Raw genomic sequence first — 72089 nt, 5'->3', positions numbered from 1 at the left:
AAGAGAGGTAATAATCAAATTACTTTTTATTGATAATAGAAAATTACTAGAATTTTTTATCAAAGTAATATTATTTGACAAATCAAATAAAGTAATGTCAACATAATATATAAATTATCAAAGTAATATTCTAATATATGAAACAAATGCCTCTAAAAGTATATATTAAATATCAATTATCCATTGATATAAAATCTTGGGGAAAAGGCCAATTTTCCACTAAAGTTTTAGTTCAATCTCAAAATCATACTCATGACAGATGAAAAACTCAAATATCCACCCATAAGTTAACTGTCTTTCAAATTTTTAGTTAGAGATAGAGATAAAATCATCATTTTACCTATAAACCCTAAAACCTAAAAAATTTATATTATTTTCCCCTTTTTGTTTAGAAAACTCACATTTAGCCCAATGATTAAACTTTGAAAATTCACTTTTCCCTTATTTCCAAGTTTCATCTTTAGTGGCTTAGAGAATCGGTCAATGATGGGGAAGAAGTGAAAGTCTTTTTCGACAAAGGATGACCTTTCATCATCTAGATCTAGACAACAAAACATCATCCAGATTGGGAGAAAGAGACAAAGGATGATGCTTCATTGTCACATTTGGATGACATGACGAAGGACAACAAAGAGTTGTCCTTCATCGAGTCTTCCAAACAACGAATGATGACCTTTTGTTGTTACATTTGGATGGTTATCCTTCGTCATTCTTCATGATTGGATCTGAAAAATGGGTGAAAAGTGTTGGCCATTGGTCAAAATGATGGTGGCTAGAGAAAGAAACAAACATTAGAGGTGAAATCTAAATTTTTTAAACTTTGAGAATGAGTTGAAGTGTTAGTTTTTAAAACACGGGAGAAAATGATATAAATTTCAAGGTTTTAAGATTTATAGATAAAATAACGATTTTACCTTTGTCTCTAACTGAAAATTTAGATGACAGTTAGTCTATGAGTGGGTGTTTGAGTTTTTCATTTATCATGTATATGATTTTGAAATTAGACTAAAGTTTAGGTGGGAAATAATCCTTTTCTCCTAAAATCTTGCATAAAAGAGTTTATGTGTACCATGGGGCTCATATCTTCCTCAATTGTATATTCATCTTGGAATGATCTAATACTTATGAAAATAATCTTTAATTATATGATAATTAAAATTTTAAGGATATAATATACAGATAACATCGATGTTGAAAATTTTGGGGTATAATTTTGTTTTTTTCATTTGGATTGTTGTTAACTTGTTTACATACTACAATATGCAATATCAAAACTTTTCATTAAAATTTTCATTATGAGTAAAATTGTGTGCGCTAATAGCAACGCTATATGTTTACTAATGATAATATATTATATTATTTTAAATTTAAAATCATTATTATTGAGCAATGTTATACGCATATAATTTTGAATAAACAATTGAGTATTTAGATAATATATTATTAAATAATTGAGTATAATTTTATTGTTAATTTAAAAAATAATTAATTATATAATAATACATCATTTATATATTTAATTATTTACTTAAAAACTATACGAAAGTGCTCTTTTTTTATTAAGAAATATATCTAAAAATTTCTCTAAAAGAGAAGGATATAACGAGAAATAGATCAATTAATTTATTGAATGAAGAGCCGAACAACAAGATAAACAATTCCATTTAACATTCCTCTTTATTATCAAATCAATCCCATAATTCATTCTCCTTCATTATTAAATTATTGGCAATTGTCTAAGAATTTATGTAGTTAGGTGAGTGTTCCATTAACACAAATCCATTGACCCACAAAGAGCTTGTTGCATTGAAGATTAGGGTTTATTGAATCAAAGACGTCGCTTGTCAAGTTGAAGGCTTGTTCAATTGCAAAGCATGTCTCTCCACTTTCTACTCCATACACTTTGTCACACTTGGGGGTGGATGTGGACTTTAGAAAGAATCCACCTGCATTTAGACATTTCCAATTGATGAATCCTTCATATATGTATTTATATGAAAATCGCAAATATATTTAATTGGATTTTGATGGTAAACTATTATTTTAGCGAATATGTATGATTCTAACAAAATTTATGGCAAGATGTTTTGAATATATAGAATTATTCTACATTTACATTCTCTTGTGTAGTTTTTTTTTTTTTTTTTAAATTTAACTGTTTTGTCATGTTCAATTACTTTGTTAAAAAACAAGACTAATAATTTTTTTCAACCAAAAAAAAAATTGATTGAAAATTTTCTACTAGTCTAGATTTTAAAAGAAATTAAGAGCTTTAGACCCAAAAAATTATATTTATATCATCCTTTCTTGGGATCATATGTTAAAAGATTTGAGTTCCTTTACAAAAAGATCCACGTAAAGACAATTTCTTTTTTAAATCTCACAAGAAATTTGGCTAAATTTTTAAGTGAATTCCTTACATTAGAAATCTGGGTCAAAATTTTAAAAGATATACAGAAAATGACTATAAAGAAATTTATTATTTATAAAAATGGTTTCTTTGATTGTTGGAATATTACATCATACACATATGAAATCCTTAAACAATTATATAATTGCAAATTATAAGGAAAAATTTGATTTTTCTTATATATTTCAAACCAAACTGTTTACCTATAAGACTTCGACTTTCAGCCATGGATACGATGAGAAGAAGAGAAAGAAACAAAACCAAGTTAAACCAGATGGAAGAAGCCATTTTAGGGCTTAGCGATTCTCAACTTCTTTGAAAGAGGAAAATAATACTTATAATTTCTTCTTGCATGTTGATTTGCCCTATCCCTCCTATTTATGGGAGACACAGCTTGAGAATGGAACAAAAAATTTAACAAGAAATTTATTAAATAATTACTATTGATTGCCAGCATTGTTTTATACATAGTAATTATAAACTACGTATAATATTTATTGATTAGCTGCCGTTTTGCCGTCTGTTGTTCTTCTTGTAATTAAGAAATCTGCAGTTGAGTCTAACACAAAATTTATTTAATGATCCCACTTGTAATTTGTTTATGCTTTTGCACTAATTAGCTTGACCAAAGCTTTATCTCCTATACTCTCAAAGTTTATATAAAGTTGTATCTGTTGGGATTTTTGTGCTAAAATTTATAGATGAAGCAGTGGAAATTTACAATTATTACTAGATCACAAGAAAACCCTAACCCTAGAATATGGGGTATGAAATGTATGTGAAAAATTAACACGAGAAGGATCAAATACACACCAACGTTTGTCAGCTCCTTCTCTCTTTTCGATCTCTCTATTGGAATCCTTCCACAATCCATCTAAGTACAAGAAGGCCTATACTCATCCACACACAATGCTTAGGTGCCACAAACATATGTGGATTGATATGGGTGAGAGAAAATTATTTTTCAGAGAGAAAAATAGCACTATGTATATAATGAAATATGAACAGTTGCAGCAAGAGAAAAATATTGTTTTTATTTATATTTCACACAGAAAGTGCATTCCAAATTATGGAACAGTTGTTTGTCAATGCAAAGCCTAATCGACGTTTGTCCAATATGCAGAACATGTGTTCCATAATATTGGAACAGGTGTTCCTCAATGCAAATCAAGGACAATCATTCCCTTATGTGGAACAATACTCATTCTCTTTCACAAATCAATCCTAGTTTCACTACACAACTTTTAGACCACAACAATTAACTTCTGTTGTATTATATAACTTACAGGTTTTTCATTATGTTGGCAGTGTATAGAAGTGTGACTAATCTACAAATTAGTCAGAGCTTTAGTGACAAACCAACAGCACCATTTAGCAAAATATCATGTCCACCCAAATGATATAGAGTATGTGGAAGATGTAAATTTGTCACCTGTTTAATTATTGTGCAATTGAATTATTTCATCACTTGATACCTCATCTAGGCTTAGACATAGAAATAGTGTCTTTCTCATATTATCGCTTGACTTTATTATTTGATTTTTGAAGCAATGATTGGACACAATTGGATTTGAGTAATAATTCAATCCTATTGTAACCACAAATTTTAGTAGTGTTAATCATCTATCAGATAACATTTTTGTACTTGAGAATGATGAATGTTATGTTAATCCACTATAGTTAACCCTAATGCAATTCTCGACATAGTCAAGAAGTATCGTATTGATAGCCCTACATAAAAGGTTACGTTAGATTAGTATCAAGCTAAGTTGACTAGTGCACAAGACACTCCAATTATCTTAACTCTAATGATCACATTACATGAACCACTGTACATTAGATGATTTGTTTTATAGATACTAGAATTATCCACTTATGTGAAATCTTCTAGTGGGTCAATTTAATATGTAAACAATATGCACTCAAGTGTTGCACTAGGTTGTCACCAAACAACCTTGACACGTGAGATATATTATTATCCATTGGTAGGGTTAGGGATGACAATTTGAACCCAATTTTAGGAGCCCCAACCCTCCCCGACCCTAACGGGGAGGGGATTCCCCGATAAAAATGGGGAAAGGGATAAAAAAAATCTCCGTAATCGGGGATGAGTCGGGGACGGGGATGCATATGCCCCCGCCCCGCCCCTCCCCGCCCCACCCCGGCCCGTCCCCTCCCCACCCCCTAAATATAATATATTAATATAATAATTTATAAACTATTAAGTTCTAAAAATTTTTACATTATGATTTATTAAAACTAAAACCTTAATTTTACTAATTTTTGAATTATCAATTATCAGCTTTTACTAATTTCTAAACTATTAATCTAATATATTAAAAAAATCCCAGAATCTCATTATCATAAAATACAAATACACTAAATTAATTTTATTTCAACTTCAAAACTTAGTCAATCAATCCACCAGGTTTTACAAAAAAAAAAAAAATTATAAACTTGATAAAATTAATTGAAGTAAATGAAAAGTGTTAAATTTAATGTTATTACAAAATTACCCTAAATCACATACATGAAGAGCTACTAATGAAGAGATTGATTATTGCATATTATTAGATTTTGTGAAAACTTTGTATTTGATCTAAAATAACAATGAATATTTTGTAACTCTTGTAGCAAATGATATTTTAGGAAAATATGATTTATTTTATTTATTGAAATACATAAAGGAATTAAAATTTATATTTATGGGTATGGAGAGGAGATTTTTCCCTGCGGGGACAGGGCGGGGATGGGGAGGGGATTTTTCCCTGCGGGGATGGGGAGGGGGGGATTTTTCTTCGCTGGAAGGGGACGGGGATTCTTTGTTATCCCCGTAACGGGGACGGGGCGGGTACAGGGATTGATATCCCCTCCCTGCCCCTCCCCGTTGCCATCCCTAGGTAGGGTCATTTAACATGATGATATTTGTTTTTATTATTAAGGATTGAACTCTCTAAAAATCTACAATTGATAGAATGATGTTATGCTATTGACGATTTCAAAAGCCACAATGACATTATGATTTTTAACTATTGCATTTACTCAAATGTTACCCACTCACTACAAAGAGCAATTTTATGTATACTTATTTTTTGTACATAAATATATACACACATGAATATATTATCATACAATTAGATATTACTTTATCATTAATTCAAAATCAGTCAATCACATAATAATATATTCATGTGTGTACACATAGTTTTATTACACTATAAATATAAATTGTAAATGATCGACATAAAAAAAATAGAGATTGATCAACCACATAAATTCTAGTAGCATATTATCTTTTTATTCTCTTTTATCAACTAAGTAGCAACATTGTGGATGTAGACCTTTGAAATTTTTTGGCCGAACCACGTAAAACTTGTTTGTCTCTTCTTTATACACTTAGTTTTTTTATATTTTTCCGTCTGAATATCTCTAATTCAGTGTGTTGCATTTTACACACTAACATCTCAATCCTTAATCTTTTGTATCTTATTATGCTAATCAGTAACACAGACGTGTTAATCAATTAACAAATAATATTGTTAATCTAAATGATGTGAATCACAACACACATCATTACCTTCATGAAGGCGGCAACGTAACAATGATTTTTGGCTTTACTCTTGTACTCATCTTTGGATGAGTGAGTATAAATAGAAGGATAGATTATGCATGGATCCCATATCTCACAAAAGTTGAATTATTTAAGTAAAAATAAGAAGAGATGGGAAACAACAAAAGAGCTATGGTTATTAACTTGTTTTTACTGATTTCTCTTTTTCTAGTCATCTCACTGGCTGAGAGCAGAAAGGCTAATGGTAAGTTCCTATCTTTACTTCCAAATTCAATTTTAGAAACAAAAACACTATAAGCATTCATTGTTTTACGTAATTTTGGATGAGCAGGAGCTCGTTTCTGGAAAGCTAGGACGCTGAAATGTAGCCCAGAATGCGAATCAGTGTATGCTGTTGAAAAAGGAGACACTTGCTTTGCCATCACACAGTCGTTCAACATGACCACAGAGTTCTTCAATTCGATCAACCCTAATATCAACTGTGATGATCTCTTTATTGGCCAATGGCTGTGTGTTGCTGGGTCGCCTTGCTAAATTAATCAATTGCGTTCATCATGAAGGCTTCCTCAACTTACTTTCAATTAATAAGCATCAATGGATGCATCGCCAATGAATGAAATAAGTGTACTTTCATTTCTAAATGTTAGCTATGTTGGATTTTCCTTATAAATTAATATAAAAAATTTCTCTTTAAGATTTATGTTGCCTGCTTTGGGTAATGTAGTTAACTCTTGCTTGTCAAACATCTCTTTGATAATGTTCTTTCTCATTGGAATCAATTCTGCTAGCGTTATATTACTAATTACGTTAAAAATATTAGACGTTATAACAGATTTTGTCTGCCTTTCGTATAAAAGGCAAGGAAAAATATCTTCTTCCACTCTCTTGAGTGTTCTTGCCTAGTAAAACCGATTTCCTCTTTCTTTCTTTATATTCAATTCAAATTTCTTTGTTAATTTTTCATTGAAAACCTATTCGATCCTTCCACCTTTCTTGTTATCAGAATTAAAGATGACTTACAACAATCTCATGGTTAAAGAAAGGAATTCTTCTATAACTCAAACCAATTTGTTTATTAATTTGTCAAATCTCGTTCCTTTAATGATGAATCAACCCCTTTCTTTGCCTATTTAAAAATTAAAAATAATTAAAATATATATATATATAAAATAAAACAAACATACCCATCAAAAGACCCATAAATGTATAACTCAGGGCCATAAACCATGTCCTGACCTTATTCTTCCAATACGCTGGCAAGGCCCGCCCTTTTATGAGACAGCCTCTGAGCCCAGATGAGCATTGCCAGCCCCACAAAGCCACGACGTGTCCGAGTCGGAACCATAATTTCACATGAATTGTCAGATTAACTTGAGAGGACACACCATCCGTCGTTCTCACTTTCTCTTCCTCTTGGAAAAGGCTTCACTAGAGTGGATTCGAATCGAATCAATTCGAACTCAAATTCAAGCTCAGCTCAATCGAATCTAAAATAAGTCGGCCGTAGCCGAATTTGGTCAAACTCGAGCTCTACTCGTCAGATTTTTAAATTAAAATTTTTGGTACAAAATAACATCATTTTGACAAACATATATTAAAACGATGTCGTTTTGAGCACGAAAAATAAATCGAGCTAAATTTGAGTATGAAATAAGCCGATCTTAACTGGATTCGAACTCAAATTTAAGTCAGTTATATATGAACTGAACCGAACTTGAGGTTCGAACTCGAATCCAGCCCTAGGCTTCACAAGTGCCAATCAGTTCACTCTTTAGGTTTAAAATATTGACATTTTAATCCTCGCAAATTCCCTACTTGCCAAGAAGAATGCAACAGACAAAATGCTTCACAGCTCATAAATCGCTACTTTTCTTTATAAAATTCTCATCTATTTTCGGGAATCTTACGCAAGACTATTGGCCTACTTGGTCTCTCTCCAATCCCCTGTTTCTTTCTTCTTTCCAACACCCGAAGCCAAGGCGGCCAACGTCTTTCAACTCTTTGACGACTTGTTTAAGATTATGGGGTCCTGGGAATTGCGTGATTTTGGCCTACAACTTGTGGGTGGAGTTGATTCAGAGCTTCAAAAGCTGAAAATAAAGTTGAAGGTGGTTGGATTTCTGCTCAGTCTAGCTAAAGAAATTCAATTGATAAAGGACGATGAGACTTCGTTCTATATCTTCAGGTTCAATGTTCAAAAAGTCTCCAAGATCGAAGAGCTGAAAGTGATTTCTAGAGGGAAATCAAGGAGCAAAGTTCAAATGCATCAACTAAGCAAGGTGTTTATGTCACATTTTATTTGACACCCCTGGTTGGTATGGGTGGAGTTGGCAAGAAGAGGGATCACAAGGCTGTAGAAGTTTTCTAGTTTGAGAAAAAGGTTTGGGTTTGTGTCTCTGACAGTTTTGATATTCTCACCATTTTGAAGGTACTTCTTTAGCCACAAAAACATCCTTGAAATTCACTTGTGCCTAATTTAAAAGACGTGTAAGATAAAATGGAAAATGTAGAGAAGGGAAAAAGCTAGGTTTTTGCTTGTTTTGGATGATGTTTGGAACGTGGGCAAATAAAAACCAAAGGCATGCGAATTTTGATAGCATAAACATTAATGCATAAAAAAAATATTTAGGTTGCCAGAGAGTTTTGTTGAAAAGTGCACTTAAACATCCTCCGGCAGTTATGACCCTCCGGGTCTTTCAGACGGGGGAAATGATATAAAAATACAATATATAGGTTGACCAAGGTGATATTCTCCTAGCATTAAGGTTAAGCTATCACTATCTTCCTTCACATATGAAAGAAGCCTCACATATAGTGCAATTTTCCCCAAAAAGATGTTTTGTTTATTGTGCAATATTTCCTAAAGTTACGATTTCGAGGGGGATAAACTTGTCATCTTGTGGATGGAGGAAAGTATAATTCAACTATGAGATTAAGCAACTATATTTGGTCAGGGAGTGTTTTCATCGTTTATGATCAAGATCACTTTGTCAACAATCAAGTAGCTATTGTTCTAAATGTGTAACGCATGACCTTGTCCATAATCTAACTCAATCAGTTCTTATTGAAATCAATAAGTTTAAGGAAGCCGATACCAAGCTAGCAAAAATTGTTGAAAGTATTTATCTAGAATTATTCTTGCAAGTATTTATCAATCTTTATGTATGGTTGGACTACCATTCAGCTGTAGTTCATTGTAATATGTTGTTGGAGCTCAAAAAATTAAGAGCACTATCTTTAGAAATGTACTATGTCACACATTTACCAATCATTCAATAGGAGGTTTGATGCATCTAACGTCTTTCTACTTTTCTTATAAGATGATCAAAATTCTGTGGACCATCTTTCTTTGTTGGAAAGACTTTTTACTAAGAAGGGTAAGAACTGGGTTGCACAATTCACAAGTTTCCCACTGACTTCTAGCTGCTAAATTATCTGACTCTTTCAAATATTTCCAAGGTTGGAAATGGATTAAAGAAAGGATCTCAAAGAGTAAAAGTTTGTAAGATTGCCAAATGTGATGAGATCATGGACTAATGGCAAAGGTCAGCTTATTTTATGAGTCATTGCAGGGGATGCATAGCCTCACTTCTCATAAAAAGTAATTAATTAAAGATTGTGGAAGTCTTGTTTCTTTTCCAAATATCAGTTTTCTTCCCATTTGGATTCTCTTTAGATTTGTTATTGTAAGATTCTACAAACCTTATCAAAAGGACTGAGTATCTCTTATTGCTAAAAGAACTGTGAAGAGAGGGTAGAGGAAAATACTGTTGAAAGATCACTCAAATCCCTATCGTTCAAATAGATAGCAGATTCATCTACAATTCAGACAAGGAAAAAGCATTGAGCTTTATTTTAGACCAACCAGTCAGACGATCATTTCATTGCTTCCAAGGTTTGTCATTCTTCTAATTACACCTCTACCATTTTTAAAGTTTTTCATTAACAGAGTATTATTTTATCCTTTGCCTCAATTTTTAAGTGTACTAAATCTTTCTCATTTATGTAGCTAGATGATCTTCAAGAAGACACTTGAGTTAGTAGTACGTCCATGTAATTTGGAAAATTTCAGAAGATTCATTTAACTTAAGTCATTTTGAATTGAACACCTTGTATTTAAAACTTGAGTCTTATTTTGAAAGGATCTTCAAGAAGATTAGAAAATATTATGCTTAGTTTTTTTTTTTTTTTGTGAGTTTTTTTGTGTTAGATGCAGACTTTATATTAATTTTTCTCATTTTTTCTATGATTTAGATGAGTTGAGCTTCAGGGATGAAACATTTTGAGCAGAATCTGAGCAATTTTAGACCTCAAAATGAAAAAATTGATCAGAAAATTATCTCATTCAATTCCAGGTTCGTCAATTTCTAGCATCCAAAATTTTCATTTATTACTATGCTTTCTGTCATCTCAGTAAGTTATGTCAAAATGAAATTTGATCTGAAAATTCAGATGAGCTTTAATCTCCATTTTAAAATTTGACCTTTCTTCAACTCTCATGGGTAAAAGTTAACTGGAAGAAGGTCCTCCATTCAAAGTTTGATATTTGCAATTACCAGTATGTATGTGCTAAAGTTTTTTCAAAATATATGGTTACCAGATTCAAGTTTGTTTTCAAATGACCGATCATTGAGGTGAAGTGGAAATAGACTGTGATTGCTAAGCCATTACAGTTTCCTTCTTCTGCTTCATGTAAGCATATTTAAAATCATTTGCATATCTAGACTTATACATATTGAATCAATTAATGTCATGCTCAAATCACAATAGACAGATTGGTTAGTTCTTGTTGCATACGTGATAATTAAGGTGAACATATTTTCTTCTGCATATATTTGTTCATTATTTTTTTGAACCTTTTTGTTTTGAGAAAGATACTGTGAATTTGGCAGATCTGATTGATTTGGAATTTGACCAAATGTGAATGCATGGCAGAATTGCTCCAACTTTTCAGTGTTTTTTTTTTTTTGATATAGATGACGTATGTTAAAAATTTGTCATTCTATTCATTTCTTCAGGGAAGAAATTGATGAACAGAACGTTTCAGTGGCTTTCAAGTTTGAGCTGTGCTTTTGATCCTTCTAATGATTGCATCTGTTATTCAGGGTTTACTTCTCTGTGGAGTTTAGCGGCTCACCATTGCCATAATGCACATGAAAGTTTTGAAAATCAAAGAGATTGGAATCTCATCAACTCGCTAACACTTTTGTGTCAGCAACCTACTCTCCTAGGGTAATGATTGCATCTGTTAATCAGGGTTTACTTCTCTGTGGAGTTTAGCGGCTCACCATTGCCATAATGCACATGAAGTGTTTCGGAAGTTTTGAAAATCAAAGAGTTTGGAATCTCATCAACTCGCTAACACTTTTGTGTCAGCAACCTACTCTCCTGGGGAATTTTGTTGGCAGCTAATTCCAGAAGCTTCATTGCTGTCTCCTGAATTACACAAATGATAGCCAAAAAAGCACTTTTACACTTCATAAGGTAAAATTTTGACATACTCTGCATTAAATTTGTATCAACCATTTGATATATTTTTTAGCTGGATCATTCTCATACTTCTCTCGTTTTTCTGGTTGTTTGGCAGGTATCTTAACCGTAGTGTCACGAACTTATTGCAATGACAGGAGCAATGCAAAGCTTGAAAATTTGCAGTACTTGCAGGGCAGCAATGTCAGCCCAGATGGTTTGTTCAGCTCTTCTTCCTCTGTTATATATATATATATATATAGATGCTAGTGAATGGGGGTGTTACAGAATTTTATAGATAAAGAGTATTGTAAATTTTGAGCTCTTGTTAGTTCATAAGTGTCAAAATTTTCTGAAATTTGTGTTCATAAAGCAAGATAAAGTGGTAGATGTTGACATGATTTTGTTGAACTACATTAATATGGTAATCTTGTGCGTGTAACTATCTTATTTTATCTGAATTTTTCATGTCTCATACATCCTGTCCAACAAGACTGCTGATGGCAAATTCATCGAGTTTGTCATTGGAACTTTATTATCACGAAAAAAAAAAAAAACAGGAATTTGAGCAGAATCTCAAAATGTATAAACTGAATTGGATAATTAAAGTTTGTCGGTACAAAATCGCATAAAACACAAGAGTGCCTTAAGGTGTTAAAGAATATTATGTAAGCCCGGGCTTACACAGACTCATACTAGGTGTGTATGCCCGTACATGTAGTATAAGGGTATTTTTATCATGAAGTGTGAATTTATTCTAAGTACGGTTTAATGTACAGTTATACATAATAAAGGTACGCACCCATACACTCCATGAAAGGATACTATTTAAGTCGGTCATCATATATGATCATGCATGCATAAGGTCAGTGAAGAAAGTTGAGTCATTAGGAACCAAGTACGGCTTCAATTTTCCTAAATTTAATCTTATGAATAGTATTGGCATGAGAAACGTATTGTGATGATGGTTTTATGTGGATTTTCAGTAATAATCATATAATATGGCAATGTGTTAGGAACCCAGCTTTTATTCAACAAAAACACAAAAAACATAGTAAACTGAAATTATTTCATTAATTAAAACATTACAAAGATAAACCGAACAATTCGAGGAGTTCGGGACCTTCCATTTTTCGGCCGTTCGAGACGTCGGAGATCTCTAATTTTTCGACTGTTTGAGGCACCGGAGACCTCCCTAAATCAGCCAAAAATGGTTGCCCTCAAACCAAAACCCTAATATTTTTCTTCTCTTCCTTTTTTAAAACTCAAAACATACATTTATAATAAAAATAGACCATTAAATTGATGACAAGTGTCTCAATCCTAACATTTCCCTCCTCTTCAAAATCATCTTGTCCTCAAGATGAGTTTTTTTTTTTTTCAGCTATTTCTGCCTGTCCAAAGCTGTTTCCCGCCCACTGTTTTTACTTTTTAAAATTTTTTTTCATTTACAATTGTCTCTTTTTTTTTTTAATTTTTTTCTCTCTCCTGTTGCTTCTTCACTTTTCTTTTCTTCTTTCCAATGGCCCCACTTCTCTTCTTTTTCTCTTTCCAATAAACCCACCTATTGCCTTCCCTTTTATTTTCCCAAGCAAACCACAGCTCTCTTTTTCCCAATAAACCAACCGTTATTGCCTTCACCTTTTTTTTTAAAATTAAATTTAATTTTTTTTCTCTCTCTCTGTCCTTTGTCTTTTCTTCCTTCTGTCGCCTGACTTCTCTGTTAATTCCATATCAGTCTGTCCTGCGAAATCAACAGGAAATTTGCAGTTGCTTTAGCAGCTCCGGTGAAGGCAAAAAAAGCTTCAGTTTGTAAGCAGGAAAGAGAGTAGCAGATTTTGGGCATTCATGTGGAGTAGATTCTCGAACAAGAGCAAAGGATTCTTTCGTCAGAACACCGGATTCCCTGTGATGATTTTTCTTCAAGTCAGCCTCCTCCATGAACATTTTCTGGCGACTCTTCACTTTTCTGACCATCATCTATCTTTCCCATTCGATCGAATGCTCTGATACCATTTGTTAGGAACCTAGCTCTTATTCAACAAAAACATAAAAAACATAGTAAACTAAAACTATTTCATTAATTAAAATATTACAAAGATAAACCAAACAATTCGAGGAGTTCGAGATCTCCCATTTTCTGACCGTTCGAGGTGCCGGAGACCTCCTTAAATCAGCCAAGAATGACTGCCCTCAAACCAAAACCCTAATATTTTTCTTCTCTTCCTCTTTTAAAACTCAAAACATACATTTATAATAAAAATAGACCATTGGATTGATGACAAGTGTCTCAATCCTAACACAACGTTGATAGAATATGAACACCTGAGTATTGAGTATATGATGAATAGACTGAATAATTGCATAAATATGTTTTAAGGTTTCTTTGTTTGACTTGAGTAAAAATTATAACACGTACAATAGGAATTTTGGAACGAAAAGGATGACCTATGGTAGAGATATACTTCAAATGTGTTAGGACATAAAGATTGTTGCTGGAAAATGCTAGAATTTAAGTTAGAAATGATGGTGCACTCATAACAATAAAAATTCAATTTAGAGATAAAATATTTATGATCGATTTTAATTTTGTCCCAAAATATTAATTTTAGGAATGAAATAATGATTATTTTAAGAGATGAAATCTCAATTTCATTCTAAATAAGTTAAAATTTATTTTCAATGTCATCACAAAATGATAATTTTAAGAAAGATTTTATTTTTGTCTCAGAATAATAATTTAAGAGATGAAATCTTGATTGCTAGACGAATATGTTAGGAGACGAAATTTAATTCATTTATGGATGAAAAAATTTGTACCTAGATGTGTATTTTTTGAAACAAAATTCAATTCATTTATGAATAAAAACTTTTTAGATCATGTTAGTGCATTTGAAAGGTATTCTAAGGTGCATATGAGGGAATAAAGGTTAGCTTAGACATGTTGGTGTATTAAAAGTTTAATATCGCGTATGAAGCGTAATAAGGACATGTGACGGTAAGTGAAATCACATAAAAGGTTTAAGGGTGAATATTAGAACTTGTGAAAGGTAAGCAACAACTCTTGACATACATTAAGGACCTATGATAGCACGTGAAGGCTTGTGGTGGGATATAAAGTCATATGAGACACTTGTAAATCTCCATTTGAAAGTGAATTGAGTTTTAGATTAAATATTGTTGCATAAAATACCTTTTTCTTATTAGGATTGATACGTTTAAGTATAATATCAACTATGTCATATGTGATTAAGTTATCACACTAGATTAAGATTATTGTTCACTGGGTTAGATGTAACAATTTTAAAGAATATTGTCAAAGCCAATTAGGTATCATGTCTCATGAAATCTTGATTAAGGTACAATATTAGTATCATTGGAATAATTTTGAGTCTTCATGATGTTAATCGCTAAAGTGATATATCATTGAAGTTACAAAATATTCCATTCAGTAATGATTAGACATGATAGTGGATCGTGTCAGATCGAGTCAGTGTAACACCGCTATTCAAATACATATCTTTATCCATAATATGCACTAAAAAAAAAAGTGTTAACTTAAAACTTCCCCAATCACATGCGTCAATAATTATAAATGCACGACATTAAATATATTCTCGCGTATACCCAAAAGGTGAAATAATTAAACACATCAATATCACATAATGAAAACCCAGTCTGTATGAAAATTAAACACAAAAAATCCAGAGCATAAACAATCCTGACATAAATACTTAATGATAAAAGTCCAAAAAAATACAATGATTGTAATGCCCCTATAACATCTGTGGATATATTTAAGGTTATTTTGGTTTTTTTAGTAATTTTTTCCTATGCAAGGTTATGCTTAAGAAGCTTTTATGTGATTTGTGGATGCACAACCATGTATGAGAGGTTACACACCATGTATGATGTGGCAGAGATGACAAAATAGTCTTTTTGCATGGAGTATGTTTTGGTTAATTTTGGCCAAGATATACGCCCGTGTAAGTGGGATACACTATCGTGTCTAGTCAGCAAATTTTGAATTTTGGGATAAGGATATGTTCCACAAGAATCTCGTGATGTGGTTTTAATGTTTGATCCTTGGACTTGAAGTTACCAGATTGTCTCGTGTAAAGATCGGTATGATTTGACACTATCCAACATATCATTATAATAGGGGTATCATAAAGGTAATGAACAACCATATCGTGAGATACATGGAAGGTATAATTGATCAATAAAGGATTTGTTACTCTTGAGCATAAGAGAAGATATTTTATATAATAATGTTGAGAGACATTTATGATTGCTTAAATCCATGGTCTCATGAGATGATGTTGTAGCCTCATCTGTGAAATCATTAATATGTATTAGCTCGTATTGAGAAACTACTGAGATAGACATACTTCTATATCTTAACTTTGAGAAATATTGGTTTATGAAATGATTAAATTATACATAACTATGATATTGTAAGAGCTTATAGAGATGTTTACTAACACTCTATCATCCAAATGGTCATGATGTTTTGCTAGAAGTCAATTTTGGTATATGTCTAAATTTGAATTCAAATAATACCAGTTTGATAAAGCGTTTATAGGTTACATGCATTAATGGGTTGATACGAACTAAGAGGCAAGGATCGTTTAACGACAATCTTGAGATCATTAAAAGAGAGAAACGTATGAATATGTTTTAACTAGAATCATTTGGTATGTATGGTGCCACTCGGTATCGTGCAAATGCACTACATGATTTTGACGGAATCTACTCAGAAGTCCAACCAAGTAAAGGCAAATGATGGATATGAGTCAACTGGTTGAGTTAACTCATGAGTAAGGTGTTTTAGTTAAACAATGGTTTTTCAAAGTTGTTATTTGATAAAAAGTTTAGGTTGAATTAGAATCTTAATTTAATTTGGATTCTTATGCATTAAAATTTTCAATAAATTAAGAGTTTTAATTTAATAAGAACTCTTGAACACTTTATCACCTCAGCAGTTAGAGTTCTAATTAACTTAGGATTTTTACACACCTTATAAATAAAGATGTTTAGTTTGAGCCTTTTTTTTTTTTTTTTTACAACAACAAGAGAAAAAACATACATCATAAACATACATCTCTACGTCTAGAATCTTGTTGATACAAGCTTCCATTGCTATAATCTAATTTCCAAGATCTAGTCGATAAAAGCTTTAACAACCTTCTTTCTAGATCACCTCCCATTAATACTTCGTGTGGATACCAAAGCGCCGCCTCAAGAGAGTTGGATAACAATCTTTACATAGCCACATGAAGTCTTGAAAGAGCCAACAATGTAGATATAATTTCTAAACACTCTATGTGTATTTAACGTTTATGAGTCTATACATTAAAACGGGTATCCTGGATAGGTTTTAAGATCTTTGATAATTTTAAAATTTTTAATTCTGTTGAGTTGGTATTTTGTTAATTTTTAGAATAATAACAAAGCAATGGATTTTCTCATGTACATTACTATACATCACTTTTTAGCAAACTATAATGTATCCAGTCAATCCGAATAATTTTGGCATTCTTGTTCCAAACAAGATAATTCATTATGGGTGCTAATGGTCATACATGAATGTGATGAGATTATATATCATCTTTTTTCCAATTAAAAGAGTGACTTTTCTTTTAAATCTAAGTCTTTATTATATATATATAGTCTCAGTATGCACTATTAGATCATCAGATGATCACATCATATACTTAATGTGATATTTCATAGTCAAGAAGCTTGCATAAATTAGAAACATATGTTTTGAAACACCGATATGTGTTTTTAGGAACCAGAATAAGGTATTACATGTATTTACACTTCATAAGACCTATATAACACATTCCACGCATAGATTTAAGCATCACACAACTGCCACGCATTGGAAAATGGGTTTCACATGCTCAAATGCAACAGAAACAATGTCTCATGTGTTGTCACATGCCAGAATACAACCCTTTGTATCGAGAAAACGTCACATGTGCCAAAAGAATACATGCATGCATGTTCACGCGTCTCTATGCACTCTCATGTGCCAAAGGACCACTGTTGATTATTGATTGATCACTACTTACCAGTCAACTAACCCAAGTGGGTGTTGATCAATTCAAGTTTAAACCGATTAACCCGTTGACTAAACAAGTCAGGTAATCGGGTTTTTCCAACTGGACTGCAACTCAATCACATTGCGAAGAACCTTAAACTATTATCGTCTTATTCATCATTTTAATCAACTAACAATGATGAGATCATAGGGCTTCTAAAGCTATTATGTTGACAATCCTTCTTGCATTAACTTCTAGCGACAACGTCATCGAAATCCAACAAAATAGCGTTGCATGGATCTCGACTTTTTGGCTCTAAATTCATCGATTTAGGTTTGTTTTCAATGCATTTTTCAATTCAAGGCATGTAAAATAAGTCCAACAATCATTCTAACATGTTTTCTAACCTTCAATTTCAAGCAATTTGGTTAAATTTAATTCATGCCCATAAATGAATTTTAATAAAATTCAACATTGAAAACATATATATATATATATATATATATATATATATATATATATATATATATATATATATATATATTCCAGAATTTGATTTCATTGAGCAGATAACATATCCACAATTTAATTCATAGAATACATCGTACACAACATAGACTCTGATACTAATGTTGGAAAATTTAATCATGCGATAAAAACATGTTCTATGAAATTATATAAACATAAATGCATAACCAGATTTCCAATTCTGTTTGCATTATTGATTTAAATACACTCCAAGAGTTTGACATAAGTCAATTTCCATGACTCTATTTGTCTGAGTACTGTAATCCTTCGGAGATATAGTCTCTTTGTTTTTTGTGCATTTTTGGTTCTGGGAGAAGAGAAAAGAAGAAAGCTTTTCTGCTTTCTATAAAAACGTTAACCATCGGGGGAGGTAGTTTTTCGACATCCTTATAATAGTCCAACTATCTCCTAACTCCTCTCTAACTGCCTTTTGACAGTTTCTTTTGTCTCTGAATCGGGTTGACCTATCATAAATGGACCTAGACCCAATAAATATAGAATTAAAATATCTTACAGTCAAGAATCTCATAAAAAAAATATATAAAAATAAAGTTAATATAAATGTAAGCCCTTAACTAAAGGAATAAGACTTGTAGCGCATAAGCCACGATGAATAAAATCTTTTAATATTTAAGGTTAGTAGGAGTTTTATGTTATAATTTGTTGATGTATATGTACATATTTTTTATTATGATCATATTGGTTATTAATTTGTATATGCACATATGTGCTTATATGTTATGGTTAATGTATAATATGAGTCTCAATATAAGTTTTCTCTTGAATCTGATAGTTGTATGTGTGTGTGTGTGTGTGTATATATATATAAATTTTGTGAGTCTCAAGTAAAGTTGAAATATATAGGTTTCACTGAAAGCAAAAAGATTTTTTTTTGTTTCTTTTAAAACATAAGGTTAAAGAGAAATCATGAAGAAGTTTTGTTGAAAGCAAAAAAATTTGTCTTTTTTTTTTTTTAAACATAAGGTTTAAGAGAAATCATAAGGAGGATTGACAGAGACATAACACTACTTATGATCACTTTGTTGAATGTTATTTCTATGACACTTACAGATCTGATTCATATTGATTTGATTATTAGTAATTGTGATAAAAAATAATCTTATGTCGATAGAAAACATAAGTAATATCTTGGTTCATTATTGGTGATCATATTAACTAGACTTATTATTAAAGTGTAATTTATCTTTAAACTATTTTGTTTTTTAAAATAGTGGCCACTTAAAGTTAAAATATTGATTAGCCGAAAGCTAAAAATTGTTTTACTTTTTTTCTTAAAATAAAATAAAAAATTAATGTTTTCCAAGTGCGAATATATTAGAAATTTTCTGATGTAAGCTAAAATTAATTATATTTTTAGTTTAATAAAATTGGATACTTAAATAATCCAACGTCAAATTACAAATATGCTTCAATGATCAATAATGATAAGCTCAATGCAATTAAAAGTTACGATTTGGGTGGGGTGGACAAAGTTAGTATAGGTTTTAAAGTTTATTACACCTTGATGGAGGGTTAATTAACTTACTATATTTATTGGTTAGGTCACACCCTAAAACCTGATACAGTATAACTATAATATATTTTATCATATTAAAAGTTGTCATTAAGAGAGTATTCTAGAGTGAAAGACTAAGTTACATAAATAAATAATCTCAACACCCTTATAGATTCAAATTGTTTGACAATCTAAGTATTCCTATAATCTTAAAATTTAATTTAGTATTGTGGATAGATTAGGTGGATTACGATATTGATTTATTTTATTTAGTTTATGTAAAATAAATTTTATAATTTTTACATATTTGTTAACTCTGAACATAGTTTACATAGTGTTCCCCAGTCACTTTGCTACCATGTGATTTTCCCATTGTACCTCAACCCAAGGTATGGTTCTAAGGTGAAGCGCTTGCTTTTTCCCATCAATAATCTTTATCGGTCTTTCTTGCTAACTTAGATTCTCTTTTAATTGAATCGATTGTTGATCAAACACATTTGCAAAGCATGGAAACATGAAAACCATTATGAATCTTAGATAATTTAGGTGGTAAAGTCAATTAATATACAACAACACCCACTCTTTCAAAAGTCTCGTATGGGTTTATATATTTTGGGTTTAAATTTTCTCATTTCCCCAAATCTTAATATACCCTTCCAAGGTGAAACTCGCAGAAACCCCTTCTTACATACTTAGAACTCTAATTCTCTCCTACACTTATCAGCATAGTTGTTCTATCTATCTTAAGCTACCTTTTATCTTTCTTGAATAAGATAAATCTTTTCATTAGGGTCTCACACAATCCTAGGGCCTAACAATATCTTTGGAACACATATAGTTTCTATCAACACCAAAATTTAGAAAAGAAGAACTTTCGTGTGCTTGGCTATTTTGCAAGAACAAGAATATTTATCTTTTCAAAAAATTTAAAAAAATATATATACTCCTCACCATCTTCTTGATATTAAGTTTTAAAATTAACTAGTTAACACTTTTCATTTTCATTTCTTTTTATCCAAATTTGGATAGTCTAATATATCTAGTTCTAAAGTAATAAGTAAATTTTTTTATAAAAAGCTAACTCAAGGATACTGCCACACATGCAACCCCAGTTGTTTCTAAATAATGAAATATTCATTCAATTATTCATTTTTTTTTAACTTAAGAATCGGTATTTCAAAATCATGATAGTAATATTTAAGACACATCTAATATTGTATGTACAAGTCAATCCTCCAAGAAAAATAGTGAGTAACGATATAAGCTCCAGGAGTTTCATATATATATCTACATCCACCTACTTTATTCAACCCAAGAAAGCATAGACACACAATAAAATGGACTAAAATATACATCATCAAATGAATCATGAAATTAATTTAAATGTTCCATAACACCTTTTCCTTGGGCAGATTTTGGTAAAATGAAGAAAATTGTTTTGTGGCTTTCTGATTCACGCCAAAACTAGTGCACAACCCAACAAAGCACCCCACTTAGGCAAAACTAAGTCGAAGAAGCTTGAATTGACCACATGTAAAAGCTTTTCATATTTTCAGTGCATCAACATTTTAAATGAACAACAAGAGTTATCAACTTTTGAGAGCAAGACTATGAAACCTAACTTGAGATCAATGGAAAAACCTCTAACTACCAAAAAATATAAGGTCAATCCATGTAAATTTTTCTTAAATTAAATTTAAAAAATTCTAGTAAATCAATCTTGTCAACCTAGGTAGTTATGTCATTCTAGCAATTCCAGCCAAATCAAACCCTTTTCTACGTTTCATTTCCTAGAATTGACAAAACTAGTGGCAGAATTATTGTTAACCAACAATACGTTAATCCTAGAGAACCTAGGGAATAAAAACCCCAAAATAGACAAGAGGCAAGTCTTGTTGATAGTAAGGTTATTGTTAACCAAAACACATCCAATCATATATGATTAGCTCAAGAACCACCAAAATGTACAAACCTTAAGATTGTTTGCTCTTAATAGATAGTTCATACATTGCTACATGTGCCCAAACTAGATTAGAATTAAATATTTAGGACAATTAATTCCATTCAATTAATTATAATAAGCAGAGTTCTTAACAAAAATAAGGTTTTGCATGCTTCAATCACTATTTTAATAAATTTTTTTTTTTTAACTAAAGAACCAAAAACTGAAATTTATAGCTCTAAGACAAATACACTGTAACTTGATAACTAATTTGAGTTTCATATGCTAAATTCATGTTCAAGTTTGAAAATGATTTTTACAGTTGTAATTCATCAAACAACCCAATATTTCTCAAGACACAATACAAAGTGTGTAGAATAAAGAACTCCAAGGATATAAAAGCATGTTTTCAAGTAGAACTTACAAGTTACACATGTTATGTAACATACAAACAATAACGAAAAGCCATACATAAAGAGATCCCATTCTGACATCAACAATTTAGGCTTTGGCACTTGATTATCTACAAGTCATCTAACAGTTAACAAAATTATGACATAAAGGTTTATTCACTTCACCCACTAGAACCTTGCAATTGTTTTATATATATATATCACAATGTCTAATTACTAGTTTCCAATCAAGCATCACATTCATTGACCTTATGAACATGTGTTCATGTAAAACAAGACTAAAATAAAAAAAATATAGATATATATATTTCCCATTTCAAACAATAGCTCTTGGGTTCATCCCTTGTTACCACACATAAACAAGCTTGTCCTAACCAGTACTTTCCAATAAACCCTCAACAAGCATGCTCATATCAACCTTAACAACTCAGTGTGATGATCATGTCTCCCCCCCAAAGAATCCTCCACCATAAGTTCCCACAACACATACTCATCTTATACCTTTATGTTTTATAAAATAACCGTAGAATCTACAACTAAGCTCTGATACCAAGTTGACAGGACCCATCTTGACCTGCTAAACTTGTAATATTCGAACACTTTTATAAGACTTAGGAGGCCAAGATGTATCTTGTAAAGCTGCTCAAATATTCTAACAAACACACACACACACACATATAAATACATCTTAATTTCCATTCAAACATGAGAATAAGTTTTTGTTAGGCCTTTAGCCATTAAATTTTTGCATAAGTTCACAAGATCTAAATACACAACAAATACAACACCTATAGAAGATGTTCTATTGTGGCATAACCTTGAGCAGAATCACGACTTGGCACGACTCTAGAGATGTCTTAAAGGGAAGATTTCTATAAGGGTAAGATAAAAGTTTAGTGAATGGATAGTTATAAAACAATTTTAAAATAACTAAATGCATATATATAAAGGAACATATAACAGTTTCATAATATATTAGCCAACCAAGATGTCAAATTTCTAAGAAGTATTTGAACCATCACCATTAAAATAAAATCATTTATTGTTGATAATTAAGTTCTATTAAGAAACACTATCCTTGAATTACTGCTGGAGTTCTTACCAAAAATTTACAATAACATTTTCCCAAATAAAATTTTCAAGCTACAATTACAACTAAACCAAATTGTAACCACTTCTAGATTTTTCTTTTCTTCTTTTTCCTTTGGCAACATATTCATGACAATAAGATTTGTCAATGGTTTTATGCATATTAAAATTTCATGAAAACGTCACACTAATGATAGAAATGCTTAGGGAAAGTTATATTTAAGTAGAAAAATTGATTAGTAACAACTCATATTTATTTCTTTCCTAATATGAACCCTTCCCCAAAACAATAACTTGAGCTATATATCATCACTTATATTCTCAAGAAGAAATCTATCATACCTGGTGAGTATCCCCTACACAGGTAAAGCAAGGAAAATTGTCATACCCGACATCTTGTTATCTTGCTTGGACAAAGCACAAAAATCTGTCATGTCTAACATAAATACACAGACAGAACAACTGAAATTTGTCATACCTAACATAAAACACTTTACAGGCAGAGCAATTGAAATCTGTTATATCTAGCATAAAATACTGTATAGACAGAGCAACTGGAATCTATCATACCCGACATAAAGCACTGCATAGGCAGAGCAATTGAAATCTGTCATACCTAGCATAAAACACTACACGGGCAAATCACTTATCACATGATATGCATATGCTGAGAATATTTGAGGGATACCATCTTTTAATGTCATATTCATTACACAATAACTCACTAATAGATTTAAAATAATCATTATCAAATAGTCACGCTCTCATTGCATTGAATAAACTGCATTAACTCTACATCCAACTATGACACCAATTTGATAACATTCAACAATATAACCATTCTATCACTGAGGTAGGCCAACCACCTAGTCACATTCATTATTGAATTAATATTCTTCAACTCTACAGCTACGTATAATATTAATAATAATTTATTCAACAATTTCAATCATCCATAAAATTGAGTAATATAACCTTCAGCTGTACATCTTCACAAAATATCAATCCAAATAATATTAGCAAATTTCAGTCTCTCATAGAACAAAACTAAATATTCAACTCCACAACCACAAGCAATATCAATAAACAATTTATTCAACAATTTCAATCCTTCATAGAACTGAATCATAAAACCTTTAACTATAAAATCTCATAATATATATATATATATATATATATATATATATATATATATATATATATATATATATATATATCAAATAACATTTAGCAATTTCAATCACATAAAACTAGACTAAACATCTTTTAGCTCTAAAACTATACACAACACCAAATCAATCAACTCTTAACGATTTTCTTCACCTATCAAACTAAACTAAATATCTTCCAACTTTATAGCTACACAAAATATCAATACATTAAATATCCAAATTTCAGTTAAGTCATAATTAAATTAACCAACTTTGGCTCCCCAGCCACACATACAACATTAATTAAATTAACCTTCAGAATTTATAGTAATACACAACATTGGATTGAGTGGCTTTTTACTCTATGTTACCCACAATCAAAATCAACAACATGCATAATATTCTATTCTTTATAAGAGATTCCATGAAATCAATAATATCTTTTGTCAGAGATTTAAAATAAAAATATAAAATTTGCATAAAATAAAATTTCAATTCAAAGTTTGTTTCCCACTCACAGATTTGAGTATACCCAAAGCCAGTGTTGAAATTCTCTACGAACCCCTACTCCTTACCTTTTTGCATTAATTTGAATCTACATGTTAGAATTTTGGAAATCCCCAATTTGAACAGTAATTTAAAAGCTAAAACTAAAATGAGGGGAAATTGGTTACCCATTTCCTTTTCTATTCTCTTTTCTTTTTTTTTTTATTCCCTTATTCTCATCTTTCCCTTTTCTTTCTTCTCTTTTTCACCTTTGCTTTCCCTTTTCCTTCTTCTCTTTCTCGCCTTTGCTTATATTTTTCTTTCTTTCTTTCCTTTTGAAAAAGTAAGTTTGAAGGCCTCTTCCTTTATTTAATGTTTCAATGGAATTTTTTCCTTAAACCCCCAAGCATTTGTTTAATCTTATTTTACCTCAAATGTTTTCACTATTATAAAAATATAACTTATTTTATATCATTTCTCATTTAAAGCACCCTGCCAAAAATATTGGGCATTTCACTATGTGTGTTTAATGTTTATGAATCTATACATTAAAACGGGTATCCTAAATGAGTTTTAAGATCTTTTATAATTTTAAAATTTTTAATTCTATTGTGTTGGTATTTTGTTAATTTTTGGAATAATAACAAAGCAATGGATTTTTTCATGTACATTACTACGCATCACTATTTAGCAAACTATAATGTATCCAGGTAGTCCTAATAATTTTGGCATTCTTATTCTAAACAAGATCATTCATTATGGGGGCTAATGGTCGTACATGAATATGATGAGACTATATATTATCTCTTTTCCAATTAAGAAAGTATGACTTTTCTTTTAAATCCAAATCTTTATTTTATATATAGTCTCAATATGCACCATTAGATCATCAGATGATCACATCATAAACTATGTTGTCTCATGGGTTTCACATGCTCAAATGCACCAGAAACAATGTCTTATGTGTTGTCACATGCTAGAACATGACCCTTTGCATCGAGAAAATGTCACACGTGCCAAAACAATACATGCACGTGTGTTCACGTGTCTCTACGCACTCTCATGTGCCAAAGGACCATTGTTGACTGTTGATTGATCACTACTGACTAGTTAACTAGCCTAGGTGGGTGTTGATCAGTTCAAGTTTAAACCGGTTAACCCGTTGACCAATGGGTTTAAGTAACACGTTGACTAAACAAGTCAGATAATTGGGTTTTTCTAATCCGACTGCAACTCAATCACATTGCGAAGAACCCTAAAGTACTATCATCTAATTCATCATTTTCAGTCAACTAACAATGATGAGATCATAGGGCTTCTAAAGCTATTATGTCGACGATCCTTCTTGCATCAACTTCCAATAGCAATATCATCGAAATCCAACAAAATAGCATTGTATTGATCTCAACTTTTTGGTAGTAAATTCATTGATTTAGGGTTGTTTACAATGCATTTTTCAATTCAAGACATGCAAAATAAGTCCAACAATCATTCTAACATGTTTTTAACCTTTAATTTCAAGCAATTTGGTCGAATTTAATTCATGCCCATAAATGAATTTTAATAAAATTCAACATCGAAAACACATATATATGTGTGTGTGTGTGTGTGTGTGTGTGTGTGTGTGTATATTCTAGAATTTGATTTCACAGACCAGATGATATATCCATAATTTAATTCATAGAATACATCGTACACAACATAAGCTCTGATACTAATGTTGGAAAATTTAATCATGACATAAAAACATGTTCTATGAAATTATATAAACATAAATGCATACCCAGATTTCCAATTTTGTTTGCATTATTGATTAAAATACAATCTGAGAGTCTAACATGAGTCAATTTCGATGACTCTATTTGTCTGAGTACTGCAATCCTTAGGAGATCTAGTCTCTTTGTTTTCTATGCATTTTTGGTTCTAGGAGAAGAGAAGAGAAGAAAGCTTTTTTGCTTTCTATAAAAATGTTAACCTTTTGAGGAGGTAGTTTTTCAACATCCTTGTATTAGTCCAACTGCCTCCCAACTGCTCTGCAACTGCCTTTTGATAGTTTCTTTTGTCTCTGGATCATGTTGACCCATCATGAATGGACCTAAACCCAATACATATAGAATTAAAATATCTTATAGTGAAGAATCTCAAAAAAAAAAAAAAGATATAAAAATAAAGTTGATATAAATGTAACCTCTTAACTAAAGGAATAAGACTTATAGCCCATAAGCCACAATGAATAAGGTTTTTTAATATTTAAAGTTAATGAGAGTTTTATGTTATAATTTGTTGATATATATGTATATATTTTTTATCATGATCATATTGGTTATTAATTTGTATATGCACATATGTGCTTATATATTATGGTTAATGTACAACATGTGTCTCAATATAAGTTTTCTCTTGAATCTGATAGTTGTGTGTGTATATAATATATATTTCATGAGTCTCAAGTAAAGTTGAAATATATAGGTTTCGTTGAAAGCAAAGAGATTTTTTTTTTTATTTCTTTTAAAGCATAAGGTTAAAGAAAAATCATGGAGAGGCTTTGTTGGAAGTAAAAAGATTTCTCTTTTTTTCTTAAACATAAGGTTTAGGAGAAACCATAAGGAGGATTGACAGAGATATAACACTACTTATGATCACTTTGTTAGATGTTATTTCTATGACACCCACAAATATGATCTATGTTGATTTGATTATTAGTAATTGTGATGAAAGACAATCTTATGTCGATAGAAAACATTAGTAATATTTTGATTCATTATTGGTGATCATATTAACTAGACTTATTATTAAAATGTAATTTATCTTTAAACTGTTTTGCTTTTTAAAATAGTGGTCACTTAAAGTTAAAAATATTGATTATCCGAAAGCTGAAAATTGTTTTACTTTTTTTCTTAAAATGAAATTAAAAAAATTAATGTTTTCCAAGTGCAAATATATTAGAAATTTTCTAAAGCGAGCTAAAATTAATTATATTTTTGGTTTAATAAAATTGGATACTTGAATAATCCAATGTCAGATTACAAATGTGCTTCAATGATCAATAATGATAATCTAATACAATTAAAGGTTACGATCTGGGTGGGGTGGATAAAGTTAGTATGGGTTTTAAGGTTTATTACACCTTGATAGAAGATTAACTAACCTATTTATCTATTGGTTAGGCCTCATTCTAAAACCTGATGCAGTATAACTATAATATATTTTATCCCATTAAAAATTGTCATTAAGAGAGCATTTTAAAGTGAAAGACTAAGTTACGTCAATAGATAATCTCAACACCCTTATAAATTCAAATTGTTTGGTGATCTAAGTATTCCTATAATCTTAAAATTTAATTTAGTATTGTATAATATGTGGATAGATTAGGTGGATTACGATATTGATTTATTTTATTTAGTTTATGCAAAATAAATTTTATAAGTTTTACATATTTCTTAACTCTGAACATAGTTTTAAAAATTTTATATTTATATAACAGCCTAAAATTATTTTTAGATCAAAACCAAGCTGTTTAGTTTACCTATAAGACTTCGACTTTCAGCCACGGTTATGATGAGAAGAAGAGAAAGAAACAACAGCAAGTTAAACAAACAAGATGGAAAAAGAAGTTGGCATTTTAGGGTATAGCGATTCTCAACTTGTTTGAAAGAAAAATAAATTTCTTCTTGCATGTTGATTTGCTCCATCCCTTCCTTCTATTTATAGGCGACACAGCTTGAGAATGGAACAAAAATTAAACAAGAAAGTTATTAAACAATTGCTAGCATTGTTTAGCTGCCGTTTTGCCGTCTGTTATTCTTCTTGTAATTAAGAAATATGCAGTTTATTCTAACACAAATTTTATTTAATAATCCCACCTGTAATTTGTTTATGCTTTTGCACTAATTAACTTCCGATACAGTCAAAGTTTATATAAAGTTGTATCTGTTGGGATTTTAGTGCAAAAATTTATAGACGAAGCAGTGCAAATTTATAAATTTATGAATATGTGAAAGATATAAACCTGTCAACAATATGATTATTTTGTGTTATCAAATCCTTCTATCACCTAATACCTCATTAAGATTGAGGCAAAAAATTGGTGTCTATTTCATATCATCCCTTAACTTTGTCATTTGATTTTTTAAAGGCAATGAAATCCCATTATGGCCATATATTTCAGTAATTGTAGTTATTGATAAAATATTATTACGAGATATTTTCACACATACTTGAGAGTAATGAATTCTGTGTTTATTCACAATAGCTAGCCCCAATATAGTTCTTCACGTACTAATAGCCTTGCATATGCCGAAATTAACAAATAATATTGTTAATCTAAATGATGTGAATCACAACACACATCATTGTCTTCATGAAGGCGGCAACGTAACAATGATTTTTGGCTTTACTCTTGTACTCATCTTTGGATGAGTGTGTATAAATAGAAGGATAGATTATGCATGGATCCCATATCTAACAAAAGTTGAATTATTTAAGTAAAAATAAGAAGAGATGGGAAACAACAAAAGGGCTATGTTTATTAACTTGTTTTTACTGATTTCTCTTTTTCTAGTCATCTCACTGGCTGAGAGCGGAAAGGCTAATGGTAAGTTCCTATCTTTACTTCCAAATTCAGTTTTAGAAACAAAAACACTATAAGCATTCATTGTTTTACGTAATTTTGGATGAGCAGGAGCTCGTTTCTGGAAAGCTAGGACGCTGAAATGCAGCCCAGAATGCGAATCAGTGTATGCTGTTGAAAAGGGAGACACTTGCTTTGCCATCACACAGTCGTTCAACATGACCACAGAGTTCTTCAATTCGATCAACCCTAATCTCAACTGTGATGGTCTCTTTATTAGCCAATGGCTGTGTGTTGCTGGGTCGCCTTGCTAAATTAATCAGTTGCGTTCATCATGAAGGCTTCCTCAACTTACTTTCAATTAATAAGCATCAATGGATGCATTGCCAATGAATGAAATAAGTGTACTTTCATTTCTAAATGTTAGCTATGTTGGATTTTCCTTATAAATTAATATAAAAAATTTCTCTTTAAGATTTTTGTTGCCAATGTTGTCTGCCTTTGGTAGTGTTATATATATGGCAAACTCTTGCTTGTCAAAAATCTCTTTGATAAAGTTCTTATTTGAATCAGTTATTCGGCTTATATTACTGTTTCAGCTAAAAATATTGCATTGTTGTAACAGATTTACTCTATCGTTTCATATGAAAGGCAGAATAATATCTTGTCCACTCTCTGAATGTTCTGGTAGAGTAAAACCTCGAACTCCTCTTTCTTTCTGATGAATCCAAATTTTTGTGTTAATTTTTCAGTGAAAATCTGTTTAATCCTTCGACCTCTCGTTGTATCAAAGCTAAAGATGACCAACAATGATTTCATAAGTAAAGAATAGAGCCTAAACTAGTTCGTTTATCAATCTCTCATACCAAATTTCTCCAAAGACAAATCAACTACTCTTTTTATCGAGTTAAAATTAAAAAATAATTAAAAAATTGAAGAATTACATAATATAACAAATTGACCCATAAAACATGCGAACCAATCCGCAATAGACCCGTAGGTGCACTGCCTAGGGGCCTTAAGCCATGTCCAGGCCTTACTCTTCCAACATGCTGGTAAAGCCTGCCCTTTCATGGTGCAGGTTGTGAGCCCATGTGAGTCATGTCAAATACAGCCCCGCACAGCCACGGAGCGTCCGAGTCCGACCCACCATGTCATGTGAATTGTCAGATTAACTTTTCACTTGAGTCTTGACCAAGATACTACCTCCATTCAGGACACGCCATCCATCACTCTCACTTTCTCTTCCTCTTGGAAAAAGCTTCGCAACTGCCAATCATTTCACTCTCTTGACTTTAAATATTAACAGTATAATCATCCTAAATTTCCTACTTACTTACCAAGAAGAACCCATCAGACAATATGCTTCACAGCGCATAATGCGCTACTTTTCTTTATCAAATTCTCTTCTATTCTCGGGAATCTTACACCAACCATTGCCTCACTTTTTCTTTCTTCAAACCCTTATTTCTATCTTCTTTCCAACACCCGAAACCAAGGCCGCCAACGTCGTTCAACTCTTTGACGGCTTGTTTAAGGTTCTGGGGTCCTGGGAATTGCAGGATTTTGACCTACAATTTGTGGGAGGAGTTGATTCAGAGCTTCAAAAGCTGAGATCAAAGTTGAAGATGGTTGGATTTCTGCTCAGTCTAGCTGAAGAAATTCAACTGAAGAAGGACGATGAGACTTCGTTCTGTATCTTCAGGTTCAATGTTCAAAAGGTCTCCAAGACCGAAGAGCTGAAAGTGATTTCCAGAGGGAAATCAAGTTGTGCATCAAGGAGCAAAGTTCATATGATTCAACTAAGCAAGGTGTTTATGTCATATTTTATTTGACATCCCTAATTGGTATGGGTGGAGTTGGCAAGATGAAAATTATTCGGGCATGATGTGGGATTGCAAGGTTTTCAAAGTCTTCTATTTTGAAAAAAATGCTTAGGTCTATGTCTTTGACAACTTTGAGAGTCTCACTATTTTGAAGGTACTTTTTTAGCCATTAAAGGATCTTTGATATTTACCTTAGCCTAATTTAAAAGACATGAAAAATAAATTGGAAAAAATAATATAGGGGAAAAACCGAGTTTTTACTTGTCTTAGATGATGTTTGGAACGTGAATAAATGGAAATAGAAGGCATGCGAATTTTGATAGTATAAACATTGATGTATAAAAACAATATTTAGGTCACAGAAGAACTTTATTGAAAAGTGCACAAAAATTGCCTCTGGCAGTTATGACCCTCCAGGTCTTTCAGATGCCCGAGATTATATAAAAATACAATATATAGGCTGACAAAAATGATATTTTCCCAGTATTAAGGTTAAGTTATCATCATCTTCCTTCACGTATGAAAGACATCTCACATATTGTGCAATTTTCCTCAAAGAGATGTTTTGGTTATTGTGCAATATTTCCTAAAGATTACAATTTCGAGAAGGATGAACTTCTCATCTTGTGGATGGAGGAGAAGGTATAATTCAACAATCAGATTAAGCAACTATATTTGGTCCGGGAGTGTTTTCATCATTTATGTTCAAGATCACTTTGTCAACAATCAAGTAGCTATTGTTCTAAATATGTATCGTATGATCTTGTCAATGATCTAACTCAATTAGTTCTTATTGAAATCAATAAGTCTAAGGAAGCCGATACCAAACTAGCAAAAATAGTTGAAAGAATTTGTCTAGAAATATTCTTTCAAGTATTTATGAATCTTTATGTATGGTTGGACTACCATTCAACCGTAGTTCATTCTAATATGTAAAGATCTACAAGCCTTATCAAAAGGATTGAGTACCTCTTATTGTTAAAAGAACTGTAAGAGAGGGCAGAGGAAAATACTGTTGAAAATCACTCAAATCCCTATCATTCAAATAGATAGTAGATTCATCTACAATTCAGAGAAGGAAAGAGAATTGAGCTTTATTTTAGAACAATCAGTCAGACGATCATTTCATTGCTTCCAAGGTTTGTCATTCTTCTAATTACACCTCAACCATTTTTCAAGTGTTTCATTAACAGAGTATTATTTTATCCTCTTGACTCAATTTTTAAGTGTACTAAATCTTTCTCATTTTATCTTGCTAGATGATCTTCAAGAAGACCCTCAAGGTAGTAGTACGTCCATGTAATTTGGAAAATTTCAGAAGATTCATTTAACTTAGGTCATTTTGAATTGAATACCTTGTATTTAAAACTTGAGTCTTATTTTGAAAGGGTGTTCAAGAAGATTAGAAGATATTATGCTTAGCCTTTTTTTTTTTTGTGAGATTTTTTGTGTTAAATGCAGACTTTATATTAATTTTTCTCATTTTTTTTCTATGGTTTAGATGAGTTGAGCTTCAGGGACAAAACATTTTGAGCAGAATCTGAGCAATTTTAGATCTCAAAATGAAGAAATTGATCTGAAAATTATCTCATTCAATTCCAGGTTCGTCAATATCTAGCATAAAAAATTTTCATTTATTACTATACTTTTTTGTCATCTCAGTAAATTATGTCAAAATGAAATTCAGATGAGCTTTAATCTCCATTTTAAAAGTTCACCTTTCTGCAACTCTCATGGGTAAAAGTTACCTGGAAGGTCCTCCATTCAAAGTTTGATATTTGCAATTGCCGGTACCTGTATGTGCTAAAGTTCCTTCATGATATATGGTTGCCAGATTCAAGTTTGTTTTCAAATGATGGATTTTTGAGGTGAAATGGAAGTAGACTGTGATTGCTAAGTCATTACAGTTTCCTTCTTCTGCTTCATGTAAGCATATTTAAAATCATTTTCATATCTAGACTTATACATATCGAATCAATTAATGTTATGCTCAAATCACAATAGACAGATTGGTTGGTTCTTGTTGCATACGTGATAAGGTGAACATATTTGCTTCTGCATATATTTTGTTCATTATTTTTTTAAACCTTTTGGTTTTGAGAAAGATACTGTGAAATCTGATTGATTTGGAATTTGACGGAATGTGAATGCAAAAAATTTTGGTTGATTTAGAATCTCACTGAATCCAGTACATTAAAATGTTACATAGATTTATATATTATGAGAGGCAGCGTGTGGAGCTGCTGAATTTTAGCAACCAAAACATAGCAGCATTGCTCCAACTTTTCAGTGTTTTTTTTTTTTTTTTTCAATATGTTGTTAAACTGTCATTTTGATATAGATGATGTATGTTAAAAATTTTTTGTTCTATTCATATCTTCAGGGAAGAAATTGATGAACAGAACGTTTCAGTGGCTTTAAAGTTTGAGCTGTACTTTTGATCCTTCTAGTGATTGCATATGTTAATAAGGGTGCAGGCTCACCAATGCCATAATGCACAGGAAGTGTTTCGGAAGCTTTGAAAAGCAAAGATTTTGGAATGTCGTCAACTCGCTGACACTTTTGCATTAGAAACCTACTCTCCCACTAGTGAATTTTGTTGGCAGCTAATTCCAGAAGCTTCATTGCTATCTCCTGAATTACACAAAGGATAGCAAAAAAAGCACTCATACACTTGATAAGGTAAAATTTTGACATACTCTGCATTAAATTTGTATCAACCATTAGATATATTTTTCAGCTGGATCATTCTCATATTTCTCTTGTTTTTCTGGTTGATTTGCAGGTATCTTAACCACAGCACCATGAACTTACTGCAATGACAAGAGCAATGCAAAGCTTGAAAATTTGCTGTACTTGCAGGGCAGCAATGTTAGTCATGGGTCAGACAGTTTTATATACATGTATAGGGTAGTGAATGGGGGTGTTACAGAATTTTGTAAGTGTTAAAATTTCTGAGCTCTTGTTAGTTAGTTAATAAGTTTCAAATATTTTCTGAAATTTGTGTTCATAAAGCAAGAGATGTTGACATGATTTTGTTGAACTAGATAATTTCAATTCAACCAGATCATGTGTGTGTAACTATCTATCTCATTTTTCTGAATTTTTCATATCTCATAGATCCTATCCAACAAGTTTGTCATTGGAGCAGAATCTTAAACTGGATCAAGTGAATTATTGGATAATTAAAGCTTGTCCATAGAAAACATGAGTGCTTCTTACTATTGATGAAAGCAAAATTACAATATCTTTTTGATTAAATGTTGATAATTTGTGAGTTGATGAAAATTTACATTATGCATTTATTTATAACAATTTTATTTATTTTTTGTAATGAATTTTGTTATTTTAGAGATCTTATAAAGAAAAGAGATATATCAAAACTAAGGTGACATTTACTTTGTGGGAATGTGCATGAATAGATATTACATTTAAATATAATATCTAAATATATTTTTAATTTAAATATAATTCTTGAAATTTATTTATATTTTCAATGACCAGACGACAACTGTTTTCCCATAATAGATAAGAAGGAAGGAAGGAAGGAAGGAAATACACTACCATGTGGAGCTGTCCTAACTGGTGGAATGTCCAACACAATTTATTGGGCTCTCCTTGCAATCCCTATCAATTCATTGATTCATGAAATTACGTGGCCCACTTTCTTTACAAACCCATTAAAAATATATATTTAAATTCATTAATAAGAAGAATTAGGGGTGCAAAAACACTCAAGTCAAGCTCCTCTCAATCGAGTTCGGCTAAGTTTTGAATTTGAGTTTAATTCAAGATATTACTATTAAATCATACAACATATGAATTACCATATATTATATTTAAAGTTAGAAAAAAGTTATTATTATTATTATTATAAGATTTTAATCTTTTAAATGATTATTGATATTATAAGATCTCAAATCGAATGAGCTTTTTTCGTTTGACTCAAATATAAGATTCAGGTTGTTCAAGCTTAAACCTTTGCTTACAAACTGATGATTTGACACATTTACCGTCTTTAGAAAGTATTGAAAATTTTATTAATGACAACTCTTGGGAGTAATTAAAGGTTACTTAGAAGAAAGTCAATACAAGTAATTCATTAGAAAAAAGTTTGACATTTTTTTTTTTATATAAGTAAATGTATTGAATTGACATTTTTTGTTGTATAAGGTCTAGATATACATAGAAAAACAAAAGTTGGGAGGGAAAGTTTGGTATATTTACCAACAAATTTCAACCTTTCTACATCTTCAAATCTAATCATCTTATCCATGCTAGAAAAAAAGAAATTAAAAGGAGCAAAAGCAACCTTGTGGTGTGGTGTGGTGTGGGCTCTCAAGTTTCATCAAATTAGTCAGTTTCTTTTAATTTTCCCCTAAGTATCTTCAAATAATAATAATAATAATAATTTGACCCTTTTAAATATTATTTTAAAAAAGTATTTATTCAAAATTATTAATATTATTTAATTAAGATTAAATAATAATAATAATAATAATAAGAATAAGGCAATGCTTTGTTATGAATCATGTGACAATAAAAACTTTGCTTGCTTGCTTAGTTGGTTCTAGTTGTCATTGCAATAAGACGACAAAGCTAAATATCTAGTCTAGACTTATTTATTTGTAATTAATTAATTTTAAAACTTTTGTCTGTTATAAAGGCATTATCATCATCATCATCCGTTCAGATTATGACATGTGTCATTGTTGTTAAACGTGTCAGGCCCACACTTTGCAGTGCTCAACCTTGGAAGGTAGGCAGTATGATCGACATCGAGTCCAGTCCAGTATTATTATTTATTTATCTCCATCATCGTCATCATGGAAAATGTCAAAAATTATTTATATTTATTTTTTTAAATCATAAATTAGTTTCTTATCTTCTAATAATTTTTTTTATTTCTCTAAAATTTGATATTAATAATGTTAAGTAACTTTATCAATAAGTAACGAATATTTTGATAATCTTATGTTATTTATTATTTATAGCTTATTATTATTGAAAAGGTGGAATATTTGTTTGATATTATAAAAATAAAATCTATATTATTATAAAAAATTATTATTATTATTATTATTATTATTATAAGAATAATGTAAGATTTACATATGATTTTGGTCCTACCATATCTAAGGTAGTTAAAGGAGTTCATCTAATTTTTCTTTCTTAAAAAGAAAGAATGATGGGAAATATGCTAGAAAGTTCCTTGTCCTAATCAAATTAATTAATTAATTAATTTATTAATTTAATTAATTAATCATTATTATTGCATGGCTTAACAACATGATTACTGCACTATAATCATTTTTTAATTAATAGTTACCGACAAAAGCCCTAAAAAGTTCTCTTAATAATTTATAAATTAAAAGGATTAATTATAAATAACAAAAGTGACATAGAATTTAAAAAAAGTTTTCTTTTTTTTATAAAACAAATTTGATTAAAAAATTTTTAACAAACATTTTCTCATCAAATATATAGTCAAACATACAAATGATTTAATATAGGGTTAGATTCAAATCGAATTTGTTAGAGCTCGAACTTAAATTCGGTTCGAAAGAGTTTGAAACGAGTCAGCCTTAAACAAACTCAAACGAGCTCAAGCTTGCTCATCAAGCTTTCGAATTAAAAATTTTGATACAAAATAATATCGTTTTAATCAACATATATTAAAACGATGTCGTTTTAATAATGAGTTAGTTAAAAAACTCAAACTCAAAGAGAGCTGAATCATTTGCAAATTGAGCCGAGCTCAAGCTCAATTTGGTTCGAATCTAACTCATATTACTCAAAGGAATAACAAAATTATAGGGATTACACAAATTTTATTTAATAGAAAAAAAATTGTGATAATTAAAATTTTGAATTGTGTCTTAGTTTTCAATAATTTTTTTTTTTTTTCCTGTGTGTGTGTTTTTTTTTTTTTTCACTCAATCTTATACTTTAATCTTAATAGTGTGAACCCAACTTTACTTAATGGACACTCTTGCTCATGTTTTTCTAATTTTTTCATTATCATAATGAATTTTTTATAAGATTTGGTGTTATTGATAATCATTTTCATCTTGCTTAATTTATTTAATTTGGTTGTTGACGATCATTTATTTTTTATTTATTTTTTTATGTTTCTGGTAATCATTCTTATCTTCATTAATGCATTATCAGGTTTTTTTTTTTTTCTGTTTAAATAAAATGTTTATTATTCTTAATTCTTTTCTCTATTAAAATATGAGTTTTCCAATATTTTAGCAAACCTTTCAAATTTTTAAATTACATCCAGAGTTATTTTACGCCCCTAAGGTTTGATTGGGTAACAAAAGTCTCTCAAAGGTTTATTTAACAACAAAAGTTACCCCCAATGTTATGTTTTAGATTTAAAATAAAGAATGACAAGTTAATTAGATAATTTTTTAAATAGAAATGACAATAGGGCAGTTTGAAGGTAGGGGTCGGAGATGATTTACCCTAATCACAACTATTGAAAGTGACAATATCGAACAGGCTTTTTTTTGTCAATATTCCTCTCAACATGAGCTCCACATCCGTTGTTCTCGTCAAGTAATTATACAATCATCTTGATTAGTACAAATAGTAATCATGGAAGACTTATCATATGGCCTAGATAGAAGAAACTGATGTAGGAGAATAAGGCGTTAAGATAGCGACAATAAGAAAAATAATAGCCGTCAATATAACCTTTTAAGGTTAAACATCACAACTACAGGAAACAATTATCAATGGATAAAAATAAGATTTTAGTTATATCGATAATTTTTTATAATTTTTAGTTTAATCATTATTAACTATGGATGGATAAAAAATTTATAATTTTTGGTGGGCAAAATATTATTTAAATTCAGTAAAAGTAGAGTGCTTTTTATTTTTAACTAACTTTATAAAAATTAATAATTTTTATGAACAAATTTAGCATGTGGGTTGGAAAATGGGCATTTCAAACTTAGAGGATTTTTGTCTTTTGGCCTATGAAAACACATTCACAGGATGTGTGAGTGGATTTATTAGACGTCAATATTTTAATATTAAACATTACATCTAAGTCCAACAACTTTAACTTTTTTAATAAAAATAAATATTTGAATTCAAAAGGGGATTCTTATGAAATTCTTTCACAATTTTTAATAAACTTTTGACGATTTAATGAATCTTTCTAGCAAATTTCAAAAGTTTCCATATTGGTTTATTTATTTATAACGAAATAAAATAAAAATTATTGTGAATAAATAAATAATTTGACATCTTCCGTTTTCTTGGCGAAGTTTCTCCCTTAATTTGACAGGTACCGGCTGAGACAAAGTCTTCATGAGAAGACTAAGTCAAGGTCAACTAAAGTCAACCACGTCATAATTATTGACCTTGTAAAAAGAAGACCCACTCTTCCTAAATAAACCCAAAATTGAAACCTTCTAGAATAAATAAGATCTCACAACATTGATTCTTTTTTTTTTTTTTTTTAAATTTTAATTACAAAGAGATTATTGAATTGGCAATTGAAAATGTGTCATATTTGATTATATATTCATATAAAAAATTATCAAATTAAATATTATCATATCAGATTATATAAATAAGTTTATATAATTTATCTGTACATGTAATGTTATTTATGTCTTATTAGTGTTGGCATTTTGTTAATTATATACAATTAACTTAAATTTAAAGTCAATATCATTCCGCCTTTTAGCGAGTGTTGGGTCTCCAAGTGTCTTTGAGAAAATTTCAAATATAAGTAATGGGATTTTTAAAATAGTTTTAATATTTTTAAAAATTTTTTATAAAAGGATATTTTATAAGAGAAACAATATATAATTTTAATTTAATTTAATTTATACTTATAAATAAGGTTGGATTCGAAGCTAGCTTATTCGGACTTGAAACGAGCTTTGCTCGAATGAGCCCAAGCCTGAGCTTGCCTTGAACAAGCTCGAGCCCGAACACGAGCCTAAATTTTATATAAAAAACGAATACGAGTCTGAATCCGAACACCGATTAAACGAGCCGAGCTCGGCTCGCAAGCCTAAATTTTAATAAAAATTCAAAATTTTAAACAAAAAACGACACCGTTTGTTTCTTGAAATATGAGCTCAAAGCGAATCCGAGTCCGAACACACGAACCCGAACTACATGCGAATCAAACCGAATACGAATATGTGTTTAGCGAGCTCGGTGAGCCCGAGCCCGAGCCCGAGCTTGGGCTCTCTGAAAACGAGCCGAAAATAAATTGAGCCCTATTCAGGCTCAATTCGACTCATATCCAGCCCTACTTATAAATATAGTTGATAGCTAAATAATATCGTCTAAGTGGTCCATGACATAAATTGCTGTTAATTATGAATAAATGTTTACACATTGGTGAAATGGACCTCCAAATTCAATAATTGCTTTTCCTTGAAGTTGCATTCATGGATTGATGTGGGAATATTGTTGATGCAATTTCAGGGAAAACATTAATTGCACTTGTACTAGTTTATAAAGTCAATATATTGAAATCTGTTTTCCCTAAGAAATAAATTAACCATTGTTCGAATAATAAAATTATTATTACTCAATTTTAAATATATAATTAAATATTTAAATAATTTATTATTATGCGATGTAATTAAAAAATTTATAAGTTTTTATTTTTATGTGATTGATTAAGGGTATTTATGTCTTTTAAGTTTATGTCTCTGTTTAATGTACTTACAAAAATGTTGTTGAAAAACTGATTATAATTTCATGAAATTAAAAATTAAGACTATTAAAGTTTTATTACATATTATAAAAAGATTAATGTTATCTATTAATTTTTAATAATTTTAATTCAAATCCTACGAAGGAAAATATTGAAAATCCTTTACAATATAAAATATTTTTTTCCAAAAAATAAAAATCAGAAAATATTTTAAAATTCAATCCTTTATCAAAATATCATGATTCTTGAATCAAAATGTTATTATTAGCTTACATTTGGTTCGAAGAAATCAAATATGACTTCAATAATCTATTTTTATTATTAACATTGTATTGTTTGATTTATTAAATAATAAAATATTATAATAATATTTTCTAAAGGTTATATTGGAATCACAAGTTATATAGAGGTAATTTTATTATTATATTTATGTATTAAAAGAAAAGTAATGTAATTTTAAATTTGTTTTAATTTTATTATTATAATTTTAATTTAACATATTATGTATATTTAAGTAAAATAATATATTCGTATTCTCATATTATTAATAACTAAACATAATATTTATTTATAAATATCAATTTATTTAAATATAATATTAATTTATATTTTTTTAAGTAAATTAATTTTATACCAAAGAGAAATATACAATGTATAAGGGTTTACCTAGGATAATCCCCTAAGGTAAGCTTAATCACTAAAGTATACCTAAGGCAAGTCCTTAGGTTATGTCAAAGTAGCACAAATACACACGGAACATCTCAAACAAGAGAAATACATAGAACACGCCAAGACACATACAAACTCAAATGAGGGTAGTGGGCTACCATCAAACTACACAACTTGAAGGTCACATATTCTTCTTTCTTTGAAAATTCAGCGAGAAAAGAACTCATGTTGAGGCAAGCTAATGGTTTTCATTTGAGTGGGCCACTTTAGTTGCTTTCGAAGTTTTGTCTCTAATGTACCTTTTAACTCTTACCATTGACATTTCTTTGGGGGAGGAGGTGTGAGAGAATTTTATGGTTCCTTTCAATCCATAAGTGTTATATGGTGCTAGTCAAACTAGTATTGCATAAGCTATTCTTTAAAGACTTTTCTTTTCAGAGTAATTCTTTCCACATAATCCAACTAGATTTGCTTGGTGTAATGGCGCACATGCATAAATGATAATACTCCACATGCTATAGTCAAAATTGAAGAAGAGATGGTTAAAGCTTTCACCTTCCTCGTTAAAAGGGTATATGTTACTCTATCTAATTTCCCCTTATTCACGAGTTTGTTTGTTGTAATTAGTCTTTTTTTTCATTACCATCCAAGTGATTAGAGCTTGTCTTGGAATTATGAGCTTATGCCATACAATGTCATGCAATGGAGCTTGATCTTTCCTTGTACGAAACTTTCCCCAAACACTTGAGCAAATGAAGCTTTTGCTTAAGTTATGCATCTATAATGTTGTGTCTTCAACAAAAAGGCAGCCCCCACATTCCTTCCTTTATCTTCATGAAAGCCAATGAGTTGGTACAAGGCCACTTTCACCTATTCTCGTCAATAATAGAGCTAATCTTTGCATAACACCCTAGGCCTAAGTCATAGATTAATCTTTTTCCATATTTCTTTATGAGAGGGTCATTCTCATACCAATTATCAAACTAAAAGAGAGTTTTTGTTCTATTATCAATCCAAATTCATATATCAATTTGTATATCCTCTTTTAGTTTTAGGATTTTTGTCCAAGCCCATGAGCATCCATTACTTACTTTAGCTTCCCAAAAGCTCTTATTTTTTAGGTGAACCTCTTTCACCTATTTCACCCATAGGGATGGACTCATGGGTTGTGCAAGATTCCATACATGCTTAGTGGTGGTCACCTTGTTCTAATCTTTACATCTCATTAGTCTTAATCCTCCTTTAGAGATACAAATATCCTCTCAAATAAGCTTAACCTCGTTTTTCTCAAAACCCACACTTCCCCTAAAGAAATCCTTTAACTTGTCATCAATATTAATTTATAGGGAAATTATATTAAATGGCCAAAATTAAGGGGGTTTAGGCGAAATTATCCAAAACAACCAGGTTTAAGCAAAAATGCCCCATTTTTGTGAAATAACCAAATTGCCTCTATATATAAATAAAAAAATTTTCTTATTTCCCACAGTATTTTTCCACAGTTCCACTGTGCAAATTCAAAGATTTCCTCCGTTCCCACGATCATCCCATGGGTGAAGAGATTTTCGTGTTCTCTAACGACCGAAAATGGAAAAGAAAGTGAGTACATTTTTCCTACTCTTGTTTGAATCAAGTTATTGTTCATATTATTGAAATTTGAGAGAGATTTTGCTGTTTGAAACTTTAGGGTTTCGATTTTGAACAATACTTAAAATGTTTTGATTCTTGGTTGTTTTCGTTAAATTTCTTGAGGGGTTTTGTATTACAGTCTATGTAGATTTGATTTGTGTTGAAATTGGAAGCAGAAACAACCATTTTTTGGCCAAAAAATAGGTTCGAAGAGATTGGCGCTCTATCGTGGGAACTGTGGATCCCACGATCAGGACGGATTCTCCCACAGTCAGGAGAGATTGACCTTGAGTTAGGGGGTGAAGTAGCGTTTTCAAAACATTAGAGAGCTAGGGGAGAGCATTTGGTCCACGATGGGTGTTTTTGAAATTTGCCTTGAGACAGTGGGCTAATGTCGTGAAACTTGTGGGTTAGAGGGAAATTTATTTTTTTAGAACTGCAGGGGCGCTAAGAGATTAGAAAATTGTTGAGGGGGCAAGGGATAAATATTGGACTTGTTTGTAGTAGAAATTTTTTGAGGGGGTAAATTAAAATTTTTCATATCTATGGTTTCTCCATATGTAGTTTTCGAATTTTATGTTCGTTTTTTTTTTTATTTTAGAGTTTTTTTTATATGTAGTTTTTGAATTTGACATTCGGTTTTTCAATTTTTATGCTTTTTGACACATTTTACGATATAATGACGTAATTTCAGCTCAATATTTTGGTTTTTTCGTTTATAGGATATATCGATTTGTATTTTTGAATTTCAGTTTCATCTTTCTGAATTTTACTGTTTTATGATATATCGACTTATATTTTTCAGATTTTCGAATGATTTCTTAATTATTGACATTCTAACGTATTTCAACTTATAGAGTTTGAATTTCAATTCCATTTTTTTTTATTTTTGTCATTTTAGGATAAATCGATTTTCGTTGAATTTCAATTACATCGAGCGACGGATGTCCCTCAGCAGGGGAAGACTCTGGTAATTGTGATGTGTTTATGTTACGTTTTTTTTAGTGTTTGACATTGTCACGGAGTGTCAATTTTTCCCGATAGTCGTCTACCTGTATGCGTCGATGTTTAACACCGCAGTTGTATTTTCACTATATCGAGTAGATCACGGGTGTATATTTAGTTAGCTCATTGTTTATTTATTGTTCTTCATATGTTCTTATGTATATATTTATTGTATGTGAGTATGTGTACGATGTATTTTATCTATTATTATATTTGGATATGTGTTTAATTTCATTTTTTAAATAATTTTGTCACAGAAATAATTATATGTGATTTGAGTGATATTACTATCAAACATGAGATGAAATAAAGAAATACTCAAACAACTTATTCCAATAAATATGAAATGAAGAAATTATTCACACTAAAGTTATCACATCACATGTAAATACAATTACACATTTGAAACAATAATAAAAATACATCGGTTACATATCACTGAAGTACAACAATGATGAATCATATAACTAACAAAACTAAATATAAGTTTGTCAAGATCTCAACCCTTTACCTTTTTTGGTTGAACGTTGCGGGGTGAAGCTTGGGACAAGTGTTGAGCTTTTACATTGGGTTCGTACATGTCCTGATTCATGGCAATGACTGCAAATCCTGGGTGTAACATTTTCTCCTTGCAAAAGACGTCAATTTCTATTGGAAGAGCGATCCGGATGACGACTATCGAGGACGAGGGGCAGAATAACTGTTTCTTCTGGTGAGTGTAACCATTTTGATTGATTTCCAAGAGGATTAACAAGTTCCTAATATATTTCACGGTAGAATTCGATGTGGAATAATGAATGAACCCATGCATTGACATTTGTGAGCGTCATGTGTCGTGCAATAGCAATAACATGCTTGCATGAAATATATGAAAGCTGAAACTTTCTACACGTACAAGACATTTCACCGAAGTCCACAATACCTATGTATCCACCAAAACCAACAACCTGATACCGAGTAGGTGTAATTGGTCGAACCTCCAAGTGTGTAGACTTTGATAGACGACTACTGATCTTCTCTTTCATCCAAGGGACGACAAAGTTAGGATATTCATCTATAATTTGAAAAAATATTAACAACACGTTTGTTAATAACCAAAACTAAAGGAAAAAAGTACATGATAAAAAATTTTTATCATGTACGATTGGATACATACTTGCATGGTTTATCTTCTCGTAAAACTATCACTGCATAGTACCACGAATAAACTCGACGAGTATTGTGATAGGTAAGTCTCGTGTATATCTGACAAGGGCGTTAAATGACTCTGCGATATTAGTTGTCATGATGTTGTATTGATACCCCAAAAAGTGTGTTCTACTCTAACACTTAAATCCAACCACACGTAGATAAGTCCCAGCTTGAGGGTTTATCGATTGAAGAGATTGCATCATCGCCTCAAATTCTGCTTTTGTATATGATTTTACGGCTTTCTAATATGTACCCGCAACCTGTAAGGTGGTAAAAATATGAAAACTTTATAATCAAAATGTATGAAAAAAATAAACATTTCAAAATTTTAATACTTGTTTAAACACTTTACCTTTGAGTCTCGTTTATAGTTTGCCCACATATTACACAAAAGATGATGACAACAATATCCATAGTAGACATCTGGAAAGACTTTAGCCATTGTAGGTATATAACATGATGTCGATATGAGATTATCGCCAGCTCGGAGAGGTCATGAATGTATTCTTTAATCTTCCTGAGAAACCAAAACCACATGTCGTGATCTTTTTTATCGACGCCGAAACCAATGGGATATATCTGGTTATTGTCATCAAGAGCCACCACAATGAATAAATGTCCTAGATATCGACCTTTAAGGAAAGCAGTGTCAATGCAAATAACAAGTAAGAGATATTCTCTAAATGCACGAACGAAACATCCTAATACCATTAAAAAATTCTTGAATCGATGGTCATCGTCTGTTTCAATAGCAGTAATGGTGCCCAGATTAGTACACTGTAGATTGTAGTAATAATCTGGTAAGAGCATAAATGATTCATTCAGTAAGCCCCTCAATGAATTTAAAGTCTAGTTTCTTGCCTGTCAAGCCTGTGAATATGAAATTTTAATTTTATATCAGTCGACGATGTCCACAATTATTTCCTTAGGCCAATAAATTTGATCAATCAACACAAACTTTGACCTTATTAATTGATTTAAAGCTCGAGCCTCAACTTATTTATGATGTGACATGATTTGATCAATTGAACATATATGGGTAGGATTCATTTGGTTGATTTGAAATACTTCACCTACTTTGGACTTGTTTGCATGTATATACCATTCACAATTTTCAGCCTTGCACTTAATATCCCATCGCGCCTTGTCAGACTTCTTAACCATGAATTGAAATCCTTTCAGTAAGGCAAATTGCTTCACAACATCTTTCAATTGAACTTTATTATAGAAAATATCACCAATCTTTACACTATTCTCCTCTCGAATCGATCTGGTACCACCTAATGATGTTGATGGCTATGAAAAAAAATCAAGAAACCACTTAAATGGATCAGTGGGGATATTGTCAAAAAATGGTCCAGAATAATTTTCACCACTTGAAATAGGATCTTCAAACTGTAAACTATCCATACCCTCGGTAACAGGTGGCATACACTCGGGCTCTACCTCTTTAGAAGAAATATCGGGCATATCATTTCAATCAAAGTCACTGTAATACCCTCAGGTATGCTCCAGGGGTATTTATATCTATTTATATATATATATATATATATATATATATATATATATATATATATATATATATATATATATATATATAAACACACATACATGTAAAACAAATATATGTACTTAAAATGGGAAATATCTCTAAATAGAGTCAAAAGACATAAATACCCCTGGAACATACCTGAGGGTATTACAGTCACCCCCGTTAGGAACTCTATCTTTCTCTCTATGAGCCCATGAGTTTGCAATGTACAATGGGTCATTACTGAAATCAATCAAGTTTTCCAAATCATATTCTTCTTTTACCCCACTAATTTCTTCTTCATCTTTTTCCTCTTGTCCTTCAATTGGGGTACATGCAACAAAAACAAGAATACATTCATGTAAGTACTAAAACATATCAATAAAACCTTGGACATCTTCATCATTTTGGATCTGTAGGGGGCAGTCGAGCTTAATTTTTCTGAGCTTCATTGATAGTTGAAAGTAGTTTTTCATTTGATCAATACCGCAAGGCTCCTTCAAAAGCTCAATAATTCCCTCAAATGTTGTTCCATAATGAATTTTAATCAATTGTTTGGATCCTCTAACATATTTTATTGTGTTGTCGCTATCTTGAATCCATTATCCTTGGTAACGAATCGATACATAACCATCTATTTTAATTATCAATCTTGTAATGACAAGTTTTCAAAAAAAATTATTCATTTATAACAAAAAATTTGTAATAACTTAGATTGTAAAATAGTCTTACAATTATTAATATATAAAAAACCCCTCATATTTTTTTAATATTTCATTCAACCCCTTATAATTATTTAACAATTTATGTAACACCCTCGTATGTTATCTTGTATCAAAATGCATATATCTATTCTTAACATTCTATTTAAAACGTTTTTACAATGTTTAATATTAAAATACCCTTTATATTTTTTTAATATTTTTTTAACCCCCTATAATTATCTAATATTTTATTTAACATCCTTGTATAATATTTTGTATCAAAATATATCTATCTATTCTTAATATTTTATTAAAAACGTTCTTACAATGTTTAATATTAAAATACCCCTTATATTTTTTTAATATTTTTTTAACCCCCTATAATTATCTAACCATTTTTTAACAACCTTTTATGTTACCTTACATCAAAATATATCTATTTATTCTTAACATTTCATTTAAAATGTTTTTACAATATTTAATATCAAAATACCCCTCATATTTTTTAACATTTCATTTAACCCCCCATACTTATTCATTTAATACCCCCGTATGTTTCCTATTATCAAAATACATCTATTAATTCTTAACATGTTTTTAAATCCTTCATATATTATGAACTATCAAAATACCCCCATGTTTTTCTTAACATTTTATTTAACCTCTTATAATTATCTAACATTTCATTTAACACCATTTTATGTTCTCTTGTATAAAAAAACATCTATCTATTCTTAATCTATTCTTTATATCCTTCATGTATTATGTAATATCAAAATACCTCCTATATTTTTTTAATATTTAAGTTTATCCCCTATAATTACCTAATATTACATTTACCACCTTATTTATTGTCTCATATCAAAATATATCTATCTATTCCTAAAATTTCATTTATAATGTTCTTACAATGTTTAATATCAAATGCCCCTCATATTTTTATAACATTTCATTTGACTCCTCATAATTATCTAACACTTTATTTAACACCTTTGTGTGTTGTCTTGTATCAAAAAATATATATCTATTCGTAACATATATTATATAATATCAAAATACCTTATATATTTCTCTAACATTGTATTTAACCCATATATTATTATCTAATATTCAAGTACTCCCTTTACATGATATATAAACTATATTTAATAAATAAAATTAAGTTTTTAGGTTAAGATTTGTATAAATATCTTTTTTTCATGAATAGCCTTTTTTTTATTGGAATTCAGAAATACGAACTTTTTCCATCTGAATAAAACCCGTACTAATTGATATTGAGTAAAAATGAGAGTAAAAGTGAGTGTTTGAGTGATATGAGAAGTATGTGTAATAAGAGTGAGTGAGAGAGTTTATATAGATATAATAAAGGATAATTTTGGTATTTTAAAAAAAAGTTTAGAGTATTTTTGTTTAGGAATATGAGAATTAGACATTTTTGCTTAAAAATAGGAAAATTGGATATTTTTGCTTAATATAATTTTCCTAATTTATATCAATTAATCTTTAATAAAATTACCTTTTAATTTTCATGAAGAAAATTTACCCTTACCACGAATGACATTAATCCCCAGAAATTTCACATAATAACAAAGAATTTTCATCAGATGTCGGCACTAATAAATTTTTATATTTAAATTATATAAATATAAATACAATGTAAAAATGATTTAATAATATTTATTAATCCATAAAATATAAAAAAATGTGGAAATAATCCGGGAAAGGACAAAAACTTATATTATTTTAATAATTTAAAATGATTTTTATTACTATCCCATATCTTCAGACCTAATGGATAAGCATTCCTGTTGTACGGCCTAGAAGCTAGGGGTGTATATTTTATTAATTAATTATTGAAATGACACGTGGATATCGCAACTTGTCAAGTTGCAAATCTAAATGCTTCAGATTCCATAAAGATATTTTTCTCAGTTGTGTACGCCGCCAATTATTTATATATATATATATATATATACATATAAATAAATTTACATGCCAATATTTTGAAGTACATCATTGGCACATATAAAATATTTTTATATAATTAAATTATTTTAAATTAAAAATAAAATAATATAAATTATATGATAATATATTTTTTATATGTTAAATTATATATTTAAAAAATATATAAATATAATATTTTTCAATACATATTATTTTTATAATATTTACATTATTTTCTCTTACATAACAAAATTATTGTTTTTAAATTTATTTTCAATCAATTTTTAAATATTTTTTTGTTTATATATAATATTGGATTATGTTTAAAATTTTGATAAAATTTATGCATATATATTATTTGTTTTTGTAACGTATAATCTGAGCTAATTTATATATTACATAATAAACTAGCCGATCCAAAATTGAATATAAAATTTGCAATGGGTGATTAATATTTCTCGTATATATTATTATATATTGGTTTGATCTTTCACATAAAAATTAAAAATCTAATAAAGCCTCCCCTGACTCAAGGGTAAAAGCGAAGGAACTAAAGAAATAAAAAATTAAATTATCTTAAATTGAAATTAGTCTCACGATTTTCACATTTCTTTAAAAAAATATAAATATGAATCATTCAATTACTTTCAATTTGAAGAGGAAGCGTTGGACATCACACAATCTCTTTTGGTAGTCACAAATAGGAAACAAGAGGCCAAATCTAATTTATACTAGTATAAATTCGTAACGATGAAAATGTTTAAAGGTTTAACACTTTTTAGCATTATACTTTTGTATTATTATTTTTTATTTTGTCAACCCAAATAGTAATAATAATGCCGTAGATATAAGTTCTTGGTATTTCTAATTAAACAACGTTAAAACTTAATTATTCACTTTCTTTTGTTTGTTTCTTCTTATATTTGTATCGAAATCTAACAAAGTTTGATATACTTTTTTGTTAATGTAAACTTTCACATCAATAATTTCTATATAACGTGACATTGTTCTCTGTCTAATATCGATTAACGTTATCTCTAATCACTCAAATTTGCATAAAATATTAGAGGATTTATATCCATATAATCAATACCAACTAGACAACTATCTAATAGACTAATATCATATGGGATATTATCAATTTTAATATAATTTTCAAACTTATAAATAAGGGTTTCTGTGGCGTGTTTGAGCCTATGAGAAAATCTCATGTTGTTAGGTTTGTTTTTCTCATTTCCACTTCCATCTTCGTATTCTATTAGGATCACAAACCCTTTAGTGACTTCAATGACAATGTCAAAAGTCCTCCCAACTAGACATGTGATCCTCTTTGGTTAGTGTCGTATGTTGATCTCCACTATGTACTTTTCTCAAAACCATCTAGCCTCTTGAACGTTTTGTTTCATCTCAACGTTTGTTCTCGCTTGTTTGAACTTAGTATCTTGGCTTGTGAAGTGGAAAAGGAATTAAGAGTATGCATAATTAAATTTAAACTGTAAAATTAGATCGAATTGCTTTAAAAATTATGGTTTAATTTAATTTATAAAACGATTTAGTTTGGATCAATAAATTTTGAAAAAATTGTTCACGGTTTAGGTTATAATTTAGGTTTTTTATAAACCAAACTATAAAACGTAGTTTTTAAATTATACATAGGTCAAATGACTATTTCCCACTGTATGTTAAATTAATTTAGAATTTTATTAAATAATTTTTTATATTCTTAATTTATATTAATTTCAATTAAAAGTAAAAAATATTATAAGTTTAGACTGAGGTGTCAATGATGTATAATTGTATGTTTGAGGGTATTTTTACAATTTGAAAATTTTTGAAGTGTAAAGGTTTTTGAAAATTTGAAAAAGGTTTGATAGAAAAAGTGGACTGAAAGTGAAAAAAAAAATATCATTTTAAGAGTATAAAAGTGAAAAGTGTTTAAAAAAAATATTCTGTAAAAAATATGAAAAATGCTTAAAAATTTCAAAATTTAAAATAGGCTTTGGTTGGTACCATCTTTTGTTGGATAAAGAGGATAATGTTTTAATTGTGTAAGATAATTAGGATGGTGACAAAAACTTTTAATTATTAAATATTAATCACATGTTTTTCAGAATTAGATTATCCCCGCTGCCAAACGAAACCCATTAACCAACTCGCCGGCGTCAACTCAACTCAGTTCACTCACAATTAAAAAATTGACTGATTAATATTTCTCACGCTTCCTTAAATTCTTTATTGTATTTATGTCTTAATTGCACACGTACAAGTTAAATATTGGGATTATTTATTTAATTATATAATTAGACATGTGAACATGCTTCTACCTAACCGTGAATTCTGAGAGAAGCTGGGTTTTAATTTTAATGAGTTAAATTTGGATTAAAAATTTAATTATATGAAATATATGTAAAAATTATTTTAAATGTATTATTAAAAAATGTGAAAAAAAAACAAGAAGTTTTGTTGAGCCTGTCTCATTAAATATTCCTAACACCTAATTATTCCTTAATTTCCAGTTTATTAATTTAATTAATCTAATATTAGGCAAAAATAATAATTAAAATCAAATAACTAATTAATTAATTAATTTCCTGAGAAATTGCAAATGCATTTGTGACGCTGGTGAAAGGTACATGTGACGCAGCAAGTGACGCACTGAAGGTGTAAACAAACCGTATGGTCTTGACCACACCAGACTATTTACAGCTAAAAAAAGAAAAAAAAAGTATTTAATGCAATACCAAATCCAAATCCCAGAATGATACTACTGACCCTCCCTACACGCTTCTCTTCTCTCTTTCCGCGACGCGGCCTCTCAACTTTTTTTTGTTTTTTTTAAACAAATATGGTAAAAAAAAAAAATATTTATTTATTATTTTTGATGATATATTAAATATTTATTTTTTTATTTTCTGTTTTAAAAAATAATCTGAAAAATCTCAAACTTCAGAAAATAAAAAAAAACGCATTCGGTAATTTTTGAAAACTTTTTATTTATTTTCACTTAGGATGGAAAAGGCACATTCACCCATGTGGATTCTCTTCTCCTCGCAAACGAAAACACGTACTCTATTTTCACAAATTAAAATTAATAATTATAAGAAAAAGAAATTAAAAATTAAAAAAAGAAAAAAGACACGTCATCCTCAGTTTCTCTCTCATAAAAGCCGCCACGTCATTGAGGTAACCTTATCCAACCACCTCTTGCCGTCCCCCACACTTAGCTGTTCCGCACTGTTTATCAAAATATTTTCGGATATCCCAATGAGACACACAATTTTCATGATTTACATTAGAGTACATAAGTTTCATTAATTCTACAATCACGAAACAATATAGATGATTCTAAAATTCATAAGTTTCATTTAAATGATAATCATTTTATTCAATTCAAAAATTGTTGTGATTTTTTTATTAAAATGTTGTTAAATATCTTTCAATTAATATTTATTAAATTTTAACCAATCGATAATTCAATAAATAAGCTTAAAATTTAAATACAAATTATTTGGATAAAATAAATTTAAATATGATACTTAAAAGGTATTCAAATATTTTGTTCATTAATTTTATTTTTAAATTTTAGGGATATTTATGTAATTTTATTATTTATAATTTTGTAAACCTAATAGTTATATTAATATGATAACACTTAACTTTCTTTCACTGTTTTTTTTTTTTTATAATTAAATGTGTAATTACAAACTAACATAAATGATCTTCAAATTTAAATATACAAACCAAAAAATTAATGAAATTGAAATTATTTTTTTAATTTTTAGGACTATTAATGTGATTTTGTTTATGCAATTAATCATAATTGTTAAATATGCTTAAGTGTTTTTATTGATCTTTGAGAAGCTTATGTCCTTTTTAAATTCAGTAAATTTTCGGGCCTTAGTGAATATGTCACAAATGCTTTAAAGTATTGGCCCCCACTCACTTTCTCTCTCTAAGCAGAACTAAAAAAAAAAAGTTTGTATTATTAAAAAAATCTGGTCCCCACTCACTTTCTCTATATCTCGAAAAGTCTTTCAACTTCTCATTTCTTTCACTTCCCCCCGGTCTGCCCTTTCCTCCCTCCTTCCTTCCTTTTCATATATAACTTCCTTCTTCAAACCGCCTCAAAGGTTCCTTACTTTTCCTCCTCTCCTTCTTCTAGTTTTCAAACATGCCTGCTTGGTGGAGCAGAAGGTCAAGCAAAAATAATCATAATAAAGAACAGAGCCCGAGTCCGACCCGGAACCGGACTGCAACAGCAGCTATTCACGGCTTGTATAAGGCATCGAGCAGAGAGAAGAGCGATAGTAAAAGCAAGAAGACCGAGCCCAACCGGCCCAGGAGCTTTGATGAAGTGTATGTAGGGCGGAATTCACCGCGTGAGAGCAGAGATTTGATAGTAAATGGAGCCGGTTCTTCCGGGTTCTTGGGTTTTGATTCGGATTCATCCGGGTTGAAAGGGCACCCTTTGCCGACACCGTCGGTTTCTTCCATCCTGAGTGATCACGGAGCCGGGTTGGCTTCCGGGTCGGGTTCAGTCTCGAGTGTCAGTTCATCGGGGTCTTCTGAAGACCATCATGTTATTGGAAGTGATCAGGGTCAATTTGTTGGTGGTTATAGGTTGGTTTTTCCTTTAATCATTAGTCGTAATTAGATGGTTAATTCTGGAATTGTTGTTTAGTTTGATGGATTTTGAGCGTACAAAGTTAATCAAGCTGATAAAAATCAAAATATTATAATTTTTTTCATGATTAATTTGAAGGAGGTCTCGAGATAGAATCCAGCTCATATATTCAAGAGGACAAAAATCATGAATTGATGGGGATTTTACAGTAGTTTGTTGTAAATTTGGACAAATTTTTATTTATTTATCAATAAATTTCTCCCTTTTTAAGAATTCTGTGGTGTCAGAAACGGGTTGCCTTGCCTAAGGATATTTTCCAATATTTAAGCCAAACAAAATTTGTTGTCGGTTCTGTTTCTCCAAGCCTTTTGTACCAAAAAAATTGTTACTTTTCACTCAACTTTTATTCTCTGAAATGGTTTTTGTCCGAACTGGTTGTTTTGGGGAAGTGGGTTCTTCTTTTTTCTTTCTCTTTCCAATCATATACAAGAAATGGGGTTTTTAATCTTTTGCTGTTTGTTCAGATTCACTTGGTTTTATGCTAATAAGATATTATGCTGTTTTCAAACATACTGGAATGGTTTCAAAAGGGAATGAATGGCTAACAATTGGATATTTCTGTCTGTAAATAACGTTGTAATTCAATGTAATTAGGGTAATTTAAGCATTTGGAGAGTTGTTTGAGTTTTTTGTTGGTGAAGCAAGAGAGGTTTAGATCAGATTGATTGTAAAGTGGTACTGTTGCTTGATTGTGGTACAGGTTGTGTGGTGAACCGAGGGTTCATGGTGATGGTAAGTTCAACTTGATGCCAAGAAGTCCAGGTCCTGGGTCAAGAGGGCCTACAAGTCCCACTTCACCTCTCCACGCTCGGTTGTCAGGTGTGAGTATTGAGTCTCCTACAGATGGGAAGTCTCAATGTCATCGGCTACCTCTTCCCCCAGGTTCTCCTACTAGCCCATCTACTTTACCTAGCTCAAGAGCTAGTGGAGCGGTTGAAAATACCCTGTCTAAATGGAAGAAAGGAAAGCTTTTAGGGAGAGGGACTTTTGGCCATGTTTTTCTTGGATTTAATAGGTAATGATGGGACATTTTATGGATTAGTTTCAGGTTATATATTATATTACAAGAATTGCTAGCTTATGGTATAAGGTAGCTGGACAAGTGTTTGGAAGATCTAGGAATTTAAAGGAATAACAGAAGACAGTTTATCTGCTGATTTGTAAGTTTTATATTGTATTCTTCTAATTGTTGTATTTACTACTTTAACAGTGAAAGTGGGCAGATGTGTGCAATTAAAGAAGTCCGGGTTGTTTCTGATGATCAGTCATCGAAAGAATCTCTTAAGCAATTAAACCAGGTGATTTTTTAAATCTAATTTTTGTTGCATATAATGTGCCTGATGCTTTGATTTCTATTCATTATTCAATATTGTCATTGAGAAGTAGACTTAGAGATCATTTAAAATTGAAAGTTTGTTCTTTTGGTGGTTAATGGATTTATGACTCAACTTTCTCTTGTTAACAGGAGATAAACTTGCTCAGTCAGCTTTCACATCCCAACATAGTCCGATATTATGGAAGTGAATTGGTATGCATTAGTTTAATGCTTTAAATGCCAAAAGTTTGCCTGCGTGCTTGATCTCACAAACACAGATGCACACACATTCATAGCAAAAAGATGGGTGAAGGAGTATGATTATTGAAAATTAGCTGCTCAAAATTTCTACTATTTCAGTACTATTGGGAATGTTGGACCATGCTTTATAGTGAATGTGGATGGTCATGTTTTCAGGCTGAAGAAACACTTTCGGTTTATCTGGAATATGTCTCTGGTGGCTCAATCTACAAATTGCTTCAAGAATATGGTCCCTTTAAGGAACCTGTTATTCAAACTTATACCCGGCAGATTCTTTCTGGGCTTGCCTACTTACATGCAAGAAATACAGTGCACAGGTATGTTGGATTTGATCTAAGTAATGTCTTTGAATGGTTTGCTTTGTATATCCTCCTCTTCTTCTTATAAAATTGTCTTGTTGCATGGCAGGGACATTAAAGGGGCAAACATCTTAGTAGATCCTCATGGTGAAATCAAGTTGGCAGACTTTGGCATGGCCAAGCATGTATGTGTCTCATATTAGTCTGAAGCTCATTACTGGAATACTAAAACATGTGTATTATTTTCTTTTTTTGTTTGGACTAGTAGTACAAATCTTTCAAGAAAGGTTAAAAAAATTCCAGAGAATCAAGCGGGAAAAGAAATGTTTCTTATTGCAAGGAAAAAATCCTTATGGTTATATAGAAGATGGGTTATAAAAAGAAAAACGAAAAATGTTTAGTTTGCTCACACTATTTCAAATGAAGAGTTTCACAGTCTCCTTTCCATCTGTCATTAATAAAATTGCCTGTAGCATTTGGGCATATGATGTATTATTTCCATGTGAACCTAACAAATTGTAAAACTTATGAAGTATTTGAACTATAGAATCTATTATTAGACAAAGTTTGAATATTTTTCCTTTTGACATTGCCTTAGGCTAATAGTTGATAGCACTGCTGACATGTTCTGTGTTTCAATCAGATAACTGCTTGTTCTTCAATGCTTTCTTTCAAGGGAAGTCCCTATTGGATGGCACCTGAGGTATTCCCTCCTTTCTCCCTTCCCCATTTAGAAGAATTTGCACAAAAATTTTCTTTGCTTGTTATCTAATTGTAAAATTTCTCTCAACCGTTGTTTTAAGAATGATTTTCCTGATTAGTATCTATGGATTACCTTGGGGCTGATTCTTACGGTTGTGCCTGCTTTTCTATTCTCAGGTTGTAATGAATACAAATGGCTACAGTCTTACAGTGGATATCTGGAGCTTGGGATGTACTATTCTTGAAATGGCAACATCAAAGCCACCGTGGAACCAATATGAAGGGGTACGATATGAAACACGCATATTTATTTATATGGAACTCGATTGTTTGAATGCCCAGCTTTAAGGCATTTGTAGAACTAAACTTGATTTAATTTTTGAATTGGCAGGTGGCTGCAATATTTAAAATTGGAAACAGCAAAGATATTCCTGAAATTCCTGATCACCTTTCTAGTGATGCCAAAAGCTTTATAAGGCAATGCTTGCAACGTGACCCTTCAGCACGCCCTACAGCTGCCCAATTGCTTGATCATCCATTTGTTCGTGACCCGACATCTGCAAGAGCTTCTAACAACAATTTAGCCAAGGATTCATTTCCTTTTGCATTTGATGGAAGCCGCACACCGGTATAGTCTTGACACTTATTTTTTACTAATATTTTGAATCGCTTGGATTTTCTACTACCTAAAACAGGGTCCTAAGTGCTTTTTGCACCCCTTTATTTCTTACAAAGCCTGTTTAGAACTGGAATGTACATGATTTGGCTATCGAAAGGATTTTGAGATATACCTTCCACTTATTTGGCTCTTGGGAATGATAGGAGGCACATAATGACTTCAAGTAGCTAACATGGTGGTTTGAGATTTGATTGTCTTACAGCTACATGCACCAGATCTTGATATTTGGTTTTTTTTTTTTTTCTCTAACAAGAGATTTTGATATGACTAAGTCATTTCTATGTAATAGCTTGAAAGTCAAGGTTGCCAGTAGGTCTAACCTGTTTGGGTTGAACTCAACCTTGGAATGAATTTGGCTTTTATCTGATTGCATTTTTGGACCTTATGGTGGGTTGCTTAATGGAGAGGGTGTAGCCATGGGAACAAAATGAGCTTGTCCTCCAAGGCTGTAGAGTTCTTTCCTACACTAGCATAAGAATTTTCTCCATTAGCAGTGTTCCCCATTAATGAATACATATTGTTGTCTTGAACCATTTCTCTAACTGCTGTGAAGAATACTAATCATGTTCTGCTTTATGGATGATTGGCATAGGCACATTGGTCTCATGGCTTCTATGAAATGTAATCTATGAATTTCAACTTGGGCCAGTAACTAAATTCTGAGTTAAAACTAATGCTTTGCTGTTTATGCTTTCTGGGCAGCCGATGTTAGATCTTCATCCCATTCCCACACGAAAAAGTATCACCTTATGTGATGCAGATTTCGTGCTAAATCCACTGGTCACAACTTCCAGAGCTGTGAATAATCCAAGGTAATAACATTTTCCTGTCGCATCCACTTGAATGCATTCAAATCATATAAACTTTCAGATTAACATCTCCAACATGTTGCTGTGCACAGGGAAAACATTCGAATGATCACCTCTTTGCCTGTATCGCCTAGTTCAAGTCCCTTACGACAACATGGACCAGCACACAAGAGTTGTTTTCTTTCCCCTCCTCACCCAACTTATGCTACAGCAGGGCCAAGCAGCTACAGCATAGGCGACTACACAGGCTACCGGGTGAGATCGAACCCAAAATACATTAGTGACCCTTGGCTCGAATCCTCTCTATTAAAAGCACAAACACCAGGTGCATCCCCAAGGACTAGACCCATTTGAACAAGTGTAAATACGACAGAAACAGGTGTCTTTCAATGTCATTCTCCCCCAAAATGCACAATGTTGTGAAAAAGGTCTTAGTATTTTATGCATCTTGGGCCAGCTATTCCGGAGGTGGCAATCAATGTCCAGCATTTTCCCAGTTGAATCCACACGATTGGATTCATTGCAAACCAGGAAACTTTTTATGATGCATGGGGAGACTCTGAGTCCCTTGATTTTGTAACAATAACATCTTGATTATTGTATATGGAAGGCCATCAATGTATTTGTAACATTTATATTGTATACAAGTTCACTGGTTATATGATATGAGATAAAAGATCATTGCCTATACAAGTTGTGAATGCCACAAGGATATAATAATAGACCAAAGTATATAAATACTCAGTTTTAAGTATTTAATTAAATACTTAAATAATATATTATCGAATTATTAGATATTATGTGTAATTTTATGTTAATAAATTGTTTATATATTCAATTAAGGACTCAAAATTGTGACTACAATAATAATGATAATGTTTCTGGATCAGAAACAAGATGACTCCATGTTTCAAACTTGTGTGTTGACATGAGATTTTCAGTGGAACAGAGAAAGAAAGAAAGAAGGTGGAGTAGGGTTTGATTTCATGGTGGGGGTTTTGGTATAAATAACATCATATGGAGAAGAAGACGACAAGAAGTGGGACATTATCAATTTAATTAGATACAGAGTGTACATTGAATGTGGACGTTATCATTCAATGAGACAACCGTGCCACTTAGAGAAAGGCAGGCTACTAATGCTATGAGATGAAACCTTCATTTGTTTTATTTTAGGCCTTTTGAATATGACATGAACACTTACCAAAATATCTTGTTGATTTTTACATAATTTATACAAGTCAATGGAGTTACGGGAAAAGATAAGGGGTTAATTGAAATTGAAACTATTGGGTTCATCACCAAGGGTTTGGTTTCACGTGGGTAAATAGATCGGATCTACCTCTTTTATCTATTCTTTGCAACCTATTTGGTGTGTCACATTCCCAACCAATTACCCAAACTTAATTAAGAAAATATCTTAAAAAATAAAATTAATTAAATAAAATTTCACTCAATTTTTTAATAGTTATATAATTCTAATAGTAAAGTATTTAAATATATTTATTAAATAAAATATCACTTAATAATTTAACATTTTTAAAAAGTTATGTTTTGGTCAATTGTTAAAAAAGGTGACACGTTTGCATGCCATTGGTCTCATTGAAATTGGATAACACTAATATGTTGAAATAACACTGATATGTCGAAATCCAATGGTTTCATTTGGATCCCAACATATCATTTAGTTAATATAAAAGTATGAGTCACCTTATATAACAAAATGAAATGATAAAATTAGATAAAATCTTTATATTTCGATATATCATCATTGTTTGGTTTCGATGGAATTAGTGGTGGGTCATATGCTCTATATTTTTTGGTGTTGACCATCTATAGACAACCATAGTGAATTCAATTAATTTTTAAATTTATTTACATATTTATTAAATTATTTATATTTCTATATAAGTTTAATTTGTAGTTTTAAGGATGTTGTAGGATATACTTGTCATATTCCACACGCGAAGTTACCTTTACCTAAATTTAATTATTTTAAAATACATTGTAAAATAATGTTAAATATCCATAATAAAAGTATAAAATGAAAAAAATTCAAAATGAGTTGGGGTTTGAAACCCAAACATTCAATCCTACCCTACCCATTCCGAAATTGAATATAAGTAATGGGGGCTGTGGTGGCGGGCATTGCCCCACAACTTAAATATTGGCAGCCCTAATTGGTTATTCTAAAAGGTTTAGTATTTTTTTTTAAATAGAATTATCAAAAAAAAAAAAAAAGAGAAAATAAGGGGGAGCGAGAGAGATTTTTATGTATTAATGCAACCTTTGAAACCACTAATTTCAATATTTATGGACATTGTCAAAAGATTAATTTATTTTTTGGAGATTAAATTGATGAAATTATTAATACAATTGAAGGTAGATTTGATGACATCTTCGAAACTAGTGATGCTTGCTATAAAAAAAGCCAAATATGCAAGGACATGTATAGCTAATAAAAGGGCATGTTGAGCTTTGAACTCAACCAAGTAAGGGTACTAGTCCTTAAACTTGACTAGTAAAAGGTACATATATTAGTCTTTACACATTACATGGTTATTAAAACCGATTTCTCTCTTCTTTTTTTGCATCTACCCTCTCTCTTCTCTTTTTCTTTCTCTTTCCTTCATCTATCGAGGATTGAACTCTCTTCAACCTTACTTGGCCAAGGGCTCATAGCACTTGCTATCATTTAATTAATCTGAAGAATATATGTGATTCTTTAACTACTTGGATGGGACAAATCTCAAAGTATTTACCACGTTTAATTAAATCAAACATATCCCATGAAGACTTATTTGTTGATAAGATTCCTTGTCATTATGTAATATAAGCAAATCAAAGTTTGACATAAGATAAGCTATCATAACGGTGTTGAAGATCCAATAATAAACTTTCAAATCCACTAAGGTGATGTAAAATGAGGATGGAGAAAAAGTTGGATACAAAAGGGTTTTGTAAAATAGTTGACTAGTTACTTAAGAGTCTACATTCATAGTTATGATATTAGTAGTTTGAGAGAATACTTAGATGAAGTGAATACATATATTACAAAAAAAGTGTTTTAACGATAACTTGACAAAGGAGGAAAACCTCTAGAGAAATAGTTGGGTTTGTGTTGCCTAGCATAGGATAGGGAATAATTAATCCTTTAAGTGTTTATAAGATATTTGGTATCTATCTATAGATGTTTCTTGTGCTTCTCCCCTTTTCCCTTAACAACCCCTCATACTTATGGAATCTAGGATTCAAGAATAGGGTTGTTATTGGTTACAAATTCAAAATTTAAATTCAAACAATAACTTCATAAATGACTAAATTGAAGATTAGATAAATATTGAGATTAACAAGGTAAAAAGTTACTATTTTCTATTATGGGCAGATGACATGAAAAAGGTGACAACAAATGGAACTTACTTTCTGTTGAGGGACATTTATCTACTAGTCAAAGCACGAGTTGTTGTTTCTATTGATAGTCGCTTCTCAAGGAGATATTCTCGAGTAGGGAGCTACCACACTAGAATTGCCCTCTGTTTTTGAAGTGAGAAGAGGATTTCAAAAATTTCTTATGCTACCTTCTAGACTTATGCCATATTGATATCATGAGATCATTGTGATAAAGACTTCTTAGCTAAAATAATCATTGCTCTATATGTTTCGTACTATACAGTGGTTGTGTCCAAACATATAACCTTCGAAAAGAATACAAATCTGAAGATATGTACTGAAAATTCTCAAAACCTTAAATGTTTTTTCATTCAATGTAACAAAAATCAAATATTAAGTTAGAGCATGAACAACATCATATAAAAGCATGCAAAAGGTGTCGTTATATATATATATATTGTCGTTCAATACATATAAAATATCATAAAATCCATAGTTATAAAAATGTGCATAGTATATATATAAAATCATCATGAACATAAATAAATGATAGATTTGCCCCTCCTGATTCATCCATGCTAGCTAACTCGTTTTTCTCTCGCAATGCCGGTCACTCATCTCCTACTAGACAACAACGTAAAGGAACGTATGGGTGTAAAAATACTCTATAAGTAGATGAGTTATTGCGCACCACAACATGCACAAAACTTATATTTATACTTAGTGTTCCATCTCATAACTATTGTGTAACTTTAGCACATACTAGTTGTCATCAGGGGGATAGCTTGTACATAACCTAGCGTATTATGATGCGACAAAACTCATGAAGAGTGACAAACACTTTATCAAAAAAAAGATCGATAACAAAAGTGTATGTAGGACATATCTTTTGACCAACTCAACAAGTGGTCGATAGCTTTAAAAAGAGTCTTCCAAAACCACGCTTCAAAGAATTAATAAACAAGCTAGGAATGATAAATATATATACACCAACACGAGGGAGAGTGTTGAAGATCATATTGAAGAGATTGCAGATCATTCCATAAAGGAAGAATTCAAGTTATCTTAAGGAAGACTATTGATATCTTGGAAGATGTGATTGCAAGGATGGGGAAAATCCTTTGGGTTACCCTCAAGGGATAGCTTGAGTGGTAAAAGAGAACGCTTCATGCATAAGAGAATATAAGTTCAAGTTTTCTTTGACGACATATCAAAATCAAATTTTTGACTTACTTAGTTCAGTGATTATGAGGTCGGTCATTGGATCCGAGGTTTTTTCTATTCGGTGTGATTGGTTCGAATGCAATGTGGCTGGTTTTGGCCCAATGTGATGAACCGATTCAGGTGGGGTTTCTTGTTACAAAAAAAAAAAAAATCCTTTAGGTTAGGATAATGGTTATTTATATATTTTTTGTATCTCAATTTTGTATAATTTATATTATGTACTCAAATTATAAATAGATTGTAATTGCATATCTATAAAAATTTGGAGAACTATATTTCTTTCATGCCATTACAAACTTAATATCTCTAATGTTGCACTAAGAGATTTTTGGTGATGCTACACCACCCAAATACATAGCTACTGTCATAATTGAATTTTCAAAAGAAAATCCGAATCCCCTAAACCCTACTATTTATTTATTTCAAATTATAATCTAATTAGACATGTATTCATAATCTAATTACTCACTTCTTATCCTAATCTATTAACCAGTTTGAATCCTAATCAAATTGGTAATTCATAATCTAATAGATAATCTCTAAATAGCCTCTCATTAGCCCCAACAATGGGCACTACCCTTTAATGACACGTATTAGAGGAAGGGATTTTGTTCATTATGCCCTTAAATGTCATCATAAATTTGTTTGATATATTCTGATCTATAGGGCGGAGTTATTGTGATTTTATGATTATGGAATCATGGATGTATTTTAGTTTCCTTGGATTGTTATTGTTGAAGTTTCCTATAATTCTATTCTGAAACCAGGGGGAATCTTTCGGTGTTGAACTGTTTAATTCATTGTTGTTTTACCTTTGATTTTCTTTTTGCAATGAAATCTGCACATTCTTCCATGCTTTATTATATAAATTATATTGTGTTGAGGGGACTTGATGGAGGCATCGTAGGAGTATTGAGTCATTAAGGAGATTTGCTACATATTCCGATTGGGTCAATTACGAGAAGTAGAGTTAAGAAGATGCAACAGATCTTAGTTGGGCTCGTGGAGGGCTTAGAGACTAAAACTAGCTCATTCAAAGACAATTGGATGCTTGAAGGAGTAAACACAGAGATCAACTTGATTCAGACCCAAGCCTATGTGCAGACAAACTTTGAACAGTGATAACTTTTACTCCGGGAGGAGTTACAAGGTCTGTAATATATCAACACGAAGCTCATTTCGAGCTCTATAACAAGAACCAACTTTGCCAGTTGTGCCTGATTTAGAGACCCAAATAAAGACCGTTTCAGTGTATATTATGCAGTTTTTGTTTTACTAAATTTAGAATTTTCGGTTTTTATGATTTTGATTTTGTTTGTGACCGGTTTAGATTTTATTGAGCCCAATTGATAAATTTTCTTTTAATTTAATTATTTTTTTGGGTAGTCATTAGGTAATGGGCTTGAGAAGTTTGAAAATCCATTGAGTCATGCGTAGTTTAGAGTTAAATTGACATTGTACTATAAAAACTAAAATATTCATGACGAATACATTTTTTGGCTGACTTTTACACAATTTCGCTTACTATTGAAACTATCAATCCTTTGAATTTATCAAGCTTTGTCTTGTGACGTTCACCATTACGATTCCAAAGTTCGTTCGATTCCATATCGATTCGGATCAAGGGTCATCCAGTGATAAAACCAATTCAGTCCTAGGAAAAATATCTTCTTGGGCATCGGGTCTTGTATCAAATCGTCAAGGTTCGCATCAAGACTCTTTTTATTTTAAGATTTTAACGAATGACCTGCGTTGTTATGGGAAGACTACATTGACGGATTGTTGTTGTCTGCCATGGATTATGTAAACTTCAGGAGCTTCTGTGCACTGGAGACTGCAGATTAACATCTGAGTGCCTACAAAATTTGGCAGGGATTTATTAGAAGGAAAGAAAAAGCGCCAACCTGTCCACTAGATTATGTTTTTCTAGATTGCACATTTGGGAAGTTCTCTCAGTGAGCATTCAGCAATTCGTCAGATATTCTCAGTTGATATCTTGTCTTTCTGTTGTAGGTTAAACAATTGCTCATTTTTTATGTGGTAACTTTAGGATGAGACAAGTCCGTATTGCATTTAATATTATCATATTTGTGAGTATACACTTTTGAGTATATATATCAACACACATCTGTTATTAAATGTTATTTTATTATTAAATCAAAATCACTCAATCATATGATGATGTATTATATAGTTTTATTGTTGTGAAATAGGTAATCAATTGTATATGGAAGCACCTGGATGCATCTGACTTTTGACCTCCTTGGACAGGAGGAGATTCTGGTGGCTGTGTAATGCTTCCAGTTTTTGATTCTCATAGTTCCTGAAATATTCTCTGACAATCCATCTTCTGGTATTTGGATGTTTGGTGAATTTCCTAAACTGTATGGAAGAGCAAGTGCAAAGCTTGCAGAGGCCCAAGCTAATTTCCTGCCTGACCCCCTCATTATTCATCCTTTAGCACAGTGCTGTATGCATGTGAGGAAGAATATTCTGAAACTCCAAGTCAGAGAAAACTTAGATTCAATGAAGCCCAGTTTGGCGTATGGCATGTTTTTTACTCGATACGTTCATCGAGGAGGAACTAGAGTGGGAGATGGAGTTGTGTTATGTTAGGAAGCACTATTTTGGTGTTTTGATAGCTTCAAATGACCTGAAATTCAATAGTTAAAATCTCTTCAACTGGGAAAGAGCTGTTGAGCTTGTCTCCTCCAAGGCCACCCGTGACTTTATTTTGTAGAGCAAGATAGCCTTAAGGATTCTAATTTTTCATGTGAAAAGAAGATAGAATCCATGAAAGATCGTCCCCTGCAAATAATTGTTGCAAAAGCTGAAGAATTTCAAACTCAACAGGCAGTGCTGCAGTAAATTGTGAGAATAATTTTGATAATCTTAAGTTGCAGGACAGTGTGAGATAGTAAAAGCACTTTGTAATGTTTCTTTTAATACCCATGTTGGTTCATTGGAAGAAAAGAATGTCGAATCCAGGGAAAATGACCCTCTGCAAATAGTTGTCAACAAAATGGAACAACTCTTCTCATCCCTGAAGGTAAATGCTAAAGTAAATTGTGAGAATAAATTTAAAAACTATATAGAGAAGTTGCTGCAGTGCAATGTGGGAAGCTGGTGGAAAAAGACCTTTATAAGAGTTCTTTTATTCTTTTGATGGTTCTTTAAAGAGCTTTATCGATAGCTTCAGAAAATTGTACCTCGGCCACTTCCTTTTATTAGTACTTATGAATCCAACAAACACGTCAAGAGGAGTTCGAGTTCTAGTCTTAATTTTTCTGCATTCATTTACACTTGTTCATGCTAGCCAGGTGAAAATCTTTGTTATTCCTTCGATCTTGTACGAATTAGGATGCATGTTATGTGATGCTGTAAGTTGAGCCAATACTGAAATTTAATGTAATTGTTTGTACTTAATTATCATGTCTGATTATTCAGATATCTTATATCCTTTTTTGTCATGGATTTCAGCTTTCCAATTGAATTGTATAAATCTCAAATCTGTGGTGTTGGTTATGGTTTGCAATAATTTTTATCAACACATTCTTGTCTTCATTTTGGATTCAGAAAGTTAAGGGAAACTTTATTGACATGATTTTGTTGAAGGTACATATATATTATACAACATTTCTTGCTCCTCCCAGTATGCTGGGGGTGGCAGCCTAAAAATGAATGATACAATCAACTCTATTGAAACATTGATCCCTTGGTTGCTGATATAAATCTTCAAGATCTACATCAGATCAAGAAAACCTTCCAATTACTAGTGAAAGGACAGAATTCTGCGTCCGGAGCTTAGTTCACAGTCTCTCATAATCGAGCTTATCCGACTGCAGGCAAGCACAGAAACTCAGGTAACAACAATCAAACTAAATGGTAAAACAGAAAAGAAAGCTTAAAATTAACTTGAGAAGCTTAGAATTGTTTCTAACAAATACATGCTGGCTTGTTCACCTATAAATGAAATTCATTGAAGAAAACAAAAACTCTTATTGTTCCATTTTTCTTTCATCCTAAACTAAGATAAGCAGCTCAAAGAATTGAAGTCAGTTTTTTGAATGTGTTGAAATTGCATATTTTTGTTAAAGAAAAAGGGGTTGCAAGCTGTGGCTGACGACTTATCTTGGCTTAGTTTATGGTAACCTTACTATTGCTATATAAAGAAATCAATGAAGATTGCTGCTAGCCTTACTTCAATAAGCATGTATGTGGGGAGCCAAGCAGGTGCAGTAGGAATTCCGACCCACGCAACCTGTAATCAAAGTAAATTAGAATCAACTCTGCATTTTATGTACCTGCTGGAATCAAAATATGTCTTTTAAATTTGTGCTGCAGATGTTCTGTTATAACTATCGAACAACAGACAACTTAGGATATGGCTTGAAAACAGAAGAAGATTAAAGTTTCATTAACTTTGATGAAGCCCTTTATATATATGATCAAATTTATAATTGTGTAGAATCATTTGACAATGACTATACATACGAAATTGTTCTTAGAATTTAAACAAAGAAGTATTTGAAATCTGCTTACAAGTGCATGCTCTCCAGTCTCAAAAATGCGCAAATCCAGAATCTAGAAGAGTAATACAGGCATCAGAAAAGTGAAACGATCTTGTTATTTAACTCAGAAGAACTAACTTCTGATAATTATTCGGTGATTCCTGCAGAACAATATGAACAAGCTCACCTCGCCACGATCTTCATAAATGTAGTCCAAACCCTTGTAGAAAGGTGGATGCCCCACGGATAAGTACTGAAATTTAAACCAAACACTCATGATTTCCATTTAAGCTCATGCCACTGATACTCCAGCTCTGAATTAATTTGAAAGAAATGAAAGGGATGCTACCAAGTGTATAAAAACTGAGATTTGTTTTACAATGGAGCTCAACCTTTTCCCCTTGGTTTTGAGTTACCTTACCCAAAAATTTTATTTGTGGAAGGAGAATTTCTAGTTTTGGTTCTAACAATAAGAGACCCTAGAAGTAAGGTACCATTGCTTTACGGTGTCGGTATATGTGACATATTTCGGTGACATTGTTCCTTGTCAGAACAGATCTCAATGGAAAAGTACATTATTCCTTCGTTGATCTTTCATTAAACTGAATTTGGAACTTAAGGCAACATTAAAGGCTATGAACAATACAACTAAGATATGATGATTCTTATCAGGATTTTGACCAAAACCTCAAAGAAATTACCCTAAAAATGCAGAATCAACTTAACTTACTAGTGTTAATGACAAGTTTCATTCACTTTCGCAACAAAATATTCAACAGAAAGACACCTTAATTTCAGAAACAAGAAACAGAATTGCACTTACATTTATACTGTTAAGATACTTCTCTTTATCCACTCTCACAATTTGGCCTTTCTTCACTGTCCAAAACGCCAGCACACAAAAATGATTTACAAGAAAATTAGAGTCCGTTTGATTTGTGTTCCAAAAAACTAAAATACAATTCAAAATTTTGAGTTAAATATCTTAACATTCTTAATATTTAAATATGTATTTGTACTAACAACTGAGATTGCGCATTTTTGGTGCAACTTCAAAGAATTCATACTCGAATAAACGGGCCTCTTGGGGCGCTTCGGAGCCTGCGTGGCAGGCTGAACATCAGTGGAACCAGAGGCAGCGTCTTTGTTTTCAGCTGCGGGCTGCGGTGGCGTCTCTTTCGGGGGCTCAGCAGCAGCTTTTATAGGTCTAAGGGATGAAAAACGAAGGGGGGTTTTTCTAGAGGCTGGTAGGAATTGAGTGAGGCATGAGAATGAGCTTTGTGAAAGTGAAACTGTGGAAGAGAACGCCATGGATGAGAAACTTGACTGCTTCTTAGCTTGTGATGAAGGTGATGATGGGGGCCCTTCGAGATAAGAGATGATTGTCCTTTTGTTTCTCAACGGTCAGGTTCTAAAGACAAAAATCCGTTGCTTCCCGGTAAATTTGAGCAAATTATAGAAAGAATAAAGATTAATAATAATATTGAAGAAAGAAAAACTGTGAAATAGCATTTTTATATTAATTAAAATAACCACTTTTAAAAATGGTTCTTTATAAAATAACCAAGAATCATATCATAATTTTTTACCAATAAAAAACTAACTTAATTCAATGTTAACTATATTATCTATAACTTTTTTACCAAAACCCTAATTTAATGGTAACTTTATAAGTCTCTAACTCTCATTTATAATATTTCTAACCATTAAAACATGAAATAAAAACAAGAGAGATCATTACATTCAATTAGTATGATCAATGTTGATACAAAATCAAACAATAAATTATTATTTCTATTATACATTCTACAAATTTTATGATAAGTAATTGTATTAATGAAATTATTTAAGCTTTCAAGGTTTATGAAATAATTATTGTTTTATGTTTATAAGTTTAATGTGATTGGATTTAATTGTTATTTTGGTGATTTAGTTGTGCATATAGTTGATATTAAAGAGAGTACGAATATATATATATGCATGGGATTGAACCAATTTTAGGGCAAATTAGGTAACTTGGGCAAATATGTTGATTGATTAACCCTAGTGAACTAGAAAAAATTACAATAATCCCCTCAAGGGTTTAGGGGAAATTATTGAATTAGTATATTCTAGCAAGTTAATTCGTGTAACAAACTAAAAAATTATAATACTCCCTCCTTCAAGAAAATTACGCCAACGCAAGTTTAAGTTTGAAATATCATCATAAGAAGAAGACATGAGCGAGTTTAAGTTAGATTGTTTAATCTAAAGCAAATAGATTTAAAACTATTGATGTTGGTGGTATTAATTCTTCTTAAGCTTCATAAAGTGACTTATATCTATGATACAGTAGTGATGCAATGTTTAATTTAGTTATATTTATGATACAATGGCTGAAAAGTTGCAATGTTTAATCAAGTGATATGTTTACTTACATTTATATATGTAGTGTCTTGATATGCACGTGAAATATTAGGTCTAGGGTTTTGTAGTATAAGATTTAGGGTTGTAGGGGGCCATTGTAATTTTTCTAAAGAAAGGGTTAATTAACTTTTCCTAGTTTGCATATGTTATGCAAGGGAGTGTTTATGATTTTCCCAAGTTTGTGTATGTTACACAACTCACATAGCATATGCAAATTGTCAAAATCTAGTCCATAGTTTGCCTACGTTGCCCAATTTGCCTAAATATTGATTTAATCTTACGTAAATATAATCTTACGCTCTTCAGTCTCAACTATATTCACTTAAACTATCAAAACAACAATCAAATCCATCAAATTCAATCTAAAAACATAAAATCATATGTTAAAAAAATTCAAACATAAAATAATTGCATTAATAGAAACGTTTATCGTAAAATTTATACAATTTATTATAGAAACAATCACAAATAATTTTCTTTCCCATTTATCTTTAAAATAATGTTGATTATGATTGGATTATGGCCAAAAACGAAATTGGAAAGGTTGAGATGATTTTTTGCCACTAGAAGAATGATTAAAAATATGGTTTATGTACCTAGTTAGTAAATGCGGGTATGAAAAAAAAGTATAATAAAAATTATACGGGTATGATATGATGAATGATGAAAATTATGTTTATAAAAAAAAATAGTCATAAAATTTGAATACAAGAAAAGTTCGGAACTCGTATATACAAGTTTAATAGGACACACTGCCAATAATATATTTATAGAAATACGACAATATCAATAATAATTTTAGCACTTTTTATGAAATCCCTATTTAAAATAAATATAACAATTTTTATGTAAAATATTTAATTAACTATTAATACTAATATAACTTAATACATTATATTCAATCATTGCACTACTAGGTAAATATGTGACAAGATTAATGAATGATTGATATCTCAAATTAGTTCATATATCAAATATTAAAGGAATTACAAACACGACAAAGTTATAAATAAGCAAAGAAAACGACAATGAAAATTTACCTTTTCTAAGAATAACAAAGATAAAGAGTTGAGTCCAACTAAAGAAAAACATCAAGTCTGGTGTCAAAAAAAAATTTTGTGAAAAAATTTTTAGTGTTGTTACAAATATGAAGTAATGAATAGAGAGGTTACAGATTTGAAAAAAATGAGTGTTTTTTTTTTTGTCAACATTATGATAATTGATTGAAAATTAAAGGGGCATTTTCACATTTTAGACTTGGGCATTAAAATGGCATTGTTTTGGATTTTTTAAAAAATTCAAAAAATAGAAAATGAGTAAAATGGTTGTTTAATACGCGTTTAATATGAGAAACCTGTAAAATACATGTTTAATATGTTTCGGGTTCAAAAATTTGAAAAGCCATATTGAATACGCGAATTAAACGGGAACATGAATTATACGCATTTTTACTAGTTGGGTTTATGTGTGTATGATTTTTTTTTTTCCATTTTGTTCTCTTTGTGTGTGTGTGTGTGTGATATATTTTTTTTCCATTGTTTTGTTCTCTCTTTTGATTAATTTTTTTCGAAAATGATAAAGTACTTTAAACATTTCCAATTGCAGTATAAGAACAATGAAAAAAGTATGCAAAATCATAATGGAACATATTTGTAGTTCAAATTTCACATCCTAAAAAGAAAAAGAACACTTGTAAATATGGATTTTGTGGCTATTGTAATTAGAAAGTTGAAACAGAAATAAAATAAGAAGAATCGGATCATAAAATACCAAAGTGTAAACTGTCTTAAGAAATCTTTGCAACATAATATGATTACAAAGTACACAGAGGAAGACTAGAGTGAGGGAGCATGGAAAAATGTAAGAGTGAAGGGGTAACCAAAATGTAAGGTGAGGGGTGTATATATAGAAAAAATTCACCACCTCCACTGCCCATCTTCATTTATTGCTTTCGATGGAAAACCACCTATTTATATCACTCTCTTTTGCATTTTCAACACTTACTAATAATTATTAACTTTTTCAAGAAAAAACCCATAAATATTAAAAACCAAAACAAATGAATGTAATTATTTATTATCTTGTAAAGTGGGGTTAAATATGCTTAAATTGTCTCATTAAAAAAATTATTAGGAAAACCGAATAGGATAAAATCTAGTAAAGAAAAAAAGAGTACAATATACATTTTATCCAATGTATAACACATTAAAAAAATTTCCCCCTTTTATAGTAGGATTAAATTGATTGTTGCATACTGGTGTTATATACAAACTTTTTAAATGTTGTTGTTGATAGTGTCTTAGTGAATAAGTCTGCAAGATTCTCATTAAATCGTATTTATTTGATATCAATCTTTTCACTTTATTGGAGCTCATAAGAGTAAAAGAACTTCAGTAAGATATATTTAGTTCTTTCTCCTCTAATATATTTTCCTCTAATTTGGGTAATACTGTTAGTGTATGTCTTATGAACAATTTGTGTTATCAGTTTTAGGGTATTTTATCTTATATATACACTTGTAATAACTTATTAATAAAAGGAATCTTTTTGTTCATTTGCATAAGTTGTTTCCTTTATTTATGATAATATAAAGTATGTATGTGAATTGTCCAGATGAGTCATGTAATATACTAACTAAATCATTGAATTGTTTCTTGTGGACATGATATAAGTTGGGTGATTATATCATATAGTTAACACACTAAATACCTTCATTGACTGTCTTGAGATAAAGTTTGTATGTATTAGGACATGTTTTGAAATTGTACAAAGTTTTATATTTTGTGAAAACCACTAGAAATATCATCTCTATTTCTGTTTTATGTAAACTTAATTACAATATTCAGTTTAATGGAAATGAATGTTTGATATTTTTTTTAAAATATTTTAGTGGGTAAAGTTGTAAATACAAATAGTTTGTATGTATTACAACTGAATGATTATCATATAAATTCTATTACTAATAAAAGAATTCGAAGTGAAACAAATCCCAAGGTTCTATAGCATCATAGATTAGGTCACATTGAAGAAAGAAGATTGATTCAACTTAGAGAAAGTGGGCTTTTAAGTTCATTGAGTTATAAGCCCTATCCAACATGTGAATCATGCTTTCAAGGAAAAATGATTGAATCTCCCTTAAGAATAAAGAGGAACATGTTAAAGAATTACTAGAGTTAATACATAGAGATGTATTTGGACCATTTAATAAAATGGCCATGGGAGGTTTTCATTATTTTACTACCTTCACTAATGATTATTCTTTGTATAGGTATCTGTATTTAATGAAATATAAATCTAAATCCTTTGAAAAGTCTAAAAAATTTAAAAATGACATAGAGAAATAGATTGGAAAGATCACTAAAGTTCTACGATCATATCATGAAGAAGAATACTTAAGTACATAATTTCAGAAAT

At 30.8% G+C, this 72089-nt stretch overlaps 2 protein-coding genes and 2 long non-coding RNA genes across 17 annotated transcripts; 3 read left to right on the top strand and 1 right to left on the bottom strand.

The window, feature by feature from the left end:
* The first annotated feature begins 7840 nt into the window (after window positions 1–7840).
* LOC123199155 lies at window positions 7841–11892 on the top strand. Of its 7 annotated transcripts, none has more exons than XR_006498214.1 (5): window positions 7841–8409; window positions 9302–9876; window positions 10236–10336; window positions 11000–11465; window positions 11569–11892. It is a non-coding gene; the product is annotated as an uncharacterized LOC123199155 (long non-coding RNA). The 7 variants fall into 7 exon arrangements; XR_006498212.1 differs by adding an exon at window positions 10582–10673 and having other exon boundaries at window positions 7852–9876; XR_006498216.1 differs by having other exon boundaries at window positions 7854–8409; window positions 9721–9876.
* Window positions 11893–30414: 18522 nt separating this feature from the next.
* LOC123199154 lies at window positions 30415–34102 on the top strand. 7 transcript variants are annotated; one of them, XR_006498209.1, is made up of 6 exons: window positions 30415–32160; window positions 32281–32304; window positions 32523–32623; window positions 32856–32947; window positions 33405–33703; window positions 33807–34102. It is a non-coding gene; the product is annotated as an uncharacterized LOC123199154 (long non-coding RNA). The 7 variants fall into 7 exon arrangements; XR_006498207.1 differs by having other exon boundaries at window positions 32709–32947; XR_006498203.1 differs by lacking the exon at window positions 32856–32947.
* Window positions 34103–52441: 18339 nt separating this feature from the next.
* LOC123199320 (mitogen-activated protein kinase kinase kinase 3) lies at window positions 52442–57832 on the top strand. Of its 2 annotated transcripts, XM_044614260.1 has the most exons (11): window positions 52444–53015; window positions 53780–54094; window positions 54290–54377; window positions 54545–54607; window positions 54812–54972; window positions 55064–55139; window positions 55598–55657; window positions 55834–55941; window positions 56048–56284; window positions 57038–57147; window positions 57237–57832. In XM_044614260.1, the coding sequence occupies exons 1-11, from the start codon at window positions 52567–52569 to the stop codon at window positions 57496–57498; spliced, it is 1929 nt and encodes a 642-aa protein (XP_044470195.1). In that variant the 5' UTR covers window positions 52444–52566; the 3' UTR covers window positions 57499–57832. The 2 variants fall into 2 exon arrangements, with proteins under 2 accessions (XP_044470196.1, XP_044470195.1); XM_044614261.1 differs by lacking the exon at window positions 53780–54094 and having other exon boundaries at window positions 52442–53015.
* A 7490-nt stretch (window positions 57833–65322) lies between these two features.
* Window positions 65323–67702, bottom strand: LOC123198873 (NAD(P)H-quinone oxidoreductase subunit O, chloroplastic). Its single transcript, XM_044613672.1, has 6 exons — window positions 67337–67702; window positions 67093–67148; window positions 66457–66522; window positions 66301–66342; window positions 65960–66019; window positions 65323–65597 (listed from the first exon to the last, which is right to left on the bottom strand). The coding sequence occupies exons 1-6, from the start codon at window positions 67578–67580 to the stop codon at window positions 65568–65570; spliced, it is 498 nt and encodes a 165-aa protein (XP_044469607.1). The 5' UTR covers window positions 67581–67702; the 3' UTR covers window positions 65323–65567.
* Window positions 67703–72089: the final 4387 nt, after the last annotated feature.

This window comes from Mangifera indica, chromosome 16 (genome assembly GCF_011075055.1).
Source record: "Mangifera indica cultivar Alphonso chromosome 16, CATAS_Mindica_2.1, whole genome shotgun sequence".
Lineage (NCBI taxonomy): Eukaryota > Viridiplantae > Streptophyta > Magnoliopsida > Sapindales > Anacardiaceae > Mangifera > Mangifera indica.
This window is presented reverse-complemented; position numbering and strand designations above follow the sequence as displayed.

Bases quoted from the DNA above. Each gene is read 5' to 3' on its own strand.
- LOC123199320 (XM_044614260.1), top strand. From the start codon at position 52,567: ATGCCTGCTTGGTGGAGCAGAAGGTCAAGCAAAAATAATCATAATAAA. The intron at 54,973-55,063 runs GTATGTTGGATT...GTTGCATGGCAG, and splicing joins GCAAGAAATACAGTGCACAG to GGACATTAAAGGGGCAAACA. The intron at 55,140-55,597 runs GTATGTGTCTCA...TGTTTCAATCAG, and splicing joins ACTTTGGCATGGCCAAGCAT to ATAACTGCTTGTTCTTCAAT.
- LOC123198873 (XM_044613672.1), bottom strand. From the start codon at position 67,580: ATGGCGTTCTCTTCCACAGTTTCACTTTCACAAAGCTCATTCTCATGC. The intron at 67,149-67,336 runs GTATGAATTCTT...CGTTTTGGACAG, and splicing joins CAAGAGGCCCGTTTATTCGA to TGAAGAAAGGCCAAATTGTG. The intron at 65,598-65,959 runs GTAAGGCTAGCA...GCTTGCCTGCAG, and splicing joins CCACATACATGCTTATTGAA to TCGGATAAGCTCGATTATGA.